The 72,089-nt window shown below is 42.0% G+C and overlaps 2 protein-coding genes across 5 annotated transcripts; one reads left to right on the top strand and one right to left on the bottom strand.

The window, feature by feature from the left end:
• Positions 1–24,524: 24,524 nt before the first annotated feature.
• Positions 24,525–25,365, top strand: LOC147624494 (uncharacterized). 2 transcript variants are annotated; one of them, XM_086819506.1, is made up of 2 exons: positions 24,525–24,663; positions 24,777–25,365. In XM_086819506.1, exon 2 carries the CDS (start codon positions 24,791–24,793, stop codon positions 25,160–25,162), a length of 372 nt encoding a protein of 123 aa, XP_086675632.1. In that variant the 5' UTR covers positions 24,525–24,663; positions 24,777–24,790; the 3' UTR covers positions 25,163–25,365. The 2 variants fall into 2 exon arrangements, with proteins under 2 accessions (XP_086675632.1, XP_086675633.1); XM_086819507.1 differs by having other exon boundaries at positions 24,533–24,663; positions 24,782–25,365.
• A 4,980-nt stretch (positions 25,366–30,345) lies between these two features.
• Positions 30,346–56,317, bottom strand: LOC147624493 (uncharacterized). 3 transcript variants are annotated; one of them, XM_086819505.1, is made up of 5 exons: positions 56,169–56,317; positions 53,983–55,526; positions 33,527–34,243; positions 31,514–32,729; positions 30,346–30,837 (listed from the first exon to the last, which is right to left on the bottom strand). In XM_086819505.1, the coding sequence occupies exons 2-4, from the start codon at positions 55,284–55,286 to the stop codon at positions 31,520–31,522; spliced, it is 3,231 nt and encodes a 1,076-aa protein (XP_086675631.1). In that variant the 5' UTR covers positions 55,287–55,526; positions 56,169–56,317; the 3' UTR covers positions 30,346–30,837; positions 31,514–31,519. The 3 variants fall into 3 exon arrangements, with proteins under 3 accessions (XP_086675631.1, XP_086675630.1, XP_086675629.1); XM_086819504.1 differs by lacking the exon at positions 30,346–30,837 and adding an exon at positions 55,889–56,006 and having other exon boundaries at positions 31,121–32,729; positions 56,169–56,277; XM_086819503.1 differs by lacking the exon at positions 30,346–30,837 and having other exon boundaries at positions 31,121–32,729.
• Between the last annotated feature and the right edge of the window lie 15,772 nt (positions 56,318–72,089).

Here is a 72,089-nt window from a genome sequence, read left to right as displayed (position 1 = left end):
GCGGATTGTGAGGAACAGGTCAAAGGGTTTACTCTATCTTTCACAAAAAGAGTACATTGGCAAAGTCCTGGAGAGGTTCAATATGGAGAAGGGGAAGGCTTTGAGCACACCCTTGCCACCATATTTGAAACTCAGCCAAGAGGACAGCCCTCAGTCAGATGATGAAAGGGCTCAGATGGCCAAGGTTCCTTATGCTTCTGCATGTGGCAGTCTGATGTATGCTATGGTTGCTACTAGACCAGATATTGCTTTTACAGCGGGAGTGGTCAGTAGGTATATGGCTAACCCCGATAAGAGGCATTGGGAGGCAATTAAGGGTATATTGAGATACCTTAAGGGGTCTCAAGATGTGTGCATATGCTTTGGTAAGCAAGATGCAGAAGTGCATGGATACACAGATTCAGATTATGCAGGGCATGCAGACAACCGTAAGTCCACCACGGGCTACGTGTTTACTTTCACAGGTGGTGCTATTTCATGGATATCCAGGTTGCAGAGATGCACAACATTGTCTACCACGGAGGCAGAGTATATTGCAGCCACTGAGGCTTGCAAGGAGGCCATATGGCTTTCACGTCTGGTGGGGACTTGGGTTTTTCAGGGGATATTCCTTCTTTGCATTGTGATAGCCAGAGTGCTATTATGTTGGCAAAGAATCCGGTCTTTCATCAGAAGACCAAGCACATTGATGTTAAGTATCACTTTATTCGTGAGGTATTGGATGACAAGTTGTTAGAACTTGTCAAGATCCATACTGATGATACCCCTGCGGATCTTTTCACCAAGAACTTGCCAGCAGAGCGGTTTGCACATTGCAGGGCACTAATGGGTGTTGGATAGGCCATGTCTCATGTTTTGGCCTTGTACATTTTATATGTACTTGCTGTAATTTCTGATTTTTTTTTCTTCCCTTTGGGCACATTGCCTTTAGGTGGGAGGTTGTTGGGGTTAAGGCCCTGTGCCACCTCATGTACACTTTCTGTTACACTGTGAACACGGTTCACTCCGAACCGGTTCCACCCAAGTGTTCACAGTTACACTGTGAACACGGTTCACTCCGAACCGGTTCCACCCAAGTGTCTATCCTAATATACTATTGAGGGTTGTGGTGTGCCCTCACTTCTTGATTCACACCCACCACTCTGGTGTTCAAGTTCATGCTCTCTTCCACTTGCTTCTTACTCCTTCATAATTTTCTCAAGTAATTCATGTTCGTGAAAAATTGATTTTTCAAACCAATATTTTTAAATATTTTAGGATCTAATTCACTTGCAATGAAGTTAAACAATCAATCTAGATCATGTAGTCACCTTAATAGATGAAATTATTTTGGTATGTTTTTCTTAAGAAACTCATGGTGTGATATCTGGGGGAGATAGTCATGCATGAAAAACTCGAGATAGCCATGGACGTGAAAAACTCTGGCTTTTCATGCCAAAATATTTTCAAGATAAGAGAATAAGATTTCAAGGATAATAATTTCTATTTTTAGCAAGGATTATAATTTGTCAAATCACAAAGTGATTTTCATCGAAACTTTTTGTTGACGTAAATTTCTCTGGTTTTCACGATCGTGAATAACTCTCAGACATGCAAAACTAGATTTTATCTTTGCTATGATTTTTGGGTGTCCAAATCTTGTTTTTACTTACTCAAAAGGTTCTGATTTACTATAGCTAAGGCAATGCAATCTTTGTAAGAGAATACAATGTGTAGTGTACATAAGAGAATAAGAAGTAAGATCTTTCACAACACAAAATTTGAAAACTCAAATTGCACAACAAAAATAGAGATAGAGAAGAATATTGTATTACTAAACTGACACAATAGATGGCAAATACCCACACCCGTGTGCTTCTGTGAAGGGAGATTCGATGCTTGATGATCTGGAACTACTAAGATGGAAATTATATGCCAGTAGAAGCTAGGGAGTAAACTCATAGTGATGATGACTGATGAACTATGTGGAGAAAAGGGGATGTCCATGTATCTATATAGGCCTGTATATGTGGGGACAACCATGTATTTATATAGGCCTGAATATGTGGGGATGACCATGTATCTATATAGGCCTATATACGTGGGGTAGCCCTGACATGACCGCGTAGGTCCGTGGTCATAGTTGGTGCCACTATCTGCAGTGTAGGCTTGGCCCATAAAAATGTACTAGTAACTATGTAGCAATTACCCCACCTCCCACATGGCCGTGTAGGTTTGCGGTCATAGTCGATGCCACCATTTTTGCAGTGTAGGCTTGACCCATAAAGATGTACTAGTAACTATGTAACAGTTACCCCACCTCCCACATGGCCATCCGAGCTCATCTTGGGCCCCGTTTCGAGCCCCCTAATGTTAGGACAAGGTTTCTAAGAGTAAATTCTACCTACTCCATGGGTGGACTATTATGAGATAGCCATTATGAGGTAATATTCTAGTGTAGCATGTAGCCTATTTGGCAGTGTGCCAAATCTAATTTAAGCTGACTCTAAACCATCTAGCCTCATAGGACACTTCCCGTGTGAATACGAGAATGTTGATTCTCTGTATGCTAGTGGGTCGTACAAACATGAGACCATCTGGCCTCATAGGACACTTCCCGTGTGAATACAGGAATGTTGATTCTCTGTATGCTAGTGGGTTGTACAAACATGAGTTGCCTCGGTGCCTAGACAATACAATATGAAGGTGGAGAAATGATCTCTAGCACCCCCCCCTCAATGTCCAATTGAAGGTGAACTACCTCTATGGTTCGATGTCCAAGTCAATGAAGATGTTGCTCCATCTGATCCCTACTAAGAGTCTTTGTGAAGATGTTTGCACAGTTCTTTGTCATCGGGAAGTAGACCATCTCAACCTCCTTGAACATGATGAGTTCATGCTCAAAGTGATAATTGGTAATCCCATTTTGGATTAACAAAGATTCTCCTCCCATTGAGGACATTAATAAGTGTTATGTAATGACACTATAAATGTTGTACATTACGAGATACTAGCCAGCCATTTAGTTAGTAAGTTTTAGGTGCCCAAGTCTGAATAAGGGCCAATTGTATATATAAGAAAATTTCTCATAATGGAAAGACACAATCCCCCTTTGTGCTATGGGAGCTCTTGTCTTGTCTTGTGTATGTGTGTGTGAGAGAGAGAGAGGGTGTAGTCTAGTGCATTGTGTGAGGGAGAGTGAGAGGACGATTGTCTTGCATTGTGGTATGAGTGACTTTGTTGGTGACAGAGTGGAGGTGGAGTTTGGAGGATTGGAGCTTCTACAAGCAAGCTTGGAGATCCTTAAGGGACGTGAGCTCGGAGCATGGTAAGTACCCTACGATGATTGTTGTTTGCTGCTTGTTCCATTGGTGAAAGTGTGGAGTTCTCTTGGTGGGAGGTGTAGTAGGCCATAACTTTTTTGGCACCGCTTCCGGGGAAACCATCATTGTTTCTTTCATCTTCTTAGAGCTCCAGCACCCACTATACCAGATTCATTGTTGCCTTTGCATTTTGAAAGTGCATTGTGAAGTACTGTGTGTATAAGGTTTGTGTGGAAGTGAAGGAACTAGATTAATTATGAAAGTTTGTGTGCGTTTAAGTGTGTGTGTGTACTTGATAAGGCTTGGAGAAAAGCAACACTTGGGTTTTCTTCTGATTTTGTTGTTTTTACCACCAATTTTGCTATCGTAAGTTAGCAGTGGTGATATTCTTTTTTCTGTTCTTTCAAAAAATCACAAAAATAAGGAGCCACTGGTTGTGTTTGTTACTTGCATTACATTTTGTTAGGCATATGACCATTCTGGATTCATTGGGTAGGGATATCAAACTCTAAACCACTCAAAAAATCATTCTATTGGCTCGACTGACAAATGGGTGAAAGTGCAGGAAAGCATTTCACGGCGTGAGAGGTAATTGCATTTCATGGCATGAGATCCTACCCGCCTTAGCGTCGGAAATCTTGGGATTGCCTTACTAAAGTTAGTGCATCTTATCCTAACACGACCAACACAAGGAAACTAAAAAAATCTTATCTCGTGAAATGGGTACATTTCACAACATGAAACGCATCCACATCTCACAGCATGAGATATAACTGCCATCTCACAATGTAAGACAGGTCAAGTTCACGGAGTGAAGTATTGTCAGATAAGGGACAAGAGAGAGTCATAAGTACACTATAGTAATCTCCTCGACTTATTTTAATACAATTCTAGTTTGAAATTACAAGGCGTGAAACATAAGCTGTTCACGACGTGACGTGAAACCCAGTTCATGGCGTTGAAACCCATTTCAAGATGTGAAACATCAGCCTGACAAACAACTGAGCATAAAAGTTGGAGTAGTGAGTTGGCCTGCTAAATTGTTTTCTCATGCACTTGAGGTCAGGAAAAATTATTGGAGACGACCCTACCCCTGATGACAATGCATCTTCCTACTAGAAAAGTGTTGGTTCAGGGACGAGCACTCAACTGACTGTTGCAGCTTGGAGAAATTTGACCACTGCAGAAACCAATAACAAAGAATCCATGGAAGAAGGACTAAGGTTCTCTAGACATGGAGAGGAAGGGAAACCCACTTCTCCTATGAAATCCAATGGAATATTTGATATAGCCAGGGGATTCTTTGGTCTCCAACCTAGCATAGAAGATGAAGCTTAATCTGCAGACAAGGGTCCGTCAACGAGCATGGGACATGATCCAAAATTGGACTTAACAACACCTACAACCCTAACGTCTAGCCCCAAGAACACTAACACCTTGAGACTTAGTGGAATTACTCCTAGGGTTAGGCGAGACAGGGAGAATGCTGCCAAGACGGGTTAATTCTTCTTCCCCACATCTGAGGAAGTGGAGGTTGACTTTAAGATGGCTGAAGCATATCATTAATTGCAACTTCTGAACTTAAAAAGGCAAGAGCTCGATACACGTAGAATGGCAACGGAAAGGCGGAAAATCGATAATTTGCTTCTGTTACATGGCAAGGAAGCAGAAACATTTAGGGATGCCACGATATCATGGGGTTGGAATGACAAAAGGACGATAACCATCCCTAGAAGTCATAAATGAGGAACCCAAGGCTGAGGAAGTCCTCAAAATACAAGAAGAAGAGGACGATCGACCTAGGGCGTCTGCAGGAGAGAAGAGGATCGGCTCTACACAAGGGAGGAGATAAATGAGATGATCAATAATCCCACCTTCTTGTAGAGCATGGAACTCTTAATTCAACAAAGGCAGGCTGATGAGGCCACCGCTAATGAAGAGCCAAGTGATGAGGAATTGCCCGTACCCAACCGTAGACCCAGATTGGATAGAAGGACCTACGCAGGTAGAGGACAAGGTCTAGGTAGGGGGAAATTGCTCCTCAAAGGCCAATAGTGGATCCCCAATGGATTTAAACATGGTCACAAGGGCAGATTTGTTAAATATGGCCGCAGCAATGGGCAGAGGCATGGTTAGGGAGCTGGGCGCACTGCCCTTGAATCCAAACCGTCTCCAATGAAACCGCACATCATTTCGAAACTCATGCAAAAGTTCTCAGGAGATGGGGACCCAATCCAACACCTAGAGATCTTTGAGTCAACATGTGAAACTTGTGGGCTGGTGAACGATGTGACCATGATAACACGCCTTTTCCCTAACTCTAGATGGGAAGGCCCACTAGTGGTATCAAAACTTAAAGCCTGAGGACAAAGTCAATTTCACTCAGCTTAAGAATGTGTTCATACCAAGCTTCGCTCGAAGTGGTGGCGCTCGAAGTGGTGATAGATGGAGTCTTGTGGCTCAGCTCCATAACATCAAACAGAAAGAAAATGAATCCATGAGGGATTATGTTTCTTGACTCAAACACCTAAACTCAAGATACAAATTGAGGGAAAGGCTAACCGATGATCACTTATTGCTTCGAATGCATCCTATTTACTAAGAGGAATTTTTAGGATGCAAGATATGATGCCATTACCGCCACCTGTTCTACCACCACAGCCACCACATGCCAACATCAACCAGGTGTCGATTGAAGAACCCTTGGAAGATGGGGAAGCTATGCATGAAGTTGAAGTGAATAATGACTACTATGAGGAACCACCTAAGATCACACCAGAGTATTATGTCCTACAAAATATCATGCTAGTACCGGTGTTTCAAACCATGGTACAGTGGAAGGGAAAAGACAAAAACGCGACTATGAGAAGGGGACCCATACAGTGAAAGGGAAAAGACATAAAGACATAAACTCGACTATGAGAAGGGGACCCATACAGTGTCTCCATTTTGTAATGGACCTCATCGAGTAGTGGAGTGTCCTCTAAAAAATATAGTACAGTGTCTCCATTTTGTAATGGACCTCATCGAGTAGTGGAGTGTCCTCTAAAAAATATAGTACAGTGTCTCCATTGTAATGGACCTCATCGAGTAGTGGAGTGTCCTCTAAAAAATATAGCTAATGCTGGTCAACCTCAGTCGATAGTGGCATAAACCCACACCATGCCAACTCTTTCCTGTGTTAAGTGTGGAGTTAATCATTTGATCAAGGACTGCCTTTATCACACCAATGGTAACGGTTGTACATCTAACCATGCCACCATTAGGACTCTAAGTGTACATCCTAGAAATATAATGCATTAAATGTCTTGATGCGTGCACAAGCCAAATAGGTGGACAAAAGGAAAAACCTAGAAGGTATTTGTTAATCCCATTTTGGATTAACAAACATGATCCTCCAATTGAGGACATTAATAAGTGTCATGAAACGGCACTATAAAAGGTGTACATTATGAGATATTGGCCACCCAAGGCCTAGTTAAGTAAGTTTTGGGCACCCAAGTGTGAATAAGGGCCAAATGTATATAAGGCATTTTCTCATAATGAAAAGACACAATCCCCTTTGTGCTATAGAGAGCTCTTCCTTGTGTCTTGAGAGAGATTGAGAGAGTGAGAGCAATCTAGCATTGTTCTTCTTCTATGCTTGTATGATTAATGCTTGTGTCTTGAGAGAGATTGAGAGAGTGAGAGCAATCTAGCATTGTTCTTCTTCTATGCTTGTGTGGGAGAGTGAGAAAGAGTGATTGCCTTATGCGACGGTGTGAGTGACTCTACGGGGTGACAGCTTAGACGCGGAGCTTGGAGGTTGGAGCTTAACAAGTGAGCTTGGAGGCCTCAAGGGACTCAAGTTCGAAGCATTGGTAAGTGCCCTACGATAGTTGTGATCTATTGCTCATCCTTTAGGTGAATGCATTTAGTTCCCTCTTGGAGGTGTGGTAGCCCATAACATTTTTGGCGCCACTGCCAAGGAAATACCTTTGTTTCTTCCATCCTCTTGGAGTTTCAGCTCCCATTGCATAAGATTCATGATTGCCCTTGCATAAGATTCATGATTGCCCATGCATAAGATTCATGATTGCCCTTGCATTCTGGTAGTGCATTGTGTAGAAAATGAATGGATAAGATTTGTGTGGTAGTAAAAAATCGTGAGAAATTGATTGTGATGTTGTGTATGTGTGTGGTGGAGTGGTCTTAGAATAGAGCTTCATTGTTTTTTCTTGTTAATTTTGATATTTGCATCATTTGGAAGCATCAACGTGAATGAACAGGTTGGTGTTTTGTTTTCTTCTTTTTCAAAAAATTCACAAAAATAAAAAACATAAGGAGCCATTGACTGTGCCGTGAACTTGTATTCCACTCCTTAGGCATGGCACAATCAATTTGGGATTTATTGGATAAGTATTTTCCACCCAACAACATAACATTCGATGCGGGAAGTTTCCATGTGAAACTGCAAAAAAACTATAACGTGCGAACTTTTTCCACAACCAGGGTAAATTTTAACAAGCAACAACGATTAGAGCTTAAGTGTAGATGATTGGGCTATTTTTTAAAATTCTAAAATCCCACTATGACATCTGGGCGAATAATTTCAAAATCAAATGTTGAAGTGTAGCTACTTGGCGAATAATTTTGAAGTCAATTTTCCAAATGTATACTATAAAAATTTATCTCATTACTTAAGGAGTCTACATTAATTTTTACAAAGTGATAGATACTTTCATGTACCCAAACATAATTGTGTGATTCTATAATTCATTTGCAACTTTTGTGAACTCTCTCTCCCTCTCTCTCTCTCTCTCTCTCTCTCTCTCTCTCTAATTTTATATAGACAACACCCAAGGTGCCATCTTGTTGAATGCATGTTTCTAGTTATGCAATGCACATGACTATAAAAATTCTCAATATTCAAACATCTGATCATTGATGTGTTTGCTACCTTCCTAGAAACCAATTTTTGATTATCTTAGCACTTATTTCTCTACCCACCATAACAATGATTATGACATATAAATTTATTCAAAAAGAGGCTACGCCCCGTAGATTGTTGACTCAATTGCACCTTTTCCATTTTTATGTTTAAAATATCAATGATCTCATTAAGTGCACTCCATTTTGGATACAATTTCACTTCTCATAAAAAGATGAGAGCATTTCCCTCTAAAAGCATCTCAAAATTTATTCATTGGCTACAACTATAGATCCTAAGATCGTACACATAAGTAAACCATAAATCTATGTAAGGATCTAAGACAGTTCTTTGCATGTGTGCACCCTACCCTCAAAACAACCATGTAAAAAATACCCATAGAAGATTAGACCATCACCAGTAAGTCTTTCCTTGGCACTTTCACTATGTGTGTTCTATGTGAGTCCACAAAATTTGAGACCATCACCAACAAGTCTTGCCTTGGCAGCTTCACTGTGTGTGTGCTATGTGAGTCCACAACATGGTCAAATCCAACAACACCCTCAAATAGTTTTAATTTGATCATAATCAATTCTAGAACCCTACTATCAACCCATGCTTGCAATTGAATTCAGTCAAGCTCTTATTTTTCAACCTTTAAAAGTTGAATGTGATTTTTCTTTTAAATCCAATACTTGATCATTGTTTGCATCAAGAATGGCCCAATTCAAAATATGTTGACTTACCAAGACACACAAAAGAGGCAAACATATTTCAAACCAACTTTTATTATAGTTCTGATGTTTGCCTCTTTGTTGCATGTTGTCATTTGTTACATACCACTTAATTAGTGCAAGCCATGAATCATCATACATCAATAAGAAAAACTTTCACCTTCAGCTTGGATCTTGCACAAATTTCAAATCGAAAACTTGTGAAGCACTTCCTAGCACATGTACAAAGTACATATATCAACTAAAGAACTGCTAACAAGATTTTCATACAATCCTTCCTTTGCTTTTGGAAATGGGTATCTTAGCTCATCATGGTACTTTTGTAGTAGATCAATCCTTCCTTTGCTTTTGGAAATGGGTATCCAAGCTCATCATGGTACCTTTGTAGTAGATCAAAGTAAGTGTCCCTGCAACAAAAGAAAGACATATTTGACATCAGTTCACCTTCCCACAATGAAAAGGGACAATTGGGGTATAAAACCATGTACTCATTCAACTAATTATTGTTCTTGTTATGATAACATATGTGAGGAAGCCCTAAAATGACAAGGAGAAAGACATGGGGGAAAGGCAATGAAGCATCATGCCTATTATTCATGTCCAACTCTGCTTTGTCGCAATTCAAATTTACACTCTAGCCAATACCAGTGCTCATAGTGCCTTTCTCACACCACTGCATGCTTGTATCCGCTTGTTTAAAGCAGTGCACTTGATTATGTTTCCCTTTTACAATACACATCTCATGATATACAAAAAATAGTCATACTTGCTACAAATTCTGCAAAATTTACCAAAAAATGAAATGGTTCATAAAGCATTATGCAACCTTGCATATTGTCATAATGGGAGTGACGCATAGGAGAAGTATATACCAGATTTGAGTCACGGATCTTACACATGGGGAGAAGGATAATGTCTGTTAACATTGGGCATATCTGGACCTCTCACAACTACTGTGTCATGTTGTTCCAACTCCCGATTTCAAATTTCATTGTTCAATGTTTGCCTCCTTCAAGACTACCTTCCCACATGGAGCTTATGTTGATATGTCCCCCAAGACTGCGACTTCTGCTACATCATCAGGGGTAATGTCGAGGACAATTAAAAAGTGCATCATACCTGCAATTCATGTTCAGTTCTGCTTTATCGCAATTTGGACATATACTCCAGCCAACACCATTGCTCATAGCCGTGTATCCAATACACGATTTTATGCTCTTGTCCAAAGCAGTCCCTTTTAAACTACAACTCAGGGAACACATAGCAAATACCTATAATTGTAGCAAGTTCTTCATAGCATTAATTGTGATGAGAAACCCAAACAACAATAGCACAATGCATCATCATTTATTCCACATTGACATTTGAATTACAAAATTACCTTTAGGGTACACCACCCAAAAGTTTTGTGCAATATCCAGCAAACTGTAGATCTCAGCTCCTACAACATATAGTACTTGCTTGTATTTTAAAAAGATAAGATCAACATTTTTATTTTGCATGTAATATCCATCAAAAGCTCTTACAACCATTTCCTTGAGAGTAAAAAACATAAAGATTTGTCCAAAATAAGTGCAAACATGAACTCCTAGAAAATATAGTAATTGAATTTATTTACAAAAGATAATATCAACACTTCTCTCTCACATGTGCTGCTATGTCAACAACATCAAGATTCATGCCACCTCGACATTTGCCTCACTGACTGCTAACAAGATATTATCCTCTCCCTAAAAGGGGAGTTGGATTGACATTAGGGCTGCTCAAAGTCTTAGCAAGAGCGGAGGGTTTACATCTTACACTCTTGGGGTTAGGAGATCTCTTGTAAAATACTATTAGGATTAGATATAATTAGATATTGGTAAATAGTCTTAGTGTTACATATTGATCGTAATACAAGTACTAATAGGTCCAACATTTATAAGTATTCAATACTACTAACATTGATACAGTTAAATAGTAATACTAATAGCATCTTTAAGTATCTAGTGCAAACATCAACAATATGTGGAGTGAGCTCACTTGCTCTCTCAGAGGCCGCTGGGAATCATAGCATTCAACGCAAATCTCGAGCATTACATTGATAGGTGTTGATCAAATACTAATACTATTAGTGTTAGGTGTTATTAGATACTAACTAATGCTTACATTAAATTGAGTCTGATCTAGCTAATCCTAAATTGAGTCTGATCTAGCTAGTCCGAAAAATGCTGACTGGTGACCGAGGCAATCATCCATCCTGCAGGGATGGTGGCATCTATCTCCGCTCTCCGAGCCTTGTCGTACCTGCTATTGCTGCTAGCTCCGTTGTGTCCAGCTGACTGAAGATGTCCCTCCAAACCATGAGCGAGCGCGCTAGTCCACGTGTTTGCCCATGGGATATGGGACCGCCCTCCAAGCTGCTGTCCTGTACCATCTGTCACCAAGCTACTCCAGATCAATGGCTGTCGGTCGATCTCCTCCTGGCAACTAGGGGGTATCTGTGAGAGGCTATGCCGCAACCTCCTCCAGACTGTGAGGAGACTGCAGAGGAAAGGGGAGCGAGGCTGAGTCAGCGGGGCTGCCGTGAAGATCCACCTGGTAGAGAGTTGCCAATCTCCTCCTCTCCGGGGGGGTGCAGGTGCTGAGACCCTGCTGAAGCAAGAGTTTCCATGTCTGCCCTCCTGGGGTCAGTCCACAGATGACCAGCTTGCCTACTAGTAGCAGAGCTTGACTTTGAAGCTCTGGGTCGATGATGCCGAGACCACCCTCTGCCTGTGGGAGAATAACTGTCTACTACCAGGCTACCTTGGCTCTGGTGGCACTGGAGCCATCTAAGCTGGACCAAACAAAGTTCCACACAAGTCGCCTCAACTGTGCTACACATGAGCGAGAGAAGCACCAACATGAGGCTACATACCATGCGGTGGCAAGAAGGACCTGATTGACCACGAGGGCCATGCCTGCAAGAGATAGTCGTGCCATGCTCCAAAAGGCTAGCTTCCGTCGAATGGAAGCTAGGACAAGTAGGAACTGCTGTGCCGGCGTGGTATCCAACCCTATCTGGAATCCTAGGTAGTGCGTCGTCTGACCTCGAGGGATCCAACGGAACCTAAGGAAAATACCCCACTATGAGCTCGCTCCAAGACTTGTGAGAAAACCAACTAACTTATGCTAGTTGATTTTCACCCCTGCTGCTAAACGAAACGCCTCTAGAGCTAGCCTCACTCTCTCCAGAGACTCTACATCATCCTGAACATAAAGGGCTGTGTCATCTGCATACTCTGAGTCTAGGAGCTCTATATCATCCCTGATAGGTAGGCGCATTCCTCGGAGTCCGGTGGTGTGGGCTCGGAGGAAGTGAGCCATGGCCTCCGCGAAGAAAAGGAAGAGATATGGCGCTAGCGGGCATCCCTGACATACCGAGCGCTCGAGAGTGAACCTTTCTCCCATCTGGCCTTCGATGATGACCCGGCTGGAGGCTGACCTGTAGAGGGCTGCAATACCTCTAATCCATGCCTCTGGGAAGCCTAGCCAAAGTAACGTGCCCTCCAGGGATGACCAGTCCACCCTGTCATAAGCCTTCAGAGGAGTACGGCTAGGTGCTGCCCACTGTGTTGAGCTCACTCTGTCGCCTCTGAGAACGTGAAGATATTGTCCAGAATGCTGCGATCCTGGACAAATCTGGTTTGTGTGTCATGAATCAGATCAGGTAAGAGGGGGCGGATGCGGCCACTGATCATCTCGGCGAGGATTTTGTAGGTTGTGGGGAGGAGGGTGATGGGACGCCACTGTCGGTCTCCCTCTTTGGAGACAAATTAGTCCTGACACGAGGCACTCTCGCATCTACCCGCTGGATTGAAAGGCTGCGAGGAGGGGCTGGTGGACTTGCTCCCAGAATGTGGTGAATAATGCTCTGGACAGCCTGTCCTCACCTGGCATTTCTGCCCATCTATGTCCCTCACTGCCTCCTGCATCTCTGTGAGTGTCAAAATTTTATTGCTCATAGTTTTTTTACTAATAAACCTTGTACATTTTCAACTCTTCATCTTATGTGAAATATGCACCTTCTTTAAAGAACTCCCCTTTCTTACATATGTGTCAAAATTTTATTGCTCATAGTTTTTTACTAATAAACCTTGTACATTTTCAACTCTTCATCTTATGTGAAATATGCACCTTCTTTAAAGAACTCCCCCTCCTTACATATGTGTCAAAATTTTATTGCTCCTAGTTTTTTACTAATAAACCTTGTACATTTTTAACTCTTCATCTTATGTGAGCATTTACTCATTTTTGGGTATCTTCTTTTACAAATTGGATTTATCTCCTCCCTACACATGGATTGATGCTATTGGCCCATAGGAACCTTAATTGGACCATAATCCAAAAATTTCTGAAAATCTAGACCCTTAGACTAAGGTTCTTTATACCTATTTCCAATTAATTCCAATTGCACATTGGAAAATTCTTTTTGAATGTCTGTTTTAGGGGAACTTATTTTAATAAGATGAGTTATTTTTCTATCCAAAAATATTCATAATCTGAATATTCTCTCTCTAGAATAATTTTCTCTCTCTAGGCTAAAACAGTTAAAAACAAGGTCTTTATATTTCTGAAGAGGGATTGATTACAGGGGAATATGTTAGACATCAAAAAGGGGTTGGGGGAGGAATCTTACATTCTACCCCACTTAAAAAATGCGAGATGTCCTCATCTCGCAAAAACTGGGATAATTTCGCAAGATGCACGAATATGAGGATACTAACTACTCATCTACTGACCTTTGATCTACTGATCAACTAACTAGTTAGTATACATTCAGCAATAGACAATTAGTATAGTTCATTACTAATTACTAACTAGTCAGTAGTTGAATACAATGTATACAGTTTACTGACTATCTATTACTGAATAATTGTATACTGAATAGAATAGAATGTAGTTACTCTTCCTCGTGGTTGAGTCTTCCCTTCATTGCTCTACTTTGTGTGTAGTGGGCAGCAATGTTGGCGGGCAACTGTAGCTTCTGATGGGCTCTAATGGCAACCCAACAGGCTGAAATTCAGATGGGTCATCACATGTGAAACATTGCTAACCAAGTGACCTCATTAGGGTGTAGCCCTTGAGTAAGAATCATATTCTAATGAAACACAATCAGCTCATCCTTGAGCTGTAGGCTCAATATGTCAAACAACCTTTGAGCATGAGGTATAAAACACTAGGAGAGCTAGCCAGCAAACATGCACCCCATACCACACATCTCTTCCTCTACATCCACATAAGACAACCAACCCTAGAATCCTCAAAGGCCCTTCAATATGAAGTTATAGGCTTGTATTTATAAGCCTGTCCTTAGCTATCTCTAGCGATTGATTAACCTTGAGGCTTCCACAAAGGCCTCTGCTTTTCCTTTTAAGCCATGCTTTTCCCAGAATTGCTAAATTGAGCTTTTCCTTTCATGGATTAGGTCTCATACATTGGATCTAAACCTTACCCATGTCAATTGTAGTCTCACCCTTGGAACCTACTGGTTGGGGGCTTATTGACCTATAGAAAGAGCCACAATTAGGGGCCAAAATAGAAATTCAATTACCTTGGACTAGGCTGCACCTAGAGCAGCCTGAAGAGGACACAATAGACTACTCAGCCTGCAAATATACACACTTGAATGAAGAGCATTGGGATTACCATACCAGTCTGTAGGCAGCCTACTACTCCAATTCTATGGCCTAGAATATGCCCTTTCTGCTAGTCATATGCTCAGCCAAGCCCTGCTACCTGACATAATTCCCTACTGCACTTGGTGACAACTCTGCTATTCCAGCTGACCATTATTGCTTGTACTTGCTGTTGAATCCCAGCCCATGAATCCCAGCCCAATCAAACTAGAACTTAGTTAGTAGTAACACGAACATGAACAACAACAAGCTGAGAACATATGCAAGCTACCACGATCCACCCGGGCCTTGCTAGAGTTGAGGCTCCCACAAGCATGTTCCTATATAACTCTAGCATACCATTCCACCAGAGCCCATCCCCAAGGATCATCCTAAAACCACCACACACATCATGTCCAAGCCAAACCATCTAGTGGTGTCAATACACTAAACTCCCGCAATAATCTATAGCCACACTCTTATAAAGAGTAGGCACCTTGCCATAAATAGCATCCCTAGCCAAATATAGCCAGTCAACCCTATGTTAGTGCTCATGGCTCCAATACCCTACCAGTCTTGACTCTGGATCCCAAGGCTCCCAAGCCCCATTGGATCAAATCCACCACTAATCCAAGGATTAGCATCTAGGTACATAACATTCCTCCCCTCTTCAAAGGTTTACTCTTAAGACAAAAGAGAGGAAGGCCCTTTGCAATTTAGCAATCAAGTCCCAAGTTGAATTCTCTGCGTCTGTATCCTTCCACTTAAGTTTAAACTTATGAATCAATTTGTTCCTAAGTACTCTCTCCCTAAAACCAGCATCTCTTTCTAGTTCATGTGGAATGTAGGTCAAATCCTCGATGTACACTATTTCACCAAGTGAAACAACATTTGTTTCCAGCCCCAAACATATTTTGACATGAAGGGGAGGTAATTCTATTCTATAAGCGACCTCACCAGCCTTTTTCAAGAGCAAGAAACCCAGAGATGCTTGGACACTAATGAGAACATAAGTGTTGCTACGCTTATAATTGTTGAGGTTCTTTTTTTTTTAAATGTTGTTTTGTTTTTTCTTCGTTATGTAATTTGGTTTTTGTTTAATTTTAAGTTTCTTTAAAAACTTAAATCTATAAGATTAGATTTGTTCTAGCCTTATGAAGCTATATATAAAAAGGTCCACAATATCTAGTGGTAACTTCTCTACACCAACCATGTCTATAACATCTAGATGCAACTAACCAATAGTCAGCTGGAGGAAGACTTGCCAGTTGTTTGGTTGATACACACTTGATGTTACTTATATATATGAAACTTGCCAATTTTTAGATTCCAATGCGTAGCCTGTAAGGGCTGGCTTCCCTTCATTATTTGGCATCTTTTTACTTCATCTCCTTTAGGCCCACATCTCCCTATGGGTGGGTGCTACCCTCCCAAACTAGCCTTAGATTTGCCATCTTTGGACTCTCATAAAGTAGCCATTTATTGGCCAGCCGTCTTCTCCACTCATGGCTCTCCATTGGCTACACAATCCTCTCCGATGCAGAGCAGCAATAGTCAACATCAGAGGTGCATCACTTAGAATAGATCCAGGGTTGTCATTTTGAGCTATGTGGCAACATCTCTTTTGAAGGGTGGTTAAGCTTTTCTAAGTAACCCCTATGTAAAAAATGCAAAAACACCAAAAATTAACTTGTCTACAAAAGTAGAGGTACCTGAGATTTGATATTACATCTCCAAATAGGCAAAAGGAGGAGGTTAATGTAATAGAGTGTTCCTATAAATTATTGAGAACATGATAGCAGTGCACTCACTCATGGAACAACCAATTACAAAAATACCCAAAGGAATTAGTTTTGAGATTATGTGAGATGAAATATTCACAAACTGATGAACTAGATGTAAGCAAAAAAAAGCTACACATGTCAATGTGAAAGGCACACAAAGTTACTCAACACATGGGACAAGATATAGTGATACAAGCAGGGCTTTTATATTACGTGGGGAGAGAAATCACACAAGGCATACCTAAATCTGAAATCGCACAAGGCATACGTGAATCTGTCAGCTATCAAATGTGGAACTCGTTTCTCCCTCGTAGAGTCATGCTACAACTTACAAGATTGCTTTTGCCGTCTCCATAGTTTTTGAAGGACAATAAAAAAGTGACGTTTTACGTTTGCGACATTGCGAGTCTTCATTCTACATTTTCAAGTCTTCAAGCTTATGTAGAAGGTAGAAATCTGCAAGAGCAATTAGATGTTAGTTGATATCAAACGTCATTTATGACTGGCTCCATGACATAAGCAAACATAGCATCTACCTCTCATAGGCATCAAAACGTAATTTACTCACAAAATTTAGTGCAGGAATAGATCTAGGCAATGGGATAGCGTTTGTTTCAATACTTCACTTGGATGGAAATCCATATAAAAAATCATGAAAAGTTTTTATAGAATGAAGACTCAATACCATCAACGTCGATTCAACCTGTTACTTGGAACCTGAGAAGCAAGGCAATAGTGCATTGGCCAAGCCACCCAGGCGAATGCATGACAAGTACATCTAAGCAAGGAGAGAGAGTCGGGTGAACTTCTTCGTGAAAGGGGAGAAAGTAGAAAAGGGCGGACGATTTAACACATCCATGTCTTCAACTAAATGTAAGTTTTTGGGGCTAATTTTTTACATTCTTTTACATACAAAATAGCCCACCCACTTTTTTAATTGCTTTAAATTCGCCTTTGGGCTATAATTCGCCCTTAAAATTTACCCTGTCCACAACTTCACGCCACGAATCGCTCCCGACATCAATGCCGCAAATCACAGGATTACCTTGCCAGAAATAGGTTATCCTAACACCTCTGACGCCATGAAGTCTGACAAAATTTGTGAACACATGAAAGTTCAGAAAAACGTTCACACCATTATAATGGCCCGTGTAATAATCAATTAGTCTACTAGACTGATTTATGGTCATGTAATAATCAATTAGTCTAATAGATTGGTTTATGATTGTGTAATAATCAATTACTCTCTGATGGACTGATCTAATGGTCTAAAGTTTTTGATAGATAACTCCAATGATTTGTTATACACGTCTAATGGTCCAAATTACTAAATGGTACAACAAACAACATAACTTGTTCAACATAAAACTCAACTGATCTGTGTAGTACCAATAAAATATTTTGACGTCTAATAGTTCAATAAATAATTCAATGTTCTAATTAGATAATTATAACAAAAGAATACACCATTTTTTTATTAAATGGATCCATGCCTATAACATACTAGTCAAATGATCCAAACGTATGACATTTGAGCTTATGTCAATGGTCCACTTGTCATTAAAATGTTTTGATAGATAGCTTAATGGTTTGGTAGACCACATTGAAAAAAATAAACGGTTGAATGGTGCAACAAACCACTGCAACAGTCCATGCACTCTCCATGCATCATTGAATTAGCCGAATAGATAGTTGAGTGGTATGATGAACCACTACATAGTCCCAACTCATTTTTTCAACGTCCAATTTGTGGTTGAGGGAGAAACTCTTACAAAATGTTTATGTTTTCTTATCATCATCATCATTTTCTAGCCAAAATCTCATTAAAAATCTCCATGTGCAACATTGATTTTATATTAATCTTTGATTTCTACACTTATATCTCTTAATCAAGGATGAAGGCTTAGCCAACCTATTAATTGGTCACTCTTCATCCCATGATTGCTCCACATTATCCAGTTGATTATGCTTTGTCTACCACTAGCTATGTTCTTGTTTCTTTTTGCCTTACATCATCTCTCCCATGCTGTAAGTTGCTAAGCAAAGAATGAAAGTTTGCAATGCTTTGCCTTGCTCTATTTAATGGTTACAAGCCTCACATAATTAAGCTCATGTATTTACCTTCTTTGCTTGTTTGGCTGGAATCCCTTTTTTACTACTGCGGAGGAAAGTCTAACCACCAAGGGCACATAACAAACGTTAACAAGAATACCCAAATGTACCAAAACTCTATAAATGTTTTCTTTGTGTGGACTGTCTCCCCAAAGTCCCCCCAAAGTTTTTGTTTCCCACTTCTTTACCCATTGTGGAAACATTGGAGCCTCTTTCTTCTCCACACACAAAAATCAATCACATGCATCATGGGTAAATAATGCTAGTTAAAACAACAACGCAATTCTTAAATATGATATTTGAGATGATGACAAATAAGAATGTACTCACATGTAGACAAAACATTTTACCACTAGGGTTGCTTCTTTATGGGGGACACATGGATTTCGCTCTTCTTAGAAGCTCCTTAAAGAATTTATTGAAGTAAATTTTCTTCTTTATTAAAGTTACCATAGTAAATGTATCAAGAAACTTAATACCATTTATGAATTTCTTTCTGTCTACACTAAAGATAATAATACATTAATGAAACCCTCCAATACATCAATGACAATGTCCACAATACATTCTTGAATCACTTCTCATTAGGTGACTGGCCCTTCAATAAGAACAACATGGGTCTTCTCATAATAATGCCACAATGTTGAGCATGCAATTATATAAATGATATCCTTAGTCCATTCTTTTTACTTCTCCTCCTAGTTCATCACCTGCACCATCCCTTTGAATACACGAGAATAAGTCAGCAAATAAATTTTATTGGAGAAAAGAAATACATGTAAGTTCAATCGTCCCTTAAACCCTTGCTTGAAAAAGTTTTTATCATTCATAGAGTCTACCTAGTTGCCAATTCATGTGTGGCTAATTTTTCCACTTTGTAGAGTGACTCCCTTCTCTTTGTTCTAAAGTTTTAAGGACCACTGTGCCTCTTTGAAAAGAAACTTCTCATATTCCTCCTTGATATTCTTTGTGTCATATGTCTATTTGTGTAAAAATGAATATTATGTCTTGACTTTCCTACAACATCTTATAGAGCTCCTTGTAGAGTCACTCCCTTAACCTTATTCTAAATTTTTATGGTCCATTGTGCCTCTTTGAAAAGAAATTTCTCATATTGTTGCTTGGTATTATTCTTCGTGTTATGTGTAAATTTGTGTGAAAAGGAATATTGTCTTGGCATCTACTTTCTTGAAAATAATATAACTCTAAATAATGATCCAAGTCTTACCTAAAACACTATTTGAGAGTATAATAAGAGGACAATCATACCATGGTGATCTCACCTTTTTGCCTCTTTCACCATCCATTTGTGATCTTCCTTGGGGATGCGTGCTTCAACAATGTTATTCACACAACCCAATGCATAGACAATGCATATTTTGTTCATCGTATTGGATGACATATATCCATTCTTGTTATTATTGTATAAGATAAAGATCATGTTTCATTGAATTAGGTGGAACCGAATGCATTTAATAGTTTAGAAAGGTTTGTAGAAACTTGTTCAGGTGGGGAATGGTTGACATCACCTTGCCCTTGTCTTCTTGTGTAACCTCTAATCGGCGAGTAGTGCCAATACCGGGTAGTGCCAATACGCAAGTGTTAAAGCCAATTCATGTAAAAATGCTACAATTAGATACTACGGCCTTTGTTGCAATCATCGAGCATATTGAAAATCATATCTAATTACATGTATAATGTGTGATAAGAGAAATATATCCATTCTTGTTAAATGCATAATGTATTATGTATCCATTCTTGTTATATTATGTATTTAGGTATCCATCCTTGTTATATCCATTCTTCTTGTTATATCTAGGTAACAAGAAGCTTGCCTCAAATGCATTGTTATATCCATTCTTCTTGTTATATCTAGGTAACAAGAAGCTTGCCTCAAATGCATTGTTGCCCCATTCAATGTGTTAACTCAAGCACAAACCCAACAATTGCATAAAGACAAGGTAGATGTTCAATTATCAGCTTTAGCCTCTAAACCAAGCTAAAGAAGATGGGTTAAGAAAGTGAGTAAGGGTGACTCTGGGGTGACTTTGTGGTTCTCATCCAAGATGTTTTGGATGAGAGCCATGGACTTTGGGGTGACTCTATGGTTCTCATCCAAGATGTTTTGGATGAGAACCATGGACTTTGGGGTGACTCTATGGTTCTCATCCAAGATGTTTTGGATGATGAAACCAATGATTTAGGGTTAGGGTCAACTCACTCTAATGAGGATAACTTCTTAGCATAGGAGGTGGTAAAAGAGACTCAAAAGACCTAAGAAAGGCCAATAACACCGAGAGAGGTGTACACTGAGAAGGAAATTGAAAAACTTGGTACTACAATGCCCAAGAAGTTTGGGCGGGACTAAATGTTAATAAAGCCACAAAAATTTTATACCGTGAAAATTTGGGAAGACCCTAAAGGTTAATAAAGCCACAAAAATATTATACCCGTATTATGAGTTTGTGCAAGACAGAAGAGTTAACATTCTTGAACCTATTTCATGAGCAAGAAGACAAAGAACTTGGATCCTATTATGAGTGAGGAGAAGCGACTTAATTACTCGAAAATGGGGAATAAATTATATTCTCCTATATCACACAATCATATTGAATGTATAAAACATTTTGTGGAAGAACAAAGACCATAAGATGTGGCAAGCTTGATGTCGTTCCTTTCATTTGAGGTGCAATGATAATTGGATCTTTTCTATATAAAAAACCTACACTTTGGGTAGATGTTAAGGAATGAATGGAGGGGAGATCAAAGTCCCGACCTAACTAGTATAAGGTAACATAACTAGAAGCTAAAATTTCATTAACATTAAGGGAAGAATCTAGTGCTCCTAAATCTATAAAGATCCAAGTAAATCACTTGGGACAGTACTATGAGAATGATGACATGAATGCCACCATTCCTTACCACCATGATAAATACCTAGACTACTATCTTGGATGGGGTAGTAGGAGTGTGCATTATAACCAATAAATTTTGGGAAAAATAAGGAAAACCTTACTTAGGCGAACAAGTCTCATTATGACGATGGCTTAATGCTGATGGCTAATGGAGCATTATGACGATGGCTAATGGAGCATTAGCAAGACCCATGGGAATCTTGCAAACGATTAAGATTGGAAATCTTTTTGTTCCATTATTATGACACCTTTATGGTGATGAACTTCTTGTGCCAAAACTAGTTTTGTTAGATGATGTCATACTTGGCAGACCTTTCATGAGGGAGGCTAAGTCGGTACATGATTGGGCCTTGGAATAAATCTATTTGCAAAAAGAATCCCAAGTTCTAAATGTTAACCTAGAAACATACAAACATGGAAGACCGTCCAATGAAAATCTCTTTGGAATGAATCTATCATGACGGAGCAATGTGTAAGCTAAAAAAAACCCCGAACATAGAAGAGGATGAGGGGAGGATGTATGCATCATAGATTTTAATGAAAATTGGATGCACGTGCTATCTACCCATCAATATACTTCCAAATCAAGGTACAAAGTATTTGGACATGGACATAATAGAACATGGTTCATCAACCTCAATCTTTATGATAAGAATCAAGACTATTGAGAGTGATACAAAATCTTAATCATCAAGCCTAAACAATTCAAATATGGTGGTGAAAGCAAAAGGAAGAAGTTTTAAATGTGGTTGAGGTGTAAGCGTTGCATGTTGTGTAAGCATTATCGTGCTGCCAAGCATAATGATGTGTTATGTAGGAAACCAATTCATGCCTTAGTGGTTGAAATATGTCAAAGCCACTAAGGTTCATGAGGAATTGATAGCTAAAGAGATGAACATAGTCATTTTGCCAATGTCAAGACCCTAGCCCCGCCCATAAGAGATTGTTTTGCTAGTAGGCAAATTAATGATGCAGAGATGAACTATACAATAATGGAAAGAGAAGGTTTGGACATGGTTTATGTTGTGAAGTACGTACATTATCTATGGCTAAAAAGTTTATGTTCTTTTTAGACCAACAAGTGCCATTTTATCTTGCCAAAACAAGACTATAGGAAGGATTACACAATGGTTGCTTTTACCATTAGAATTTGACTTTATGGAAGGAACATATCACAGCATGTTTTATCACATGTCATGAATTCCTAATGATGAACCTGCCATCGAAATTGATGAGATGACCTTTGAGATGTATGCTTACATGGTGCCTAATTGGAGTGATGAAATATCACAATACCTCACTGAATTATTTTACAAATGATCACCCTCTAAACAAAGATAAGTCAGCGGCGGCTTATTAAGTTGGTTGAGCATTATCAATTGATAGTGGGGATAACTATACAAAAATCTTGGAGAAGACAATGTCCTATGAAGGTGTGTGCATGAGGATGAATTTATATATGCTTTGGAGGAGGATGCACACTTTGAAATTGTTGGAAGACATTTTCCTAGAGAGGTTACAACATGCAAAGTGATACAAGTAGTCTTATGGTGCCTAACCTTGTTTGGTCACACCATAGATTTTGTTGAATGTTGTGATGAATTTCAAAGATTTGATATTCCATAACAAAAAGCCAAAATGGCATTCACTCATTCTCATGTCATAGTGTTCATCAACCTTATGAGAAATGAGGAATTCACTTTGTAATATTTATAAGAAGTCTTGTAGACCCAAGAAAGATATATCATAGTGGCTAATAGACTACTTCTTCACAAAGAGTGGGCAGAAGCTAGAGCCACTAGAAAATTTGATGCTCGTACCATTGCTAAATTCTTATATGAACATGAAATTTCCAGATTTGGATGCATCTTGGAGATTGTAACTCACCAAGGGTCACACTTAGTCAATGAGGCCAGTAGAAAATCTGATGGTCGTACCGTTGCTAAATTCTTATATGAGCAAGAAATTTCCAATTTTGCATGCATGTTGGAGATTGTGAGTCACACTTAGTCAATGAGGTCATCAAACATTTGTTGAAAGGATTTTTGGTATAACATAAAAATCCTTACCTTACTACCCATAAGCGACAAATGGCCAAGCCAAGAGCACCAACAAGATGTTGTGTGCTATATTGACAAAAACATTAGGAGCTAGCCAAGCAAACTAATTGGGAACATAAGCTTACATCACACATCGTACAAAGTTACATTTGGGTATACACTATTCTAGCTAACATACATAATTAATTCTATAATTCTAATAGAGTACTTAGTACCGATCTTGTTGAGCATTGCAGTCACAGAGAAGATGACAAGAATTCCATGGTTAAAAGGCTAATGGACTTAGAAATGCATGGCCTAATGGTGGAAACCAAGTTGGTGGCCATGCATGGCCTAACGGTGGAAAATTTCATCAAAATAAGTGGTTTGATGTTAAAGACAAGGGACGTTAGGAGGGAAATCTAGTCCTTCTATATAGAATGGGTAGCAATAAGAATAAGAACTTGAAACTTAGGGGAATGGGACCTTTCACGATCATGGAGATCACTCCACAAGGTTTTGTGAGGATCGAGATCCTTGAAGTGTTGAAACCCAATGATATATCCATGGTAACAAATTAAAGGACTACTATCAACTATTGACCCAAGACATGCTAGCCCAAGTCCATAAAGGAAACAAGAGAAAAAGATTGAATAAATGATGAGAAACCCAAGAGGAGGCAAAAGAGCACATATAGAAAGCAAAGATACGTTTCCAAGGGAAAAATTTACACACAAACATGGTTGCTCTCATTATTCACGTTTGAGATGGTCATTCTCTCATGCTCTCAATCATTTCCTCTAATTGGGTAGCAGGTAGTTGAGGTATTTCCCGCTCAAGGTGGTAACAACTTGTAGAAACTGGGAGCATCGATAGCGTGAGAAAAGCTTCCCTGGGAAAAGACCTTATTTTGTTAATGGCAAGCACAACCTCGCAACTGCGCCCGTGTGAAAAAGCCTTTAAGGCCAATTGATTGGGCCATGGAAAGGGTGACTTTGCCCACTTGGGCACGGTGGGAAACCCCCCCATGGCATATAGTTAACTCTGCCCAGTTGCCTTCAATTTATTTCTTCTAGAGCCATGGGAATGGGCTCTATTGAAGGGTAAAAACCTCATCCGTAGGTATCCAAACCTTATCTTCATTTTGTGACATGTCTTGGCCTCGTTGAGTGCCTGAACAACCGCATTGTTCCCAGACTGGACGAGAGAACCCTTTGCGAGCTGTGCAGGTAAGCTACTGCCTCTCCTCTACCACGCAATCAGGTCACCTCCGCCGGTGGTTTTCGTAGATGATCTATTTGATTGCTGGTGTTTGTTGATTTTATTATTTGTTTGGATTCAGTAAAGGTTGAATCCATGGCGACCTTGGCTGCTGTTGGGCGTCCTGTTGCCGTGCTGCCTAGCATTGTGGTTGCTTCTAAGGTTCATGGGGGCCGAACAGGAGGAAAGGCTATGGTGGTGCAGAGGATGAGGTCTTTTGCAGGGGTGAAGGCAAGCAACGAGGTCATGAGGCTAGGGCTTGTGGAGGGCAGTGAGCACCACTTTGCAAGGGTTCTGAAGTCTTGTAGGGCCTCAAGAGGGAGGGGAGGTGCTGCCTCCTCTACATGCAACGTTGCCTCGGAGATCTTTAGGGTGGTTCCCATCATGAGTGCCCTTGTCCTCATTGGCGTTGCCCTTGGCTTTGTCCTCCTTCGCATTGAGGCTGCCATCGAGGAATCGGAGGAGTAGACCTGGCACTCGCATGCCATACATCCTCCCCCATCCAGCATGGCATCATCTTGTCCATACCTGTGTATGTCGTGTGTACATCTCTCAATGTATTTTGAAGTTTCAGGAGAATGCCCTAAATTCCTGGCTATGGTAAGGCATCTCACACATTTTCTGAGTCGGCTGCTGATAATCTTGTCTATGAGTTTTTTTGTGGATGATCATGACCTGGAGCACACTCTTACATGTTTCACAGGATTTTTGGCATTGTTGTGACTCATGAGTTATGAATTATAGGGTCCACTACCTATCATGTCAAATGGTGCTGTGATGTGCGTGCGTGCGTGCGTGCGTGTGTGTGTGTGTGTGAAGAGAAAGAGAGAGAGCATGTTACATGTAATCTATTCGGTGTGTGTATGTGTGTGTGTGTGTGAAGAGAAAGAGAGAGAGCATGTTACATGTAATCTATTCAGTGGTGTTGGAATGGAATAAGGAATTGCAACGTAGAGGCCTTTCTTTCATTTCTGATAATTGTTGATTAGAGGCGTGGACACTTGTGCCCCGTTCAACATCCATAGAAACAGGTGTCAGACAGTGATATGCAGGGACAAATCTGACATGTCAGTTGTGCAGGGAAAAATCTACACATTGCTAAGTTGTCTACGTTGTGGGAGACCTTGCTACTTTTAATTGTACAGCTCGGATGCTTTTTTGCGGATTGGTGATTATGATGAGTTTTGAAGGCATATGCCTGCTATTACATCTACAATGGTAATCTTGTGTTCACCCTTATGGATGACCTCCTTTAATTATTTTGTGCCTTATAAATGATATATCTATTATGAAGTGTCTACTCTAGGCAGTGGGTCGTAACTGGAAAACAGTGCATAGGAGAAGGCATGTCGAGTGATTTATGTGTAAGGATGGTTATGGAGGGGCAAAAAATCACACTATTCTGATAGGTTTCCTATGCTCGCCTCTTTCAAGGCCCTTCACAAACAGCTACGCTTCTCTTGTTTGCATCCTCATTCTATGGGCAAGTGTTGTCAAACCAGTTCTAATTAAATTTCAAACTTGGTCGGGCTCATCCATTATACGACCTATTTCTCTCTGCATTGGTATCCCTCTTTTCAGAAAGGGGATTTTGTGTTGACTGGTCCCTTTTTAGCTTGCTCATCCATGTCCAGTCACTTTTGGCTGCCCAAGGCTATCCCTAATGGGCGCTCTACACGGCATCCTCTTTTCTTGATGGTCTCTACATGGCATCCTCGTCAGAGTGCACTTTTTTAGTACAGATTATCCCCCATAGTACAGATTATCCCCCCTCAGGGTGGCTTGAATCTGCTCTGCAAGCTAGTTTTGAGCTTATAAATAAGAGTCTGTGCTAATCATCATATGGCCAAGCACCCATTTATATAGAGTACACTAAGCCAATAAAAGTGATACCATGATATTCTCAGGAGTTACATGCTCTTTTAATTTTCTTTTCTTAAACCTTAGCTAATTGTTGTCTTTTACTTGACCTTCTAAGACTAATCCAAGTTCTAGGGTCTAGACGTTTGTCCTTAAGATATTTAAGCATCCTAGTACTTGCAAAAGTTTCATTCAGCATCCTAGTCTGGTCTTGATCACATTGTTGTAGGATCTCAATGAAATTGTAGGTGAGAATCTCCCAAGGGATTTTGTACTGCAAATGTCCTTATTCTACCATTATTCATAGTAGCATCTGATTTGTGGGGCCCTTCAACATTACCGAGAACATCTTTCATAAAGTTCCTGGCTATCAAGGGGCCATATAGTAATAACAAAACAAAAGAAAGAAAAAAAAATGAGAAGTATTTGAGTAGAAATATAGTGCAAATCATCTTGTCAAGGGCATTGCCATCCTTAGAATGGCACACAATTTTCTCTTCCTTTTCTTGATAACTAGTAAGGTTTCTTTCAAATACTCAATTGTGTCCATAAGTTGCATTGCTTCGTTTTCCAAGGTTTTAACTTTTTTTGGCGGGGAGACCTCAACAGAAGGGATGCATCAGAAAGACAACCTCAAAACTCCCCAGACTAATGTAACTTCAGAGGCTTGTTGACTGCCAAGAGAAGAAGTAGGCAGAGGTCTTCGCTATTTTACCCACTTCCCCTTTAAGGTTGTACAAAAGAGAGAACGTAACATTATCCGCTAAATCCTCCCAAACATGTACACAAAGGAATACATATAGGTTTAGTTTCCAGAAGACAAAAAATCCTCCCCAATAACATGCATATGATGTGTCCAACCAATGATCTGTTTCAAGTAAGACTTAAAAGGAATCTTGAATTGATTATGATCAATACCTTGGAGAGAGTCACCATGACAAAATATAACATTCCAAGTAGTCCAAATCTCTTCTAAGTAATACTAAAAAAATATTTACTCTCCTCCTTGCCCAAGTTGTCAATGTAATTAAGAGGTCCTGCAGTGTCATTCACCCATACCCATGAGTCTTGTCTGATAGAAGTATTCACCGAAAGGCTATGTACCTTGTCTAGAACAAGCCTAACTATTTGCATGTCATCTTGGTCCAAAGAGAACATCACCTTTATTTGATGATCCTCTCTCCACCCAATCAATGGGCCATCCCAAAGATCCCATAAAAGGATAATGGGTTTTTTATTCAACCTTGTGGCCTTCTTAGGATCAATAATCATCACTAATGGGGGATTAAAGATGTTAGAACATCAAATATGTAAGCCAAGCAATGAGTTACGTGAGAGCCAATCCCATTGACCAAGGGAAGGACCTGTTTCCATTAGCAGACCACAAAACCTGATCACGAAACCACAAAAAAGAGGCACCCCTACATTTCTAGCTAAGGGAAGGACTACTTTCCATTTCTTGACCACAAAAAGAGGCATCCCTACATTTCAGTGGGGCAAATGAAATTGTCATATCTACCCATACAATCCCTTCCAACAACACCCTTTTAGATAAAACTATGAATATTCCACAACCGTTCTTAGAATAATAGTCCCTCCTGTTGGCATTCTAGCACTAGCATGAGTTTGAAAATCAATGATACACCAGCCTCCACTGAGCCTTGGTTTGCAAACTTTGTGCCAATCCAACCAATGAGGAGATTTATTTTGACCTTGATTCCTCCATAAGAAGGCCTTGATGGGAGATATAGCAATTGAAGCCGTTGATTCCTTTTGAAGTCTGCCATGGGGCAAAAGAAATGGAAATGGGACAATAAGGTAGGGTTGACTACCACCAATTTGGCACAAATGGGATTCAGGAAAGCATTGCTCCATTTCTTTAATTTGATGTCCACCTTCCTTACCCCCACTCTATTAGCTGCTCCAACATGGGCAGCTTAAATGTCTGAACACATAGCTTTTGACTTTAACATGGCACCCTCATTTAGAAATGTCAAAGTTGTTCTCCTCAGTCAAGGACTTATGAAAATTGCACTTAGAGCCAAATGCATCATCAAAACACTAAAATATGGCCAATGCTCTCCTTGTGTTTTCATTACGGACTTGTAGGAAGAGAATCAAGTCATGAGCAAAGCCCAACCAAACTGAGACCTTATGTTTGACCTTCATCTCCAGTAAGCTCCATAGCTATGATTAGAGAAAAGGTGACTACAAGCAAGAAAAGGTGACTACAAGCAATAAGGGGGTAAGGGGGACACAGTTGCCTAACATATACAAGTTGTACTTCAAAAGATACTGGTGATTAATCTACAGTATTTCTCAATACAAAGAAATATTATCTTTGTTGCCACAAGCACACTATTCACAAAAAGAGGTGACAAATCTCTTTTGTTTTTGATAAGTGCTTAGAGAGCCGCATTATTTGGGGACATCTATGCCATCAAAATCACCCAGGACTTACAAGTATGTATAAGAATTGATGTAATGATTGGAACATATTTTGTTATGACAAACATGCTATTCACAAAGAGTTGAAAAAATAAATGATATTTCTAATGGATTAGAAATAGTTAATATTATTAGGTATCAATGGTCACACGAAGAGTATCATGAATGAATCAATACATTCCCCATCTATTTAATGTGATGAAATTATTTAAACAATGACATGAGAGTTTTCCTCACGTAGACTTGCACTTTGGCTAAGCTTGTGCTTTGGTTGAAGCCACCTTGCTACTACTCCTTCCCTTTTAGAAAAGGGTATTAGGCTACCCAAAGTAAAAATTACTTCTGTTCACAAAATGTCTGAATGATCTTAGGAAACTATATTTATGAAACTTTGCCCTTAGGAAACTTTTTTTTATACACTATTTTTGTACGCTTCTTATTTTGTATTTACAATACTTCTAGAGCAAAATTATCTAAAACCTTAGAGATAAAGAGGGGTTAAAAGTGGAGTGGTTTTGTAACCTTGTGTTTTTTAATCAATTCATGTTGAATTTTCAATGAAAAGTTGAAAGAGTTGCCTAGACTTATCAGGTGCACAATTTGTAGAGTAAATAGTTGATGATTTTTTAATAGGTAAACTATTTTAAAATAGTACCCTTTCAGTAGCGAGGAAGAAAATAGTATTATTAATCAAAAGAAACCACATCACACATCACAACAAGAGTATGCATTCAAAGAACAAAAATAGCAATACAATCAAATAAGGATTGAATAATGCATTATATTTATAATAATAATAATATGTTTTCAATTGCATGGTTTTGTGGTTTTCTTTTTAATGTTTCATTATTCAAGCATTCTATTTTTTTATTGATTGTAATTTAGGCAATTAGCAACCTTGTGCTTTTCGATGATGTGAAACAGCTAATGACCTCACAACATTGATGGCAAAACATTAGAAATTAGTAGCCATTCCATTGACTATCTATTTGGTACCCCAATAAGGGTAATGTTTATTTTTGTTCCTTAAATATGCACATAGAACCAAACATGCTAGGGAAATGACTTCTCAAAGATCAAACCTTTGCTCAATCAGTTAAGCACTTTGTACATCAACGGCCGAAAGACTCTCTCTCTCTCATCGGGTGTGGGTAAATAAACAAAATGGCCTAACCCTTCTATCATCCGTGTGGTAGATTGGTTAGCTCATGGAGTTGTTATTCAACACGTCCCGTGTTCAAATCTCACTCCCATCGGATAGATCATATTTGGTCTCTTGGGATTGTTCCTACGATGATAAAAAAGAGCTTCTCTCGCTCTCTCTCTCCATCATGACACATGACATGAAGACACTACATCAACATATGATATATGGCATACATGGAAGCATCAACGCATTATATATGGCATACACGTAAGGGCCTGTTTAAAATTCTTTGAGAGGAAGCATGCTAACTTTCCACCACCTTGATGTGGCTTTTTTCCCAACTCAGACAACCGACTTAGACCACATGATTTGTATAGCACTTGGACACATGATGACACACGGCACTACATAGGACAGAAGAAAATGCCTTGCTCTTGAGTGTCCTTAGAAAGCAGGCATGTTCACACTCATGGCCATCACATGATCATGGAGGGAACGACCAACTCTTTAGTAAGACAACTCGTACCAACTCCAGGGTTGCCACAAGGGGATACCACCCTGCAAAACATTTGCCAGTCAAGGCAGTGGACAAGCTGCTGTGAACACCCTGCATAGTTGTTGGGAGAACCATTTGTCAGGGCAGAGTCATGATCTTTGCTGTCCATGGCAGACTTGACAATTTGAACACCTGAAAATTGAGAATACGAATTTCTGAGCGACAAAGACTAAAGTGTAGGACTTTCTTATGGCATAAAAGTAACATAAACATATATTCGAGGTACTAAGTTTAGGACTTGCTTATGGCATAGAAATAGCATAAACATATATCTGAGGTACTAAGGCAAGAGTTTAGGACTAGCTTAAGGCAAAAAGTAGCACAAATATGTATTCATACGTAAGGGCCAATAATAGAGTAAACAAGATGAACCCAAATGTACCAGGAGGAGGATGTAAGAAGTGTACACTAGATGAAAGCAAAGGCAATGCGAATTGACGCCACCAATGTTATCATAGATATATCATATAAGTATCAGTGAATCAGAGGTACACTAAAAGCTTTACAAGCACTGCGAAGGTGTGAATAACTAAACTTGTCACCTCATCATCCTAAAGTATATATCTGGTCAAGCCATACCTACACCCTTCATGGCAACCATACAAAAAATCTAGATGTAATTACACCCACCAAAAATTGTGATTAAGCATGTAGATACATTGTCCAAAGCTTGTTTGAAAGGAGAATGATGGCCAGATTTCCCGACCGTAAAATGCAAATGCTTTTGGAAGGGAGTTGTGAACCTTCCACGTCATGGTAATGTAGTTGCCTGAGCAAAATATGTTTAAAAACACAAGTTCTGTTGCACCTTTTGTTAGAATTTTGCTTTGCCTCCACCTATCCATCCATGGTCACGGGCAACGCGGTTGAAAGCTTCCCTAGCCTCACGTTCACTATATTCAGTACGAGTGCTACATGCCACCTTGTCAAGGCGTCCCCCACCTTCAACCATGGCATTTATAACCTGTACAATCACGCTCTCAAACGAGCATGCCGGGCTCCATCCACTCTCTGTGAGAAGCTCCATACAGATACTGCCTCCAACTGTAACATGCCCAGTGTGAAAACTGAATCTTGGTGAGATGACACGCACAAACGGTGGGGCAAAAGGGTAAGTTTCCGGGAAAATACATTCCAGCTTGACCGACACTTCCGGCATGTTCCATTGCCGGGCGCACTCACTAAGGTCCTTGTACAAAGGAAACCTCTTGAATAGGAATTGGCTGAGGCTCACATGCCAGCGGCAAAGGTTACTTTCATCTGGTAAGCTAACCTCAATACCGGCCAGGATAGCTAAATCTTCATCAGTAGATTGTGACCTTTCTTCTCTGGCCACCTTTATTTGCTTCATTATGTTCTTGTACTCCTTGGCAATAGCCTGCATAGCACCAGCGGCAGGTGCTGTTTTACAATTTACAGAAACCGACAGATTTTGCGAAGGGGCTTGTGATCGTGATTGATCTGCTTGTGGCTCCACTCGCCTAGAGATGCTAGCATGACCCTTCAATTTGCTTTCCCATTCTCTCTCGTTTTTCTGCTGATGAAGGGTTGACAGATACAACCAGCATGCTTCCCTGCGTGCTTGCCGCTGCCCTTCTTGCCTAAGGACGTATGCCAACCTTAGAGCTCGGTAATGCTCCATCAGGTCAATGTTCTCCGACATCATTGTACCATTAATAGAGAAGTGAGGATGCAGTTGCTGCCCTTTCAAAACAAGTATGTAACGTATTGCAACATCCTTTTCAAATTCGGGTGGAACCACCATGATGCCACGTGTAACAGCATGTGACATTGCAGGCAAGTTGGAATTGGGGATAGTCTCTGTACTTCTTATCGATCCATTGATAATCTCACATATTGCCAGCACACAGAACCCTTCTTTTAGAACTCCATGGCTCCATCCGGGTCCCTTGTAGTAGCAATATGGCAGAGAAATCGCTGTTTGAGTTCCAAGATAGATGCCAGTCCCATATGATGCACCGCTGCTCATAAGCAATGTGTTGCTTAAGCACCTTAAACCATTCCTGCAACCAAAAAAGTGTCTTCCGTCACATGTCTGATATTATGGCCACTACACGACGGATATATGCTTTATATTTACATTCTGTTTATATCCTGCAAGCCTGCATGTATGTAGGTGTGAATGTATGCGTGTGCGCATGTGTGCGTGCATAAGCACGCGAGTGTGAGAAGTGTGCATGTAGGAGGCATGCATGCATGCATGAGAAGTGTGCAAGCATACATGTGTGAAATAAGTGTGTGTGTGTGTGTGTACCTGTGCAAGCATGCACATGAGAAGTGTGCCTATAAGTTGGCATGCATGCGTGGGAGGGGTGCCTGTTTTGAGGTGTGTGAAAGTGTGCATGAATGTACGTGTGCAAGCATGCATGTGTAAAAGTGTGCGTGTTTCTAGGTCTGTGCACTGTGGGAGCATGCAGGTATGTAGTTCTGCAAGCATGCATGAGTGGGAGAAACATATGCAAGTATGCATTTGTGAGGTGTGGGTATGTGTGTATCTAGATTCTAGGTGTAAAAGCATGCATGTGTGTTTCTAGGTCTGCGCACTGTGGGAGCATGCAGGTATGCAGTTCTGCAAGCATGCATGAGTGGGAAATGTGCACATACATAGATCTGCAAGTATGCATTTCTGAGGTGTGGTTATGTGTGTATCTGGATTCTAGGTGTAAAAACATGCATGTGGGGGAAATGAATCTGTATATAGCTGTACAAGCATGTATGTGTGAGAAGTGTGCATGTATGGAGGTGTACGAGTGTGAGAAAGTCCTTGAATACTCTGAAAATTTGTGTGAAAGAATCCAACCTCAAGATTGAGAACCAATTTTCTGCTGCACTCCCATGGAAAGCAAAGAAAGAGCCCCCCTGTTGAATCCGGCGCTGCTCAAAGTAAGCCTCCCTTTCAGGACTGTCATGCAAAACTGCGAACTGATAGTGTGCATCTAAAAACCCAAATTTCTCATCAGCCTTCAAAAGATGCAACGTCAGCCTGCTTGTAGATAGAACAAATCTTAGCACATCATAAGGAAGCCATAACTTCTTTGCCCATTTGGAGCTCCCATCTAGCTCTTCAGGCCTTTTGCCTTTCATAGTCTGCCTATCTGCCTCCAGCTTCTTGTCCCAAAATTTTGTCAAGATTTTCTTCAAGGTGACCTCATCCCGACAATCTTTCATCACTGCCACTGGAGGATATGATTGCAAAACAGCTTTGAGCATGTTCAAATTTTTGTTTGGGCACATGTTCTCTGCACCTTTGTACTCAGAAGATTGGTAAAAAGACAGACGCGCTGCCGTCTGTGGTGTGCTGGCAGAATAATCAATTCTTTCCACCTTACTAAACCAGCCACTGCGGCCACGGATCTCCTCCCGTTCCAACAAAAAGGCGGGAAACGGCTCAAACACATCCCTGGTACTGTTCGTTGCAACAATAGCAAGAGAGAGCTCAAAATCGATGACTTCTGGAGAGTTTTGCACTTCCTTTAGTACATGCGTCCCCAATCCAAGTTCCTCAAATCTGAAGAGGCTGTATACAACAAAACCAACAAGAATTTGGGCCAAGATTTTCCCTAGCAGGAAATGAAGCAAAAAGCATGCTTATGAAGATCCCTCTTTATTTTGTACATAGCATGCTAAAATAGCTAAAGCCTTGTATGATATTTCAACCAGTGACCATGCATACATGATCCTTTAACTTTCAGATATGTACATATGGCATACAAATGTATGTAAAAGATCTTTAAACTGATGGTGTTACATCACCTGTAGTTACCAGATTCCCCCAAGGACAGGCACATAAATAGAGTCTAGGAAGCTGGTTCCATGGATGAGGTGGCCACTTTAAAGACAAATTCCTGAGGGAGAGTTATGGTGCCAATGTTGCAGTATTGCTCGTAGTGGCATTGCGATCACTTTTCACAAACAGTTCAATAAAGTATTATTCAAAACTGACATCAATGCTCTTGGCAAGGTAGTAGTGTTGCATTGAAGCGCATTTCATGTAAGAAATGTTTCTTGCGTACGAAACACTTTTTTAAAGCACTTTTTTGGGATTAAAAAATTAGGGCTCGACTTGGACTGTTTCCAAATGCGCCCTTTGAAGTACAAGGCTGATTTGCCATCTAGTCAGTCCCCTCGAATTTCCGTGGTGCATTGTTGATGGTGCCCTAGACCTGTCCAAAAGCTATGTACCATACAGTCAATGTTTGAATTGTTCATTGTACAACAAGCTCCTTTATTAGAATGTAATGCTCACAATCTACAAGGTCGCCAACGGTGGGGCTACACTTGTTTTGGCTCAAATCTTCTTGCTTGGTTGTAAAAAGGTAAGAAGCTACCCAAGAAGCCTTCCGCTAGAAAAGCATTTCTTTAGGCTGAGAATGGATGCACATGCCATAAAAGGAGAACTTCTTTAGGCTGAGAATGGATGCACCCCTTTTTAATGAAGTCGACCAGCTATATTTGAAGTACTTTTCCCTTTTGGCCCAAAATAGGTGAACTTGTCAAAAAATATCAACTTTATGCTTTTCTCAAGCTTGTAACCCAAGTTTCAAGTAGGCGTCTCCTTTGTCCACCTATCCATGCCCAAAATAATAATATATCCAATCCGTCTTTAATGATATGTGAACACACTGACTTATAAACATTATAAGTCACTTTATTGATAAAAATCCCATGGTGCTCATGCTGCATAGCCATCTTTCAAGCCAAACTTTGCCAATAAATGCCTCAGCTTTCTTCTGTGGAAAATCCCCGTTCACACCTTGGTTCCGCTTAGTGTGTGAAACACTCGTCAAGACTGGTGAAGGGACCAAATGGTGTCAGATAGTGATGCTGACATACCTGATGTCAAGAGACTTTTGAAGTAGAAGTTTGAGATGAAAGATTTGGGTAAGCTCCGATATTTCTTGGGCATAGAGGTGGTGAGATTACCTCATGGCATTTTATTGTTACAGAGGCAATATGGCTTGCAAGGTTGCATAAGTAGGACATACCTTATTATAAGGTACGTTTTAGTGTACAGTACGGTATTGTACCGTACTATATGGGTCTATACGTGACCCCCCCCCCCCCCCCGCCCCCCCCCCCCCCCCTGCGCGGAAAACTGACCTTTGGCCCAAGACCCCCCCGTAGTTATCGATTTTTCATTGCCCATAAGCGCCTGCCTGTAGCCGCTTATTTATCCACCTATAGGCGATGCCGCCAAGGAAGCACCAAGGGGGGGTTTTGAACCCAAGACAATAGCCATTCCTCTTATTGGTACAGACATTGCAGCGAGAGATGATGATGATGATGATGTGGTGCCAACCGCTGCGGTCATCGATCTATTGGCGAGTTGGATTCCTGGGGAATCCTTGTACGGAGGGTAAAATTCGGTCCATTCTCTCGAGAAAGTCGCTAAAGCAACCTCTGCACCTCGACCAATGGGTCATGGTGCTCGAAAGATCAAATAGTGACAGATTGAGCGACAGATTGAGCAATACCTCTGGGTACAACTCTTCGTCGTTCTCTTGAAGAGTCAAGATCTCTTCGACCAATTCGTTTTGTAAGCTCTCTAGGCGCTTTATGACCAAGAAGATTTTCTTGTTCATGTCTTATCCAATTTGTGTCTTCTCCTGGATGCTTTATACCCAGGGCAATCTCTAGCATTCAATGGCATGTTCTAGCAACAACCGAGAAGTCTTCAAGTTTTTACACCTCAAGACACAAGTCCTGGCTAACCTGGCTATTTGCAGTGTTCTTACCACTATGGACCGACCATTGTACGTTATAGTAAGAGAGTACTTTCCCTTATAGTATGTACTCTTATCTCTTTTATGTAAATGGTTGTAGAGAAGAGAAGAAGATAGAAGATCAATCATCCATCTCTCTCGTGTGTTGCTCTCTCGTGTGTGTGTGTGTTTGCTTGCAAGGAACTCAAGCTCTCCCTATCCCCCTCATTCTCTTCAAGAACGACCCCCTTTTGATGGCCAAGCAATTGCCATATGGACTTACAAATATGGACTTACAAATAGGACCCCAACTCTCTTCAATCATCAAGCATTTTTGGACTCAAGGCTTCTCAACGCCCAGGAGCACATACGTTTTGAAGAGCGAGAAGAGATTTAGTGCAGCATGCTAACTATGCAGAAGCATGATAATTGATTTTTAACACTACAATGATAACATAGAGAAGTAGAGAGTAGGAGAAGAAAGACTATTTACCTAATCCACTCCTACTATATAATACTTGAGTAATCACGATGAATTGTGAATGCTATGTATAAACACCATGCTTACTGACTTAATGTTCTCCATGGGAGGTGTACTTGGCTGATCCAAATGTTGTGATTGCATGCCCTTGGTCTTGGCTTTGCAATCTTTGTCTTTGAATGCTTGGAATGACCCTTGATTTGCCCTTTTATAGGGATTTTAATAGCAAGGCATATTCAGGTCGTCCAACCTTTTTAGGCCTTAAAAAGTCATCAAAAATGTCATAAAATGTGTTCATATTGTGCCCAATACTTGTCCCCACCATCGGTGTATGTCCTAGGCAACTCTGGAGTCTTGACACCTATAGGGTTGTAAAACTACTCCGAACTGCCCATATACAACCTCTAACTTTGCCCTTTTAGGCAGCTGCAAGGAATAACTATGTCTACATGGCATCGGATTAAAGTGTGCACTTGACATCTGAAAGCCAGCATTTGTTGGAGATCTAGGATCAACAGCAACTTGGGCAAAGATCTTCTGGGATTGATCATCATTTACACTTTGAGCAATTTAGTTGTACTTTGTTTCATTGAACATAAACAAATTAGCAATAGGATTGTTAGTGTGTCTTCTATTTGTGAGATGACTGCCGTCACGCAATTTTAAAGCAATTCACCTCCATTGATTACCCACATGCATTGTAGAAGAAATAGCTTCTAATCTAGGACGTCATCTTGCTAAAGGTTGACCAATGTCCCGGCAACCTTTAGCAAGATGACGTCCCAGATTTTTCAGCCATATTTGGGACGAATCATCATTATATTCTTAGATGACATCCTCATCTGCAACAAGTCCAAAGAGGAGCATCATTGGCATTTGGAGATGGCTATCAAGTTGATCAACAACAATCAACTTCGGTTTCATACGAAGAAGACACTTTTATGTGACAAGTCACCTGCTATCTTTGCCGATGGGAGCTTGATCAATGCATCCGACCAAGGTGGAGGCCATCGTGATGTGGCTAGTTCCGGTAGATGTATACCAGCTTCGAGAATTTCATCAACCATTTCCAAAGCTCTATGCTCGGGAGACAAATCCTATGCTGGATGATACAATGGAGGATTTGATATTTGTTGAACCTCGGTGGAGCACGTTTGCTTTAGGGAGCTCAAGGTACTTCTGTCTTAAGCTCTTGTTCTCTAGCTTCAAAATTTGAACGAGCCATTCAACAATTTGCTGTGACACCTCTGATGGTGGACTTGGAGCTCTATTGGAGCATGGGCACCCGATTGTCTATGAAGGTCAGAAGCTATAGTACTCAACATATGATTGGGAGCTTCTAGTGGTGACCCTTGAGAAGTGGCGGCTTCACCTAATCAGTGCTAAGTTTTGGATCCATATCGACCATCGGTCGCTCACATATTTACTCACAGAGTTAGCTAGATTTATCTCCCCATCAAATTCATTGGTGGCAATTTCTCTCATAGTTCACATTACAGATTGACAGTGTGCTAGGAAAGAGAATGTGGTTGTGCTGATGCTCTTAGTTAGATTTCAAGGTGGATTGGAACAAGTGCGTGCACGACATTGCTTTGGAGTATACCTTCGGGGTTGGTTGTACTACAAGGATCATCTATGCGTAGCCAAGGGCGGTGATTTTCATGAGATGCTTCTGTAGAAAGCCCACAATGTTCTCGTCTCAGGACACCGCACTAAGGGCCCAACATTGGAGAAGTTGACATGACTTTTTTATTGACCTTACATGAAGTAGGATGTGCCTCAATATGTGATTCTACCAGGTTAGTTAGAAGTGCAGGTGTGACACCAAGAAACCAGCCAACAAGCTTCATCCATTGCCATATCCAAAGTTGCCATGGGAGAATATTTCTATGGATTTTATGATTGGATTGCCAAGAGCCCAAGATTCAAAATGAATGTATATTGACAATGATAGATCAGTTGTGCAAGCAGACACTTTCAGTCCATGCAAGTCCAATGCAAATGCTTAGGTGGTGGCCAGGTTGTTCATCATGGGGTGTTTTTGTTGCATGCACGGAAGCCTTGTTGTACTGATCCATAGCCCTAAGCCTGATTAGAACAAGATGCTAAATAAACATGATTAAGACAGAGGAGAGAGAAGAAGAGAGATTGGTGTCAACGTTTTTCTCGTATTTATATGGTACAAAAAGGTTGCTTAATGAATGTACATGGCTTAGGCCCTTGATCAGCCCCAAAGGGGTTCACCTCTAGCCCTACATAGCTTGCTTCTACTAACTTAGGAGAATGATGGACTAATGAATGACTTCTTGATTATGCTGAATTATGAATGATGCTTATATATATGTTGCGAGGGGCTGGTCGGCCGGCTCCAACACTTGTCAGCTAGTTTGCTGGGACGATATTTGCATAAATGCCTTCATTAAATGCTGCGCTTTTCACTGATGTGATGTTACTCTATGCTGGCCACTGCTAGGGACTCAGCCACCTACTGCCTAGGTATCTGTTGGCTTCCAACAGAAGACAGAGAGCTGCCAACAGGACACCAAAGCCCTCTATGCTGCTTATGTTGATGTTGATGCTGCTACTGATGATGATGATGATGATGCTATGGCTGATGCTGACACTGATGATGATTATGATGAAGATGATGACACTGATGATGTCCTACATGCTGTCCTAACTATTGGATTAATCAAGGATTAGACTGTTCATACCGGAGATTAGCCATGGCACAAGCGTGCACGTGACATCCCCTCTTGCTAAACTTGATGAGGGGTGACATCCTTCCTCCCTGAGCTACTGACCTTAAACTTCTACTTCTGACTTTGACATTGACTGTGATATTTTTGTCTGAACACCTTCCACTTTTGATCTCCACTTCCAAGTCTTACTGAAGAACTGAGCATCTATTCCACTGTTGTCCCCATGCCTGCTATCCCTTGCCCTTAACACAGTAGTGGGTCACCTGCCGGAACTAATCATGCATGTTGCTAGGCCTTTGGAATTGATCTGAGAGCTTAATGATGTACTGGCTATGCATACATACCTCAGGGAATGCTTCCTCGCTTCGCTTGTTGCAGACCACTCCATCTGCTACCCTACTATATTCTTCTGCTGGAACTTTGCACCTTTCTTAGTGGGCTAAGCCTGAATGCTCTGATACCAATGTTGCAAATACGGAAGCCTTGCTGTACTGATCCACAACCCTAAGCTTGATTAAGAACAAGATGCTAAATAAACATGATTAAGACAGAGGAGTGAGAAGAAGAGAGAGATTGGTGTTAGGGTTTTTCTTGTATTTATTTGGTACAAAAAGTTTGCTTAATGAATGTACATGGCTTAGGCCCTTGGTCAGCCCCAAAGGGGTTGACCTCTAGCCCTACATAGCTTCTACTGACTTAGGAGAATGATGGACTAATGAATGACTACTTGATTATGCTGAATTATGAATGACGCTTATATATATATATATGTTGAGAGGGGCTGGTCGGCCAGCTCCAGCAGCTGCCGGCCAGTTTGCAAGGACAATATTTGCATAAATGCCTTCATTAAATGCTGTGCTTTACTGATGTGATGTCACTCTATGCTGCCTATTGCTAGGGACTCAGCCGCCTCCTGTCTAGGTATCTGTTGGCTGCCGACTGAGGACAAAGGGCTGCCGACAAGACACCAAAGCCCTCTATGCTGCTTATGCTGATGTTGATATTGTTGCTGCTGATGATGATGACGACGATCCTATGGCTCCCTTCACACTGCAAACACAGGCTTCTCCCAAGAGCTGCTGCACACAGACCCTAGGCCCCGCCATCCTGCTCAGGTGCATGTGCGAAGCTTGGGGGCAGCCGGGGATGAGACTCCACCCAGCTCATAGAGTGGCAGCCACTGGGCTGCAGGCTAGCAGTCTGTTACTTCCCACCTAGGAAGTCCTCATATGCTATTCTCGAGGAGGGAGAGCAGTTTTATCCCCTCCACGCAGACATCATTGACTTCTCACGCTTGGGCGAAGCTCTCCTTTTAGGGGACTTCAACGCCAAGACTCAGAGCGATTAGGCATCTGTCTATGACCAAGAGGAGCCGACCATGAAAGAGAGAGACTCGGAGGAGATTGGCATTTAGCGAGCGTCATAGGACAGAGGGGACATTACAGCACCAGGCAGAGAGTTCCTCGTGTTGGGGACCACACACGGCTTAGCCATTTTCAACGGGATGTCCCATTGGCCTTCTTCTAGAGCTTTCACATGCTTCCCACATGACGAAGGGTCGAGTACAATGGATTACCTTATGGGATCTCCGGCTTTAGTCACATCCATACATGCCTTCACCATTCCCACCTGCCCCCTCTTCAAGCCAACCATGCCTATCTCTCCTTCAGCCTGAGCTTTTCACCACCACCGCCGATCTCCCACTACACCCAGATTCACTTTCACCACGATGGGGACTCAACTTACTCTGACCATCTCTACCGACATCTAATATATGTAGACCACAATCTCCCACTAGCCGACCTCACCTCTCAGCTCACCACAATCTTACACTGTCACATGCATCCCGCATTTGGATGCCACATGGACATATCTGAACAGAAGGTGCAGGACCTAGAGTGGAAACTGGCCCTTGTGAGCCCTAGTCCGGGACAAGCCAACCACAGTTCCAAGGTCTGGTGTGCATTGTCCTACACATGAAGGAGTGCCAGTCCGTGCTCTGAGTCTCCCTCTAGAATGATGTCAGGTGTCCTGAGTATTTGGTTTGCGACCAAATGCCAGGCATCTATCTAGAAGCATGTAGGCTGCATGTAGAAAGTGGCCAGCCCTTAGGGCTACCCTAGAATAAGGATGGAATCCCTTGCATTGGGCATGGGGTAGGCCTTAGGCCATCCCAAGGGGCCAACATGGCCCATGGCCTTGCCCACCAGTCAAGAGAGGCTAGGGCATGCAGTCAGCCAACCCTATGGGGCCCTGGACAGCAAGGCGGCCATCTAGGGTGTTTACCACCTTTTTATGAAGGCGGCTAGGACTGTAGCAAAGTACCCTTTTTGTACTATATGAAATATACTGAATTTTCAGCACATCTATCTCTCTCTACTCTCTCTCCATATCTGCGTTTTGCATCAGATGGTTTCCAGTGGTGTTTAGGGCTGAAAGAAGACTCTCAGAGCTTCCGCATGTTACAGCACATGTGACACCACATAGAGGCCGGAATGGGCCGCGACCCCCCCTTGGAGTATTATATTACCCAAGGAGAATAATATCATGTACAAGCTTTGAGGGCCGTACTCTCCCCAAGGGAGATGCCGGATTATCCATATACAAATGCCATAACATAGCCCCGCACGAGGCTACCAAGCCGGAACACAGGCTGTAGAAATGCCGAGCCAACAATATAATCCATATAGCTCCGTGCTTCCCCAAAAACCACGGGTCTTTATGCAATAGAGCTGGTACAACAGGTTCAGCTCTCCATTCAGCCGGTACAAGGGCTGGTACAGCCATAACAGTGGTTGGTACAGCAAGTACAAGGGCTGGTACAACCATTACAGTGGCTGGTACAGTAGGTACAAGGACTTGTACAGCCCGTACAATGGCTGGTACAGCAAGTACAAGGGCTGGTACAAGTACAATGTCTAGAAATCATAATAAATGATTAAATACCCTTGCCTTCAGTATTTCTTTTTTTTTTTTTCCGAGAAAAGATCCTTTCATTAGTTATAAAAAAAACGCCCACTCGGCTACAAAACCCCTCTCTTGCTCATAAGAAGGCAGAGCAGAGATGCAATCAAGGCAGCTAGGGAGACTCTCCCTAGGTGCAAAAAAGTACAAATAAAAGTACACATAACTGAGAGGCTATATCATAAAATAGGAGGGGGGAAAATCCAAACAGGTGGCCTATAGTGCCAGCGGGGGGTACCCGCGTGTAGAGTACAGAAAGGGCCGCTACGCCAAGTGGTGTGGAAGGCCTAGCGCCGCAAGATCGCTCGATCCGAGTCGCCCTGGATGCGGTCATACTGTCCCCGCAGGGTGTGAATCAGCTCCTGCCAAATACTTCGAACAGTCTCTGCTGGTGGCTCCAGTCTCCCCTCAAAGGCCCTGAAACAACAGGCTCTCCAGGTGAACCATACGGTGAGGCTGCTGAGGAGCTCCCATCGTAAATCCCTCTCCTGTGTCCAGCCAGCGGACGAGAAATCCGGTGAAGGAACAAGGCGAGGGTGGCCCCTAATGAATCTGATGGCCTGGCTGTCTTGCTCCGTCTCGTATCCCAGAGTAGGCCCTGACGAAGTCGACCAAGCAACGGCTCCCCACGTATACATGCCCTCTGGAGAGAGGGGGGCCAAAATGCATAGCATCCTCAGCCAAATCTGTTGCGCCTATGGACAGTCCCATAGGCAATGTCTCTGTGTCTCCAATGGGTGGCCGCATCGGACACAGGCCGACATAAGGCCACTGTAGACAAGCTAGGTGCCAACTGCAGAGCCCCTGTGGGCAACCAGCCACCACTGGAAAGTCGAGATCCTGCGTGCCTGTTGGCTAGCCCAGAGCCTGGTCCAAAAATCCTCCAGGAACTCCTGTGAGAGTCCCTGTAGTAGCCGCCAATGCTCCGATGCAGCTCCCAAGCTTGCAGGATGCTCAAGGCAAATCTGTCCTCCCATCCTCTACTGAGGCCTGTCCTCCTCATCTCTATGAAGATCCACCGTATCTCCGGTGCCCAAGTGCCCCCTGTTGGGGGAGCTCTAGCCTACAGCCGCCGCTGAAAAAGAAGCTCCTTCCAAGGCTCAGCGCCTGGAAGCAGCCCCCGAACAATAAGCTTCCCCAACAAGGCTCTACTCTGATCAGCTGGATCTATCATGCCCAAGCCCCCCTGGGCCAGCGGAAGAGTAATAACTGCCCAAGCAACCTTAGCCCGGGTTGGCTGACCATCCCGCCCAGACCAAAGAAAGTTCTTGATCAGCCTCTGTACCTGGCTGATGCAAGAGCTCGAGAAGATCCAGCAAGACGTGATGTACCACATAGTCGCTAAAAGCACATGATTTGTCACCACCACCCTCCCAGCCAAGGATAGCCGAGCTGTACTCCAATATAAAAGCTTCTTCCGAATGCTCAGAAGAAGCGGGGCGATCTGCTGCTCAGGTGACAAATCAAGTCCAATCTGGCATCCCAGATACCGCACTGCTGTGCCAAGAGGAATCCATCTAAATCCCGGGTCTGGGCTCCATGCCGGAGCGGGCGCGTTACTAATCCAAAAAGCCACTGTCTTGCGCCAATTGATCAATGCTCCCGAAGCCACACCAAAAACCTGTAGCGACTGCTCTGCCCTCTGTAGATTGGCCTCCTGGCCATGCAGAAACAATCCCGTGTCATCAGCAAACTCAGAATCGAGCAGGTCCTCACCCCGGACTGGAAGTTGGAGTCCTCTCAAACCAACCTCCTCTGCTATCAGATACATGCTCATAGCCTCTGCAAAGAAGAGAAAAAGGAACGGGGCGAGAGGGCATCCCTAACGGACTGATTTGGTTAACTCAAAACTCGGCCCCCGTCCTCCTGCCATCAACACCTAGCTACGAGCTGTGGAGTATAGAGCCGCCACTCCTCGAATCCAATCTGGCTCAAAACCCAGGCGAAGCATAGTGCCCTCTAGGAAACCCCAATCGACTCTATCGTATGCCTTCTCAAAATCGAGAAGCATCACGACCAAGTCCTCACCGAGAAATCTAGCTCGGGCCGTCGCCTCCCAAAAGGTGAAAATGTTGTCAAGGATACTGCGCTTTTTGACGAATCCTGTCTGGGTAGCATGAATCAACTCCCCAAGGAAGGGCTGGATCCTCAAACTTAAGGCCTTTGCTAGGACCTTGTAGACAGTATTGAGGATCGTAATATGCCTCCAATGCCGAATATCATCTGACACTCCCTCCCCCTTGGGGATAAGAAAGATCAAGCCCTCTGAAAAGCTCTGTGGCATCACCCCAGTGTCCAAAACATACTGAAAGCCCCTGCGGAGGCCCGGGCCCAAAAGGTCCCAATAGCGCATAAAGAAGGCAGGCGTCAATCCGTCCTCCCCAAGGCAACTATGACGCGGAAGGGCCCTCAAAGCCTCAACAAGCTCATCCTCTGAAAGGGCCTCACCCAAAACTGTGCGCATACGATCTGTGACCCTCCTCTGCACATGGGCCCACACAGTCTGTCTGCAAGCATCACGTGCCTCCGTGGCTGGCTCCGCTGAAAGCAGGTCTCTATAGAACTCAGTGGCAATGGCTCTAATCTCCCCGGGCTCAGTGGCTAACGATCCGTCTTGCCTCCTGAGCTGGCTTACTCCTACTCAAGCATGGCGGGGTCCGGAGATCTCAAAGAACTCCCCAGTCACTCTATCACCAAACTGCGTCCACTGAGAGGCCTGGCGATGATAGTAGGACTCATGTCTCTGCTCCTCTGCCTCTCTAACCTCCTGGCGTGCCTGGCTCAGCTGGGACGCCACCCACTCACATATAGGCAGCTGCTCCTAAAGACGCTGAAGCGAAGCAAGGCTACGTCTCAAGCGACGCTCCCGCTCTCGAGTCTCTCGCAGTCGTGTCAAGGCTGTAGCGTGCAGAAAAGAGCTAAGCTCGATGAGTCCCTGGGCACACTGGCCTGCTGCATCCAGGTCAAAGCTCTGGCTATCATGCCATATCCTCTCAATGTCCTCAGAAAGACTGGGATCTGTAAGTATCCTCTCTGGGATCCTCAACTGCAAGCTGGTGTCCCGTTTCCTCTCCTCCAGTGTCAAGATAACTGGCGCATGGTCTCAAAAAGAGGTGCCAGCGAGAATGCCAACGGAGCCACCACGCTCCCCGAACCTGTCGCCCACATAGAAGCGATCAATCCGTGATAGATTAGTCCCTGGCGATCCGACCGAGAAAAACTAAGACTGCCCTGAGAACGAGAGAAAGCCTCATGCTGCCATGCATCAGTGATCCGCAGTGTCATATAAAATCGCTCCCAAGCTGCAAGCTCCGTGCCGTGCACTGTAACATGACTGCCTCCCACCCTATCGGCCGGGTCCTCAAGCATGTTGAAGTCTCCCCCAACACACCAATGTGCGGCCTCGCGCAATGCATCTGTAACAAGGGTCCAGAACTCTGCTCTGGCACTAGCATGGTTGGGCGCATAGACATTGAGCACACCAAAGTGCTCATCGTGCATCCTCAGCATAACATACTTTGCTCTACCAGGCACAATGACCCCGCGATCCACAATGGCCTGCCGCCATACATCCGCAATGACCATACATACTCCTCCCTGCCCCCCCATGGGGCCAAAACCTGCAGACCAAAATGTGTCCCATCTACCGGGCATCACCGAACCATATCTCCGAATCCTACTCTCACTCAAATGGTGCTCCTGCATCATCAGAATATCAATACTGCCCCCAACCAGGCATCTCTAAAGCTCCTGCCTCAAGCAACCACGATAACGTACATAGTGTGTGCCGCCAAGGCCCTGTACATTCCATGAGATGATCCTCATGGATGACCCGCTGAGGTGGAGGCTGTCTCAACCATACGGCGGGCCTTCGCAAGCGGCTTGGATGGAGAGTAATCCCCATCCGAGCGGCTACGAATCTGCCCACCCGGTGTGCTGCAAGAGTCTCGGACCAGGCGCCAGTGGCTGTGTCCCATAGCGACTGCCTCCCACTCGGAGAGAGAAACCTCATGTATGCATACATAGCCAGGGTCTCGTGCTAGGTCTGCCACTATGCGAACCACCAAATGTCGAATCCCGGAGGCATCCGCACTCCTGGCATCAAAGAAATGTGCCAACTCCCAGAGTCGGCCTATCACATGTGTCATCTCCAAATCGCTCACATGGTGAGAAAACTCAACTGCCTGAGTCTTCAAAATACTAAGAGCGAGATCCATAGTCCACTCCCGGTCGCTAGTGCCGCAAAGAGGGAAGGAGAAGGCCACCGCTGAATCAAGTGCCTCCTCCCCTCGGGCCGGAGGTATCACCACATGAACTCTGATGGGTGCTGGCTCATGGGGGCCCTCCGCTCCAAAAAGGCGCGTGAAGGAGTAGTCGAAAGCCTCCAAGCGCTGTCTAGTGTCAAGACTACTCAGCCAACTGCGGATAGAGGATATCCGTGAAGCACGAATCAGCATGGTAGGTCTCCTCTACGGTGCTCGAGCAAGGTCGGTGCTCAGTGCCCGCCGGACTGCAGGTGAACTGCAGGTGAGCGCCAGGGTACTGCCAGTGCCCCCGGGGAGCTGAGGCGAGCGGGGGGGGGGGGGGGGGGGGGGGAGAAGGGGGTGGGGAAGGAGCCGCTGAAAAAGCGGGAAAGAGAACGGGAGGAGGCGAAGGTGGAAGCGAGGCGAGAGGGGGGGGTGGGGGGTGGGGGCGAAGGGGGGAGTGCTGGCATCTCCTGATCCTCAGTCTGCGCTGGGGTCTCCTCCTGGAGGGGAGCAAAGCTGTTCCTCACTGGAACCCAGTGATGCTGAGGCTGTGACTGCCGCTGCGTCGGCCTCTGGGCATGCTGTTGTGGCTGTCTCCCTCTACGGCGCCCCCTGTCCAGGCTGCCAATCCGAGGTCTCTGTGGGCTGAGTAGGTGTCCCGGAGGCAGGTACTCGCGGCGAAGTCCAGGAAAGCAAACTGTAACATGGAATAGGCGCTCTCCTTGCTCGGCCGCTACTGGGTCAAAACCATGCTGCCAAGGTCTGAAGAAAGCCCGAGCGCCCCTGATGTCAAGGGGACTCATGGCTAGGACCTCGGCCACGCTCTGGGCTGTCTCGAACTCAATCTGGTAGTGTCAGCGGCCCAGTAACTGAACGTCCAGGATCTTGCCCACATCTGCAAGAAGACGGGCCTAGAGAAGATCCCGGACCTCCCCTCTGCTAGGGCGAGTGCCAACTATGCGGCAGATGGTGGAATGTGCCTGGAGGCGTTCCACCTCTGCGGCGAGGCTCGCTTCCTCTTCTGGCGAAAGAGAAAGCCTGATGGGGGTATCCTCAGGGGCGGGCGAGGGGGCTGCGGAAGAGTCCCTCTGAGGTGGGGCGGGAGGGGGAGGAACCTCCATCAGAGTCTGAAGTTGAGTCGAGGGTGAAGCGATAAACGGGGGGTCCTGCAAGAGCCAAGCTGCACGAAAAAACGGAGCGGCGAGGGGAAGAGAGGGGAGGGCGGAAAAACAAAAAGGGGGGGGGGGGGGAGACAGAGGGGAAGGGGCGGAAGACAGAGGGCGGCGGAGGAGGAGGAGGAGAAGAAGAAGAAGAAAAAAAAGAGGGATGGACGGAAGGCAGAGGCGGAGAAAAAAGAGGCAGCGGGGAACGAAAGGGGGAGGCAGGGGGGGTAGGGCGGGGGCAGGCAGGGGGGGCGGGACGCGGAGGAAGGGGGGGAGCGATGGGCGCGAGGGAAACTGGGGCAGGCGGGCAGGCGGCGACGGGCGTGAAAAGGGAGGGAGGGGGGCGCGAGAAACACAAGGGCGAGGAGGGGGGGGTGCGAGTAGGCAGGGAGAGGCTAAGTCACGAGGGCGGGGAGGGGGGGTGCGAACAAGCGGACAGGCAACAGCTCGAGCAGGGTGAGGGGCGAAGGCTTCAGCCTGCCTTCACTATTTCTATGCGATGGAAGCCTCCAAAACAGTCCCCAATAGCCAGTATTCTTCATGGGGAGCCTTCAAGAGAGAGAAAGAGAGTAGCCATCATTAGGGCAGCCTGTAACGGTGGTAGAGGCTAGTGTGCAACAAGAGAGCCTCCCTTAATGAAGAGAGAAGGCTCCAATTTATAGATTTGGGCCTCCCATGAGCTAAAATGGCAAGAGAAGGCTACAATGACAAGTGGAGAGCCACACAATAGCTGGAGTGACAAGTGTGAGGCCATTTGTCTCACTTTGATCCACTTTCTTGCCACATGTCCCAATCTAAGAGATGGGTTCTCCCATAATATTTACCTCTAAAAATATCCCAACTAGTAGACATTCTGTCATAGGCACTTTGCCAACTCTTGGTATCTGCTCAATTCGAGGTGTAACGACGCGAACAGAATTTCCATCAGAGTCGGGCCACAAATAGCAACTCTCCTAAATTTTAGGAGTGTGGTCCTTTGTATTCTAGGATAATCCCCCATTCCCAAAGCTTGTACTTTCCAAATATTTAGACATCCTGGAGTCCACCAGACCCCTTTCATACTTGGAAATGTCCAGGTTGGTGACAATTAGCCTGAGAGCAAACATATAGCAATGCACACTCTGCTCCTTTTCTTATGGCTCGTTGGGCTTGAATGTGGGAAATGAGTGGTATAATGCTCCGATCCCCGCGAATCATGAAGGGCTCAAGAAAACCTTCAACAATAGTGAAAGTGTCCTGCCTCCAATCAAGAATGGGTGCATACTGTCTAAACCACTGAATCCCGAGGATCATGTCACACCCTAAAAGAGGGGAGACAATGAAATCCCGCTAGAATGTTGCCTTCTAAACCTGAAACTCAAACTGCTGAGCTTTCTGAGAGAGTTGTGTACAGGTGTAAACCCGTCCACATCTAGATGGTAAGGAACCAAGGTACAGCTCATTTGTTTTGCCAACTGCGGAGAGATGGAATCCTCAAAACTGCCGATGTCAAAGAGGACAATGGATTGTTGTCCCCTTACAGTGCCATAGGCACAGATAAGAATCATATACTATGGTGGAAGAAACAGGCCTTGAGGTCAGCAACGAAAGTAGTCCAATCAAATTGGAATTGGCCTATGATGGGATCTGTGTGAAGTGTTGCCACCAAGTAACAACTTGCCCAGTGAGTTGAGGTGCTGCCACATGGACTTTATCTTGTGGATCTGTAATTTTAGCTAATGGAAAATGTGTTTCAAATTAGTAACAGCAGCATGATCACACTTATCATCATACTTACTAAAATTTGGAGAGGTTCATATGACGATGGTGGTAGGGGTTGGAAGACGAGGTATTTGGAGCCATCTTGGAAAGGGATGCCAGAATCTCTGCCATCGTCTGCTGCTGATGCTAGATTTGCATAGCCTTTAATTGAGTCTTTGCTAAAACTCTCGGTCAACGGCTTCTCGACGATGCTAGTCTTCCTCATTTTATTTTTTTTCTAGAAAAAAGATCCTTCTATTAGTTAATGAAAAAACAACCACAAAGGGCTACATACAACCGGCTAAATACAAACTCGCCTCATGTAAGGGTGGGAATCAAATGATCGTAAGGGAAAGAAGACACTTGTCCTCTGGCTAGCCGCTCTATGACAAGAAGGTGGGGGGGACAACCACACAGGTGGTATGTAATGCCAAGTGGGGTCACCATCTCGATCTGTTGAGGAAAGGGCTGAGCCTCCAGAGTCTCAGGAAAGCTTCCCGCCGCTTCCGCATGCGGTCAAAACCTCCCTGTAGCTTCCCCTACTAACCGCAAAGGGTATGAATGATGTCAAGCCAAATGCTCCTAATGGACTCAGCAGGAGGAGTGTGGGTACCCTCAATGGCCTCACTGCATCTAGCACACCAAATGTGCCAGGCTGCAATGCTACTACAAATCTCCCACCTCTAGCAAAATCCTGGTCGCCAGTGGACTGTTGGCAGAGCTGTGATTGGTACTGTCGAAATACGGTGGTGGGAGCTGAAGGGCTAAACCTCCCCCATCCTCTTCATAAGCCCTAACCACCTTAGCCTCTGTGGCCCAAGCGACAGTGCCCCATGTAATGATCCGGATCACAGTGTCGTGCCATGGCACGTCTATGGTGTGAAACCATGCATGTGAGGCCATTAAATACAAATTCAGATGCATGGGATTAAGTGCCATGACTTAAGTGCCCCATGTAATGATCCGGATCACGGTGTCGTGCCATGGCACGTCTATGGTGTGAAACCATGCATGTGAGGCCATTAAATACAAATTCAGATGCATGGGATTAAGTGCCATGACTTGAGTCATTATATGATGCCCATGTACATATGTTCATATTGTAAATGAGGTTCTATAAGACGAGCTGAAGCTGAGCCAGGTTTCGAAGCCTCAGTACATGAGTGTGGTGTGAATCGTGGAGTTTTTATGCTCATGGTGAACCTTGGGGGCTAGCAGAAGTCCCTGTGCCTATGTACATAGGTTTGGATTTTGCTTGAGTATTTAACAGCTTTTCTTGGCCCCACGAGATGGTAAAATGCTCAGAAATCATGCTTGAGATGATAGTGACATTTGATTGAGGTTCAAAATGACTGGGAAATGGCCGTGTCTTGGTAATAATGATGCTGATGATTCAAAGCAGATATTGCAGCTCTGGTTTTGGAAGGTCGTAGGTGCGGCGTGATGATCCGAAGCATAAGGAAGGAGGGGCTCTTTTAGCATGGTTGTGGCCATTATTTAGGCTTTGAAGGGAAATAAAATAAAAAATATATATATATTATGTGGCCACCCTATAATAGTCCACGTGGAAGGTTTTGTAGGCCGCCAGCGTGATCATCTAGAGGCTGGCGAATATTGGAGAAGAGTGGTAGCCGCTCGTGGAGAGGGACGCCAGGGGCTGGTAATACTGCCGGGGGGGGGGGGGGGGGGGGGAGCAGAGAGGCGGTGGTCGTCTAGAAGTTCAGAGCAGAGGCGCAGTCGAAGGAGCCTAATTCAGGCGTGGACCGGCCAACAAGGAAGGGGCGCAAGGGCCTGGCACAGGCCTAGGAAGGACCTTGGAGACGGCATAGCGAGGAGTGTGTGCGGAGAACACTGCAGTGCAGGGAGAGCGCTGGTTGAGTACAGAAGAGGGAGCGTAAGGTGTGCACAACGGCAAAGTGCAGTAAAGAGAACGACGGGAAAAGGGAGCCGGGATCCTGGAGGAGAGGAAGCTGGAGAGAGCATGTGGAGAGCTTGTGCAGTTGTGGATGTGGAGGAGACTACCAGAGGAGCTTACGTGTGAGCCTGGAGAGCAAGATTGCAGTCGAGGAAGCTGAATTTGCCCTAAAGGAGGCTGGATACAACAAGAACTGGTTAGTGCCAGGAAGTAGGCGACCTCAAGAAGATTATCCCTATCAAGAGAAATTGCTTCCAGGTGAGCAGATGAACAAGGAGACTTCATAAAGGTTGGTGTTGAGTTGCTGAATTCTGAGTTTGACTGATGAGGAGCATAGGAATCATTGCCAGAAGAGTTGACTTTGTCAGACAGAAGTAGGGGTTTGCTGTTTTTTTGAATGTGTGAGCATGTAGAGGTGATTAGAGTCAGTAAACTTGCTGAATTTTGCAAAAATCAGAACTGATGTCAATGATTGGGATGTGCTACTACCTGGGTGAAGTGAATTTGAGAAGAAAGAGGCCAAGAACAAGAGGAAAAGAAGTATTCTGATCTGATTTGGGTGGACAGAAGTTGCTGCCCCTGGAAGAAGTGGAATTAGAGTGTTATGAGTGGAATCTCATTGTAAATTGGTGCCTCTGTGAACTGATGTTTTGTTGTCTTGAATTTTCAGTCATTGTATGACCTGTACTAAGTGCCAGTGAAGAGCTACGGGCTCGTAAAGAGGACTGATTTCTTAGAAATAAAATGATGATCGGAAAATTCAGTTTAAAAATGAGATTTGGTATGTAAATATTATGGTTCCAGCCTCTGCTGGTGGTTCCCCTTGAAGAGATAAATATTCTGTTTCCTTGCTGGGATTAGAAACAACTCTCACAGCCAGAAGTCTCGCACTTGCCCAGCGATACCGCACACGTCACGACAACGGCCCTATCCATAGTGAAGATGCAAAGAATCTGCCACCAAATCTGTTGAGCCTTCGGGCAATCCCAAAGACAGTGTCACTGAGACTCCTGAGGGTGGCCGTACCTCAGGCAAATTGCTAGCCGACCTCCAACTGCCAGCCAAGTGCCGACCGCCAAGCTCCTATCTGCCATCAGCCAAAGAAAGAAGGTGATCTTTCTAGGCCAAAAACTGGCCCAGAGCCTCTTCCAAAAATTTGAGAGGAAACGCTGTGAGAGGCCCTGTGACTACCAATATGCTGCTGCTGTTAAATTTGCAGCAATGTGATAAGCTATGGTGGATCAAATGCTAGAATCAACATCATTAGAAAAGAGATTAGACGATAATTAAGACGTGATTAGTAAGCAATTAACTAATAGCTTAATGTAGGCATGAATAATAAAAAACCAGCGAATTCTCATTAGGCCAATGCCTCAATTTATAGAGTTTACATCCAAGCATGTAACATCTTTTTAGTCTCATAGATCTTTCGTAGACGTTAATAACATCTTTCTTTCTCTTTGAAAGATTCCAAATAAAGCAAGGTGTTGAGACCCTTGAATGACATTTGTTGAAAGTAAATGTTGTTGTGGAAGAGACCGCAAAATTCATTGAAGAAACTTGTGAAGTTCAACTTTTAATGAAGATCTTCAAGAAATTAATTTGAACTTTGTGGAGGAGTCTCAAGGATTCTTTTACTCCTCAAAATTGGTTGTGTCCTCTCTCTAGGAGAGTGCCTTGAGCAAGAGATTCACAAGGCTAAAGTGGATAGCTTTGATACCATAATGGAATGGATAGCTAGATTGTCTATCACTCACAATCACTTGAAAATAAAATGAATGAAGATAATCTCTCGTATAATAAAATGCAAGTACAAGAATCTATGGCTTATACACATGAAGGGTGTAGCTCACACAACTAGAAATGTATCAAAAACAATGTTCTACAACCTGTTATAGCCATGAGGTCTAGTACATATTTATATACAAATGTAGGGAGAAGGAATAGAAGCGCATGTGTAGAGTTGGTGCCACACCAAGTCGAGATAATTCCATGTGTCACTATCAAAAAAGTTCTCAAGAAGCTTCACAAGTCAATACGATATGATTGCCATGTAGGTGGGTGGTGCAAAGTCAACAAAAGGACAAAACAAATTAGCCAAGTTTGCTAAATATGAAAGTCTACTTTAATTTGTGCTAATACGAAGGTTCTTAATCTTTGATTTATTGAAATCCTAAATCATAAGGTAGAAATCCACTAACTCATCATAGTACACAGCAAGTCTAATATCACATACAGAAAGATCGCATTGCAAATAGGTGCTAAGATGAAAGCTTGCATTCAACCCTAACCTTAAAAGAATACATGTTGTGCTAGATGAGTAAAATGATGAGAACACTCACCAAAATTCTCTGTCGCAAGTGCGTAACCGGCATACAGAATATGGAAGTGAGTTCCAACACACTACACACCAATCTGGAAGTGCCCTGAATCGAGCACATAGGAAACACAAGAGGCCTACGAACTGATTCTCCATTGCAGTAAACTGTTGAAGCTCACTTAAAATCTCTTGGCTCTCCAGCTTGTTTCCAATCGTGATAGTCTTGTTCACAAGAAACTCAAAGTAAGCACAGATTAACTCTGGCAGAAGCACTTCAATCCCATATAGTTGGGTTTGATCTTTCAACCTCAGCTTCTCGGACTCTTCATCAAACTCCTCTGTAGCAACTTTCCAGCCTATAGGTGCTTCCTGAGAAACTTGCCACGCGTCAAGCTTCATCAGGTGGGCAGCCGGTTTATAATCCCCTTGGGCCCATAATTCCTTGCTAAACTGCAGAGAGATTTTCACAGGCGTATCTAGAAAAAAACCAAGAACTGATGCTGCATCATCATCTCGGACAATACCGCCGATGTGGACGAGTAGATGCACATTGAGCAATTTGGGATCCGGCTTCACTGTACACCACCGCGTGAATCTACTGCAATCAAAAACAGTGAAATCTGGCTCTTTCCAATCACCCCTCTCCTGGGCAAATTCACACTGTATCCTTGCATCTTCGGCCATGGCATATAGAAAACCCTTGGACCGATACTGCAATTGCACTGCACTATTTACATTCTCACAAGATGCCAGATCATAGCCATAGTGATCTGGAGAGTCGTCATCAGAGTCCACAGCCATGTCAGACTCATCACCTCCACTCAGTGAATCATCATCATCATTACCGGATGTGTCTGTTCCGATAGTGTCACCTTCCGCTAGAGGATTTTGGGCTTCTGAGCTCACTTCATTGGCACCTCCTCTCGCCGCCTTCTGCAGCTCTTTCCCCCTCTTGGCTTCATACTTTTGAAAGGCTAGAAACAAATAATCTAGCACTTGGCTTAGTGCATCAGGCTGGATGTTAACACGCTCTAGCTTCTCATTCAGTGTCATGAGCACATTTTCAAAAACCTCATCCAATTTGGACCCCACGCTGGTGACAAGAAAGACCTCATCGGACGAAGTTGTAGCAGAGGAACAGCATCCCACCATGGAGAAAGATGATGGGATAACAATCTGTATTAACCTGCCATTGGCTTCCAATATGATAGAAGAATCAGACATGTCAACAAAGCTCATGGTGATTGATCCTAGGTCATTCTGCCGCCCAGCGATCCATGCAACAGCCACTTCTCTGATGCAACTCATATTTGATTCTTTATCCATGCCGGAGTCACACCTCTCAAGCCTCTCTGATGCAATCTCCGTAATTCAGCCAATGCCAAGAAGAGCAATTAGATAGCCACCCAATTAGCTGCTTTACCACAATTTGGAATCCTTAACACTGCATGGCTGATAATATATACAAGTAGAAATTGCCCCTGATGATAGAACATCAAGATATTGATGTGTGATGCTTGCTCAGCTGCCCAAACCCTCGTGAAGCTTGACTGCTTTGTTGGTGCGCTACATATAGCCATTCAAAAAACACCAATTTACAACCCAAAAGGCACGGTTTTTTCAGATGGGTAGCACAGATTGTTAAGAGTTTGCAAAGAAAAGCAAAAAACAAAAAAACAAAAAAAAAATCCCGTTTGCAAGAGACCCTGCAAGAAGAAAGGCAAAAAAAAAATCCCGTTTGCTGCAAGAAAAAAAGCACATATTTTTTGCGTTTGCAAGTGAACCAACATGAGAAAAGCACAGGATGTTGTGTTTGCAAATAACCCGACACCAGAAAAGCACACAATTTTGCGTTCCGCAGGTGAACCAGCAAAAGGGAAAAAGCACAGATTATTTAGGTTGAGCAGAAAAAGCACCATTATTACAACCTGCGAAATTCTAGTTCAAGGGCTTCATCTGCGATCCCTGTCCGAAAACGCGTGCGTTTGTAAATCTTTTCAAAATTCTAACTGAGCTCTTTTCCAAAGAGATTTAAAGATTCCAGTCCTGGCAGGTATTTAAACTTATTTATTTCTTTATATTTATTTATTTATGCAACGACTGTTGAGCTCCCAGACTGCAAATTGCAGAAAGACCCAAAAAAGGAAAAAAAGTGGGTAATGGTGTGCAGAGGAAATTAAAACAGTGGGTTTAACTGCAGAAATTTACCTTTCTTGGAGACCAAGAAGCTGCGCAATCGGGATTCGGAAAGAAGAAGAAGAAGAAGCAGAAGAAGAAGAGCCCCGGCCCCCCACAGCCTGCTAATTTTGTGCCCTTAAATTCTAATAATCACTTTGGTTCCTAGTCGAAGTGGCCTGCAGGACTCGCCTCAGCCGTCCGATGCATCCCGTGCAGCTCCGATGGCCTGCACGTGCCCACGTGCGAAAAAGCAGTCAAACATTCTTTAAGCTTTTAAAGCTTTTTTTTTCCCACCTTTATTTTAAGGAAAAGTATACTATAATAGTAAGCTTTGCACATCATCTTATTCTTCTCTCTTTTTTACAGACCAAGCTAAGGATTTCTGTGTGTTTAAAGGAGCTTCCTTTTCTCAGTGTTTAAAGGAGCTTCCTTTTCTCAGTGGGGGAGAGAGAGAGAGCCCTGCTTAACGTCGACTTTATTGATCTGGAGAGAGGGAGAGAGAGATCATATTATTAAGATATTATTATTCCCCCCAAAAAAAAAGAGAGATCGTATTAATGCCCACATGGGCTAAATATGATCCATGGGACTTAAAACAAACTTTGGGTCTCAAAGACATCAAGCACAATGCACATGAGCTAGATATGTTTCATGGGACCAAAAACAAACTTTAGATCTCAAAGTCATCAAGCGTAATCCACATGGGATAAATCTTATCCATGGGACCCGCAACAAACTTTAGGACACAAATGTAATCAAATTCAGATAGGAAAAAACACGCTACTTTGCTTTTGGAGAGAGAGAGAGAGAGAGAAGAAGAAGAAGAAGAAGAAGAAGAAGAAGCTAAATGAGCGATGTAAAAATGTAATGGTAGAGTCAAAGGAAATTTAGTTATAATCATAAAATAGCATCTAGCTTTACATTCCAATACATTTGCTTAAGCTCTCATTTTATGAAGGCAAGCCATTGACATGATGTTTGAGGGACTTTCTTGAAGATATATATATTCATAATCGTTAGATTGAAATACTATTTTAGTTTTTTGCCTATTTTTTAAATTGTTTTTTAATGTTCAAAAGCTTAAATCGTTATCTATATTGAAGAGTTGGTATGTATATTGCACAAAAATCTCCCTCGAATTAGAATGTCTTGAATTTTACAATTGAATCAATTAAATTAGAATGTCTTGAGTTAATCAATTTAAAAAAGGTTGAGAAATTTCATCTTGTAAGTATTAATTAAAATTTTACACAAAATCATTAAAACCATGCCAAAATGACTTATCTCAATGTATTTTTTAATGGATATTTGAAAGAATAAAGATTATAAAATAGGAAAATAGGGGAAAATGTGTGGAAGTAAGAAGGGAGAAAGTGTTGCATGAACATGAAAACTCATGAAACTTAATAGTCAAGATAAAGAGACAACCTATGCTATAGAGGGGATGACATGTATATTTCTCTAACAAACTTGAAAATCTTGGGAGATTTTGCTAAGGTCCAATTGTGGAACAAATTGGATAAGGTGTCTTTTTTGCATTGGTTGAAATTTGATATGAGCAAGTAAATGTTCTCCTACATGGGGTGTCACTAATCACTAATATGGCTCCTCTCTACCCTAACACACTCAAAGTAGCTAACATCAGCCCAAAAGAGAATAATTCTAGCTATTAGGCAATCACCACCAGTCATAGATTATGGTTTGCAAAGGCTTGTGAACTCTAACTATTAGGAAATCACCATTGCATGTGCACAGTGGTAGGTGTAATGGCTAAAACACTCAAAGTAGCTACCGTTCATTACATCCCAAAAAAGAACTTAAATATAGAAATGACTTTCATACGAAAGAGCATCATATTAAAAGAATGGTATTTTTGCATTTAATACGGTTTTTTATTGTTTGGGCTATAATGTGGAATAATGTCACTTGGCACTCCTTGTTAATTTTTGTATTCTTGCATGCATGAACATGTTTTGATTAGTCAACAAGTTGTTATTTCCTTCTTGTGATGTTCTAGCAAGCATCAAGTGCATCATTATTGTTGTTAATGCCTACACCTACAAGTTTCCCAATTGTTTTTATCAAAACATTTTTGAGCTACCTTTTCTTATGGAACTTTGGTGCTTCATGCCATGTGATAAACATTGTTTTGCTTTGGATTGTAAGGTTATTCATTGTTTCCTTATAAATGAAGGTGTACTATACAGCCCCATCTTGTTGGATTAAAAGAGTATTCATTGTTTTGCTTCATGCCATGTGATAAACATTGTTTTGCTTTGGATTGTAAGGTTATTCATTGTTTCCTTATAAATAAAGGTGTACTATACAGCCCCATCTTGTTGGATTGAAAGAGTATTCATTGTTTTGCTTTGGATTGTAAGGTTATTCATTGTTTCCATACAAATAATCTTGTTGGATTGAAAGAGTATTCATTGTTTTGCTTTGGATTGTAAGGTTATTCATTTTTTCCATACAAATAAAGATGTACTATATAACCCCATCTTGTTGACACTTCTTACCAAGTAACCTTAGGTTCAAATTTTTAATTTAGGACGTGTACCATAGATTCATGCACCCTCATAAGGCGCAATTACTTGGTCCTTAAGTTGTCTACTAGAATCAACCTATTCTCATTCTCTCGTGATCCTCTTCTTAATCATATCGTTGACTCTAGAAGTGAGCCCTTTGATATCTTGTAATTTTTTGGATTGTTCACACCTTTCGTACATTAGGAAATCCCCACCTCTAGCCTAAGAGCATTCACATTATGTATGTGTTGAAATATACAAGTGAATAGGGTGTGTGCGGGAACAAGCCCTTGGTTAGAGGCTGTAAAAGAGAATCTGTAAATGTGAGAGAACCTGTGAAAAGGTGAGAAGAATCTACTGGGAGAGAATAAAGGGTAGCATGAGAAGATTTAGGAAGTGTGGAGATATTCTGGAAAAAGTAAAGAGGCGGAGAGAATCAAGCAAAAGAGGTGGAGTGAATCAAGGAGAAATCAGTGGGATTAGATGCTTGGATGTAAACTCTATAAATTGAGGCATTGGCCTAATGAGAATTTACTGGTTTTTGATTATCCATGCCTACATTAAGCTATTTGTTAATTACTCACTAATCACATCTTAATTATCATCTAATCACTTTATTAATGATGTTCTAGTATTTGATCCACCATAGCTCATCACATTGCTATAATTTCAATATGGTATCAGAGCCATGCCTAGAATCCATCAATTTGTGAGCCCATTATCTTGCTAATCATTTTGCTAAATTAGGATTAGTAGCTAATTATAACTTTTCCCTCTTTTTTCAACTAGTCTCTGCACCCCCAGCCACAGTGGAGGAGATCCCTCTCCTTGCACACTTAAAATTAGGCCCATTGCTTCTAGCCATACATAGCCAACCATAGGAGCTCCAGCCAATCGAAACAGAAGCACAAATTGTCGACGGATCTGGGAGAAATCGCGTTTTTCTTCAGTGTAATTTTTTTTGAGAAATTTGCAAATCTTGTCTTCATCCAATCAAATTACTCTAATTCCTCATAGCTCCAGGGGTTTTCAAGCATGCTCTACAAGCTGGTAAAATCAAAATTCAATTTGATCAAGTCTACAGTGAGATCCAAGCTCTTCATCAAATCTACAGGTGACTTTGGTAAAACAGAGATTAAGCATTCAAAGTTTGGTCAAATCTTGTGTTTCTTGGCTTAATCCTCTACTAGACTCATTGCTATTGATGGCCTTGAAAGCATTTGAGCTCATTTGAAGTCTAAGGCCCCAGATCTAGACTCCCCGTATACTCTGTTTTTTGCACATGGATTAATTTGCTAATCGATGATTAATCAATACTAATCACTATATTTTGGTACAATTGAGGGTTCAAATTAACCATTAGGTATCTGATACAGATCCCTATAACTTCAGATTACAATTCGGAGTTTGTTTGATACTCCAACCATTCTGTACAAATTGGTTAACCATTTAATGTAATTTCTAGTGATTTTATGCTAATAAATTTATTGTAATCATATCTTAAACACCAGACTGAGTTATAAAAAGGGTAGACACTACCCTTGAATCTTGAAATTGGATCAAGAGGTAAGACCCCCTTCACATCATCATGAGTACAGCACAAGAAATAGCCAAATTTAATAGGGAGTAGTTTTACACATGGCAGACAAAAAACCATGTATTTGCTCATGAGGAAAAATCTGTGGGGGCTAGTTGAGGGAAGAGATGAATGCCCAGAGGCGAGAGGGGAAAATGAGTGGAAGAGCAGGAATTAAAAAGCATTGGGACTAATTGCACTCAGTTTAAGTGATGAAACCATTCATCACATCACAGGGATACAATGGGCAAAAGATGCATGGGATGAACTCAATAAATTATTTGGCACACAAGCTAAAAATTCAAAGATAAATCTGTTAATGCAATTCTACAAATTGGATATGAAGGAAAGTGAACCTTTAATCACACACTTGAACAGATATAAAAGCATTAAGCAATAGCTGGCAGCTATTGGCAAAAAGGTAGAAGATGATGAAGATGATGAGGCACTAGCAGTGCTTCTGAAGAGTGTGGATAAAGGTGAATATGAAAACATTGTAGCAACACTAAAGAATGTACCTGAATTGAAGCTACACGAGATAGAAGCAGCTCTACTAGAGCAAGAGAGCAGAGGCAAAGAGATGGTCGCTGAACTCATGTCTGTAGAAGTTACGGTGTGACTGAAGTTTTTTGAGGGTTATTCTGAATGCTGAGTGGGGAGTCTAGAACTCGGTGTGTCTATCATATCTTCGGGTGTTACATGCATGTACCCTGGTAGACACCTAAGGCGATGGTAGTAGAGCATCATCCCTTGTTCCTCCGGGCCTTTGTTCATGTCGAAGCAAAGTTGTTCTACATCATGCTCATCATATCTTTCTTTTGGCTGGTCAATTAGAACTATAATCAACTTCAAAATCAAACCGTGGCCATTATGTTCGGATCCGGGATTCTACGCCATGATCGAATCCATGTGAGCATCTGATTCTTTTGACTAGATACATCTGAAAACTCTAAAGGCGAGAACTTTGGAAAGTTGTAGCATACATGATGTGAGTCCCTTTGTTTTGCTTGTTTGAATTGGTATGGTGTGAGTCTCCACTTGATTGGCATGTAGAATGGGTTAACTATTTGGTTTAGTGCTGTGGAGCTTTAGTATTCCCAATTGTATTTTGGTATGGGGAGGTACTCCTTGCGCCAGTGTCACGTTGTATGCCAAAGTCTTCCAGGTGGGGGTTGTCACCATATGTTTTTGTTGCATAATACCCACTACTTGTATGCACTGAATTTCACTTTCGCCACCTATAGAAACAATAACTTATCATAAATGTAACAACTCTAATTTCAAGCAGATTGGCTAGGTGTGGGTTCACTAGCTTGGTGTGCCGTGCCACATTCTCCCACAAAGTTCCTTCTCCGCCCACCATTGGCATCAATTCTTCCATGTTTTGCATGGGGGGTTGGAGAGGGTACGGAACATATGGCTGTCACTACTGTGACTCGATTGTAGAGTACGCTTTTGGTAGGATCTTGTGTGTTGGCTCAAAAAGTGTGATCTACATGAGTACTTGGAACATCAATTTTGGCTTTAATAGTGGGTTCCTTATACTTAGTTTAGGCCTTTGTACTCTACAAATGACAAATATTCAAGTAGATTGTCATCAGTAAAAGGTGTAATGTCATCCCGAGGGTGTAGAGTACACACCTCATCGAGCTGCCTATGTGAAGAAAAATTCATTGTCGGTAACTCCTTGGGGTTGAGACTATTAGTGGGAAATTCAACAGGTGGTAGAGAGTAACACAAAAATATACACTCTGCCTCAGTTTTGTTAGTAGTAGGAGATACACTAGGATAAGGATTTAGAAGTTTACTAGAGAGAGAAGTAAACAAGGGATATGTTACTGAGGTGGAGCACCCAAAGGTTTCTTCTTGTCCTTCCCCTGAAATGGGTGGAGGTTGGGGAGGTTTAACCGTTTTCATAAGCTCTTAGAGTTTTGGGATTTCTTATGGGGCTATATTTGGATATTCAATATGGGCACGATCAAAATCATAAAGCACATTACTTAGCATAGCCTCCAGATGTTTATGTATTTTTCTATATAGTTTTATGATACCCAAGGGATGATATAGGGTAGAATCAAAATGGTTTAGGTATTGATGAGTATCATAGACCTCAACCCACCCATGGCTAATCACACCCATTGATAGCTTCGAGCAACAACCTCGTAGTTGGTCGGTGTGGATGACATGTCATTTGGAATGAACAAGTCAAGTTTGTCAACATTATCATCCAGGATGGTAGATTGTTACAACACCTGATACCAAATCCAAAGGTTGAGAACTATGGGATGTAGTTGGAAAAAGAAAAGGTCAGCGAGGTTAGTAAGGATCACATCACCTCTAAGTATGCCCATTATTAAGATGGGGTTAACATCCCTCTCCATGTTCTGATGTATCAGTGTTAAATCTCCTAAACTGAGGTCCTCTGTCAGGTTGATCTTATATTGAAGCAGCGAGAGTTTTAGTGTAGACAAAAACAAGGTAAGAGTTTGAGGAGGGGCCCGAGGAGTCACTAGCAATGAACCTATCTCTGAAGCAAGCTCGATAAGTTGTCGTCATAACTCGTCCATTAGCTCACTTCTTTGAGGTCATTCTTTCAGGGATAGATGCTGCTCCAATTCCTGGATACATCTATCTTTGGTGTTGAGGAGCGTGAAAATTGCAGCTTCTCTTGCATCCCGAGCACTTGTGAGCTCTCTGCACCTTCTCTTTGTTTCTTTTCTAGCAGTTTGTGGGTGGTAGCTTGGGCCTGAGCATCCTTGGGTCAATCCTGCACCAGTGATTGGTTGTTGTTGAGTTGCTGGTTTGACATGTTTGATAACTTTTTGGTGACTCTCCAGCATCTACTCTCTGTCTCCTTGGTTTTTGCACTAATAGCATCATTGATCTTCCTTATCTTCTCTACGTGTGCTTTGTTGAGAAGTTCACGTTTGGCTTGTAGGCTAGTTACCTTCTATTGGTGACAACCTTCTCTTCTTTGTGCTCACTTATCTGTCTAGTAAACCCCTCTTCTTTAGCTTTGAAGGTTTCATGAGCTTCCTTTAGTTAGTGTTTGTGCTACTCTTCCTTTTCTTTATTATGTTCCACTTCTTTTTGGAGCTGTTCTTTAGCTTGTTCGAACTGTTCGGTGAGTGTCTCATCCTCCTTATGCCTCCTAACAATTGTCTTGCTCAGCAACATATTATGTTCTTCCAATGCTGTCATCTTTGCTTCTCGGTCCTTTGCAACCTTTAAACTCCTAACAATTGCTTCTTTGTGTGTGGCCTTGGCTGCAGCTAGTCGGTCTCTCAGGGCTTGCACCTGGTTGGTGGTGGCTTTGATATGCTTCCATAGATTTGCATGCCTGTTGTGTAATAGGTGTGTGGTCATGAGGTGGCATCGCCACACTCACTATTCTTGTGATCATATATTTGTGTTAGTAAAGGCGAAGCCTTCTGTTTCCTAAAGCTGAGTTGTAGCTGTTGATCCATTCCTTCCAGGCTTTCTTTTAGGAACGCACTTGCATCTTTTGGCATGTCCAGTTACTCTAAGAATGAACTTGTGCCTGGGAGGTTTTTAAACTCAAGGTGCCTTCTTTTGCTGGGGCTAGGACTCTCTTCTTGCCTTTTCCATCTTTTGGCTTCCTTTGTTTGTTCCTCCAGACTAGGCTCTAAGGTTTGCTTGTTCCTCTAGACTACACTATGAGGTTCACTCAATTTCCTTAATGACCTCTACCTGTGGGCTGTGGCTACTCTTCCTTGTCTATTTTCTCTTCCTTCTCCGATGATGGGGGTAGATCTGGAAGTATTGTATCATGCAAAGGTGAGAGGTTTTTGAAGATCAAGGCCGTCGGGCTGGAAGGGGGGGTTTGGAGTATAGATTCTGGTATGTCTTGTTCCCATGTCCCCAAGGGTAACTACTCAATGAAGCTGATGGTTTCTACACCTAATTTGGCATCAATTGTTATTGTCACCTAACTTCACTTTGCTCTCATTGGTGGAAATCTCATTCTTAGACACAATGTGTCCCAATATAACACTGGGCTTGACCCAAAATTGGCATTTTAAAGGGTTTACAAATATGTGATACAGTCGACATCTCTCAAACACCTTCCTTAAGCAAGCCAGATGTTCAGTTCATCGTGAGTGTACACAATGATTGTCAATGAATACCTTAAGCCACTTTTGCAAATAGTCTTTAAAAGCCATGCACATCAATCATTGGAATGTTGCAGGAGCATTAGTGAGGCCAAAAGGCATAACCTTATAGGCATATGTCCCCCACATTGTGTTAAAGGCCATTTTATGTTAGTCCTCTGGTGTAATGGACACTTGATTGTATCCCAAAAAAATCTTCTAAGAAGTTGTAGGCTTTGTCACACCTACTACCCTTTCTAATACATTCTCCATGTATGTTAATGGGTAGTGGTCTTTCTTGGTAGCTACATTTGATCTTTTTGGGATCAACATGCACTTTGAGATTCCCATTCTTTTTGGCATGATCACAATTGTTGACAGCCAATCTATGTGTTCAATCTTGTAGATGAAATCCGCAGCTATGAGTTTATCAATTTCCTTCTTTATAGTAGCTGCATATTTAGGATTCATTTGGTAAGGTTTCTGCTTGGATGGTCTTGATCCCTCCCATGATCAAGACCATCTTGGGTGGTACCCCCTTCATTTCAGTATACTTCCAAGCAAAAAAATCCTTGAACTCTTTCAAGAGAGAAATGAGTTCCTCTTCTTTAGTAGCCATCAAGTCATTAGCAATGTAGACAAGTTTGGAATCCTCTCTTGGCTCAGCAATGTCTACCTCTTTAACTTTTGTTGGTCCATCAAAAGACATGCAATGGCCATTCTCCTTCACTCTTCTGACCATCAGTTTTACTACTTTCTACTCATCGATGGTGTAAGTTTTGAAATGGTCAGGCACTGGGTGCAGCACATCGTCATCATCCTCTTTTTGAGTCATCGCCTTCCTTACCTCTTTTTGAGTCATCGCCTTCCTCATCCTCTTTTTGAGTCATCGCCTTCCTTACCTCTTACTCTCGGCTTCAGCCAGAGCCTTATTTCATTTCCTTCTTCCAGCCTTAGTAAGTTTAGGTAGATAAGGATCTTGAAGAGTATACCTCTTCTCGTTTCCCTTCCAAGGTGATCTTACTCAACTCCTCACCCCAATTCTTATAGAACTCATTGTGCACCTTAGTGACCTTGACATATCTTAGCCATTGGGCATCCATGGATTTACTTTGCAGTAGGGCATTGCGTCGAGTGATATTATCTATTTTTCGCCATTTCTTGAGGCGTCTAGTGTTGTTAGCGACCTTGCGTCTCAGGTACTCCTATGCTTGAAGCTTCATCTTTTGTTTCCTCTTCCACGAATTGCACATTCACCATGCGCACTAAGGTAGTAGAAATGGTTCCCGATTCAATATACTTTGTTCCTCTGGGGGCAACACATCTATGGTGGCAAGTACATGCATCCAGTTTTCACTAAAGTCCAAAGGTGGAAGCGACACGTATATCTCGTTCTCTTCCTCTTCACGTGAGTGTTCTTTAATTGGTTGGTAGCCTTGTAATGATGTGGTTTGTTTTGTTGTGACCAAATCATCTCCAAACAATTTCCCTTCCATGGGGTGTGCCTTCCACGTATGGAGATCGATCTTTAGAATTTGCGAATCTTTCTTATATATACTTGGTCTAATGCCCAATTGTGCACCACTTTGGCTTCCCTCATGAAGGGTCTACCCAAGATAATATCATATGAATCTAGTTGGCACAAAAAGTCCATTACAACAAATGCATGATGGTAACGGAATGAAAAGACCTTAAGCTTAACATTTTTCAATAATCTCATTGGCCTTGAGGATGTTCCATCTGCCATATTAATGATTAGGTCCGCTCTTTCTAACTTCAGTTTTCCCCAATTTTCCCAACATTGCTTGGTGATAATGCTCACACCCACACCCCCTTCCAGGATAGCAAGTGCTTGATACCCATTATGGTGGATTGGAATTCTGACATTCGTGTCATCGCCCTCATAATACCTTCCCAATTGGTTTGTTGATGGGTATTTGGATGAATCTGGGTGCTTCCCTTTCCTCAAGAACTAGGTTTTTCTCAGCCAAAGTGTCAGGCTCTCCTCTCTGTAGTGGTCATTAGGTTTATTCTTCCTTCTACCCAATCATTGACATTTGCCTACAATGCCGGCATGTTGCGTACCAATGGTCCAAGTAGCATTTTGATAGTTGTGGACAATACTGCTGAGAGACTGCCTATATCTTTGGGTTCTCTAGCAAGTGAAGTCTCCTTCCACGTATTTGTCTCAAACTCAATCCTAGGGAATGAATGGTTTGATAGTTCTTGATCTGACTCTGCAAACATCCTTTCCCCATCAGATCACTATTATTCCCTTTCATGGAATCTTCTGGAATTGGATTGGCCCATCTAGCTTCCTTTCTCTTATCAACTCATTCCGTGGATACGATGTATCCCTAGCCTTGTTAACCCTTAATTTGGCTTCATGGTTTTGTTAACATTCCTCTACAAGGGCCTTAGCTTCTTCGAGCTTCCTCATTTCCTCCTCTGTGTATTAAGATATTCTCTAACACCCTTGGGGGTTGCTAGTCTCTCTTTTGCGGTTCCATGTGCCTGCTCATCCGGTCTTGGAAGTATATTGTCACCTTTCTTTGAATGTGTGGAGCCAGTGTCAATGGTATCTTCTTTGGATCCAATGCATTCACCTAAAGGATGAGCAATGGATGAGCAACTGTCATAGGGTACTTACCAATGCTTCGAACTTGAGTCCTTTGAGGCCTCCAAGCTCACTTGTTAAGCCCCAAGCTCCAAGCTCCACCTCCAAGTTGTCACCATAGAGTCGCTAACACCGTCGCATAAGGCAATCACTCTCTCTCACTCTCCCACACAAGCATGAATCATACAAGCATAGAAGAGAAACAATGCTAGAATGCTCTCACTCTCTCAATCTCTCTCGAGACACAAGGAAGAGCTCTCTATAGCACAAAGGGGATTGTGTCTTTTCATTATGAGAAAATGCCTTATATACATTTGGCCCTTATTCACACTTGGGCGTCCAAACCTCACTTAACTAGGCCTTGGGTGGCCAATATCTCATAATGTACAACTTTTATAGTGCCGTTTCATGACAGTTATTAATGTCCTCAATTGGAGGATCATGTTTGTTAATCCAAAGTGGGATTAACATCCCCCCCCCTTCCTAATGTAGGTTCTGTCCGCAAAACTTGTTATCGAGGTCTAAAGACTTGCTCACCTATAAGATCCATGTCCCCACCGCGCAACGAATTCAGGGGTGCTAGCATGTGGAAGTAGCACTTCTTGTGCGAGGCAGGGTCCCTCACTCGAGGCCTCACCCACAGATATCCAGACAAGAGACTAATCCCTCAGTTATTCCGAAACCAAACCTGGAAAATCTTCCCTCGCCCGGAAAGCACGGGCGATTCCTCTAGGATAAATTTGACTCTAACATAGCCAAAAGAGTCTTAACTAATTGAGCTGATCTGAGTGACCCTGTAAGTCCCATAGTCAGATCAAGGAAAAGATTGCACTTAGATCATAGAGACCAACGCTTTTTTCCTCATTGAGAGGCACAACCGTTGATTCTTTTCCATAGAACAATTTTTATCCAGGATTTATTTCATGTATCGCACTATAACAAAATTGAGTCTTAATTTTAGGGATCCATCAGTCTAGCCTAACCCCATCTAGTCCCGTGGGTTAGCTAACCGCCCACCAACCACTGTAGTGATGGGATCCAATTAAGAATTTGGTTAGGTTTTATCCCGAGTACCAGGGAAAAGAGTTCCCAGGCCCCCTAGCCGGATATTCATGCAAACTTAAAATTAGTCACACCACTTACACACCCAATATGAAATTGCCTTTTTCACAGAATCAACTGTCTTTAAAACAATCATTTAATGAAACCATAGTGTCACTAATCATAATCCTCCAAAATATCCGGTTGAATCCTAATTTCTAATTTTTCCTTCATCGGTGTACCTATGGCATCATTGGCAACAACCAGAACGCTCACCACCTGTCCACTCAAGGGCCTTTTCGATAGTTCCTAGCTCATAGTAGTAACCGGCAATATATTCACATATCAAAATGGAATCTACGTTGAAGATTAGCAAGATCAACCAACGGATCCATATAAAAGAGCCATGGACTCATCCGTTGAGGACCAATAAGGTCAATCAACTAGATCCATGCCCGAATTCAGAAAACAACTCTTACTCTTTGTTCCAATATCTTCCTCGATGCACGTGTGGGTATCATCAGTGACCCAGAGCCCGAACATCGTATGGTCAGCACCCTCTCGGATTCTTCGCAAGTCACCTAGCGCTTCACTCATAGGCCGCTTCCTTGGTCCCTCATCCACCGTACCGGAAGCTCACCATTTTAATCAAACCGAGGCTAGTCAAGACCTCGGTCAACCTTGCTACGTGAGATGTCCTCCATTGACTCTCTGTTAGCTATTGTAACTTTATCAGATTAGGTCTCCACGACCTCATTCACAAGACGGTCAAAATGCTTCCCCAACATTCTTGACATAAAACAGTCATTTAAAAACAGGTCATAAATATAGTTTCTATAACGAACTCTCGTCTTTCCACATTGTTCCACATCAATTCTCATTTATTTCATATGTATTCCCATTCTCATCACATCATTTTCCATTTCATCACATCTTTTCTTATTTATTCGCATCAGATCTCTCATCCACTCGCATCTACCCATATCCATATCCACATCTCATCACATCACATTCATTCACATCTCATCCATTCAGACCACATCACATTCACTCACATCACATTCACTCACATTATATCTCATTCATTTTACCTCACATCTAATTCATTCACATCTATCCCGATTCACATCCCATCCCATCACATTCATTCATATCTATCACATTCACATTCATTCATATCCATCACATTCACATTCACATTCATTCATATCCATCACATTCATTCTCATCACCATTATATCACATCACGTCTATCCACATCATATCTCATTCATACACATCTCATCTCATTCATCAACATCCATCCAATCGTTCACATGTACGACTTCTCACATCTATCTATTCATTCATATCCATCATTCCACATCCACATATATTTATGACACATCACATCACATTCTTCACATACACATCTATATCCATTCTTCACATACACATTCACATCACATTCTTTACATACACATTCACATCACATTCTCACATACACATCCACATCCATCTTTCACATACATATCCACATCAATTCTTTCACATATGCATTCACATCCATTCTTCACTTATACATTCACATATCATCCACTCATATCCCATATCATTCATTTACATCCTGATTCACATGACATCACATCTCATCCATTCATTCACATCTATCTGATTCACATCACATCTTATCACATCTACTCACCTCACATCTCATCACCTCTATTCACATCACAACCACCTATCCATTCATTCACACTTATCTGATTCTCATCACATCTCGTTACATCTATTCACCTCTATTCACATCACATCCATCCATCCATTCATATCTATCTGATTCACATCACATCTCATCACATCTTTTCACCTCACATCTCATCACCTCCATCCACATCACATCCATCCATCCATTCATATCTATCTGATTCACATCACATCTATTCACCTCACATCTCATCACCTCTATTCATATCACATCCATCCATCCATTCACATCTATCTGATTCACATCACATCTCATCACATCTATTCACCTCACATCTCATCACCTCTATTCACATCACATCCATCCATCCATTCACATCTATCTGATTCACATCATAGAATTTAAGAGAATTCTAATTTTTGATATAAAGATTCTTTACACATCTATTTATGCATAAAAATCAACTTCAGTGGGAATAACACTTTTATAAAAATCCTTTTATGCATCTATTCATGCATAAATTCAATTTTAAGGAAAATAACACTTTTGAATTAAAATTAAATACTTTATGCATCTTTCTAGGCATAAAATCAATTTTAATGAAAATAACACTTTTGAAATAAAAATAAATCCTTTATGCATCTTTCTATGCATAAAATCAATTTTAATGAGAATAACACTTTTGAAATAAAAATAAATCCTTTATGCATCTTTCTATGCATAAAATCAATTTTAATGAGAATAACACTTTTGAAAGAAAAATAAATCTTTTATGCATCTTTCTATGCATCAATTTTAATGAGAATAACACTTTTGAAAGAAAAATAAATCCTTTATGCATTTTTCTATGCATAAAATCAATTTTAATGAGAATAACACTTTTGAAAGAAAAATAAATCTTTTATGCATTTTTAATGCATAAAATCAATTTTAATGAGAGTAACAATTTTGAAAGAAAAATAAATCATTTATGCATTTTTCTATGCATAAAATCAATTTTAATGAGAGTAACACTTTTGAAAGAAAAAGAAATTTTTAAGCATCTTTCTATGCATAAAATTAGTTTTAATGAGAATAATACTTTTGAAATAAAAATAAATCTTTTATGCATCTTTCTATGCATAAAATCAATTTTAATGAAAACAACACTTTTATAATAAAAATTTTCATTATGCATCTTTCTACGCATAGAAATTAAATTCAATGAAAACAACACTTTTATAATAAAAATTTTCATTATGCATCTTTCTATGCATAGAAATTAAATTCAATGAAAACAACACTTTTATAATAAAAATTTCCATTGTGCATCTTTCTATGCATAGAATTTAATGTTTATAATTAATATCAGTGATATCCATGCATATTCATAGGTGAATATGTACATGGAGTAAATTAGAATATTTCTTTTAGAATGCACAAACGGTGGGAATTACTCTTTTAGAATAACATAAAAATAAACTTTCTTTTCCACAAAATTTAAGAAAATTTTGCCATAACCTCCTTTGTATGGCTGATCATTTCTCAATTTTTAACATTCTATTTTCTATTTAAATTAACCCCAATAAGATATAAAGGACTCTAATCTACACAATTTTCAATTTCAATAGAGTAAACAATAAGAAAAGTTTAATCAATTTGTTTGTTAATCATTCTAGGATAAAGAAAGGCTGAATTGTAAGGAAGAGAAGGGAATGGCCTTTTCATCAAGGCATAGCATCATAATTTAATTTAATCAACTATAAAAAATAAGAAGATTAAGAAAACCATAGATTTAAAATTTAAAAGTAAGAAGAATTTAGCTTACGTAGAGTTTGTAAGCTTTCCTTTGGCTTGAGGGATTGAGGGTTCTACTCTTGTTTGGATCAAGAGTGGCCACCAATTACTTTGGAGAGGATTAAGCCAAAAACAATTGAATTATCAAGAAAATTCAATGTAATTGGCTCTGGGTAGGAGTAGAGTAACAGTGCATAAACACTATTAACCTTTTACAAGGGGGGACGCTTTTATTTATAGGAAAAAATGAGCCTCTAACCAAGCAAATTGATTCTAGAATTTTCCAGATCAGTTTGGTCAATTTTTGACCATTTTTGGGTAAGTTTAGCTTACTTTTTGGATCTAGTTGAAACAAAAGAGAGGAGAGATGAAAATATCTCATTATTTATGAGTTTAAAACTCCTCCACACATGTGAAATAGGCACCTCCTTCATGAGGGGAGATCCCCACACTGAGGTGTTAAAAATGCATCATTTTCTCTAAATATTCTTTCTTTTTTAACTAATAAATCTTGTCCTTAGTCAACCCATTTTTGGGGGATTTTCTTTTATTCTTCAATTTATCTCCTCCCTATATTTGGATTAATCTTATTGGTCCATAGAAACTTTAATTGG

Source organism: Cibotium barometz, chromosome 25 (assembly GCF_041138505.1).
Source record: "Cibotium barometz isolate CiBa-2024 chromosome 25, ASM4113850v1, whole genome shotgun sequence".
Classification (NCBI taxonomy): Eukaryota; Viridiplantae; Streptophyta; class Polypodiopsida; order Cyatheales; family Cibotiaceae; genus Cibotium; species Cibotium barometz.
This window is presented reverse-complemented; position numbering and strand designations above follow the sequence as displayed.

Excerpts from the sequence above, each read along its gene's own strand:
- LOC147624494 (XM_086819506.1), top strand. The coding sequence starts at position 24,791 with ATGGCGACCTTGGCTGCTGTTGGGCGTCCTGTTGCCGTGCTGCCTAGC.
- LOC147624493 (XM_086819505.1), bottom strand. The coding sequence starts at position 55,286 with ATGGATAAAGAATCAAATATGAGTTGCATCAGAGAAGTGGCTGTTGCA. Across the intron at positions 34,244-53,982 it reads ACTTGCGACAGAGAATTTTG|CCTCTTCAGATTTGAGGAAC; the intron begins GTGAGTGTTCTC and ends TGTTGTATACAG. Across the intron at positions 32,730-33,526 it reads AATTGGTTCTCAATCTTGAG|GAATGGTTTAAGGTGCTTAA; the intron begins GTTGGATTCTTT and ends TTTTGGTTGCAG.